Source organism: Mus musculus, chromosome 14 (assembly GCF_000001635.26).
Source record: "Mus musculus strain C57BL/6J chromosome 14, GRCm38.p6 C57BL/6J".
Lineage (NCBI taxonomy): Eukaryota > Metazoa > Chordata > Mammalia > Rodentia > Muridae > Mus > Mus musculus.
The window spans coordinates 30,948,208-31,017,500 of record NC_000080.6 but is presented as its reverse complement, the minus strand read 5'-3'; the positions used below and the strand labels follow the sequence as shown (position 1 = coordinate 31,017,500).

Sequence of the window (69,293 nt, the reverse complement as noted above, 5' to 3'; positions counted from 1 at the left end):
TTGTAGGGCGAGTTGTTTCTTTTGTATTAATACTGAGGATTGAACCAAGGCAAGTGCCTTCCGACCTCATAGAGCTGTTTTTAATAGGTCCGAGAACATCATCGAAAATTAAGGAAGGAAGCTAAAAAACGGGGTCACAAGAAGCCTAGGAAGGACCCAGGTGTTCCAAATAGTGCTCCCTTTAAAGAGGCTCTTCTTCGTGAAGCTGAACTAAGGAAACAGCAGGTAATTTTTGCTGGCTGAAAGCTCCAGTAGAATGATATATGTGGTTTCCAAAGCAATACACTGCCACCAGTCACTCGCTCATTCCTCTCTTTCACGTCTCTGACACAGCTTGAAGAACTAAAACAGCAGCAGAAACTTGATAGGCAAAAAGAGCAAGAAAGGAAAAGAAAACTTGAAGTTAGCCCTGGTGATGAGCAGTCTAATGTGGAAACTAGGGAGGTAAGGTTATCTTTCCTTAAAACTTGCGTTCCTTGGGAGTAACAAAACGTAGGCTTTCTCATCCATTTAAAATATATTGCCTGTAGTGATCTGTGGGAAATGTTGATATACTGGTAACAACTGCTGTTTCTAATTTTTCTTCCTTTTAGGAATCTGACGAGCCCAAAAGAAAGAAAGCCAAAGCAGGCAAACAGAATCCAAAGAAGTTACATTGCCAGGAACTTAAAAAGGTACCTTAGTATAGGTTAGTGTCAAAAATGATCTAAGATTTTTGAAAACTTAGTCCTTGACAGCTGCTTTGTAAAGAGGGAATTCTTAGAACGCTGTTGAAGTCAGAGTCTAAAGGGTGGGCAGTGGATTCCCAATGTGCTTGCTTGCTAGAGCTCCCCATTTCAGGCATGCATTTCCCAAGCTCACCTACCTGCCTTCTAAAAAGGCCTGTTAACCTAAGGACTCAATTGGGTAGATTATATGTCCAGACTTAACAGTCAACATACTTGATAGTGAAATGCATACAGGAGATCCTATCTTCTGGATTCACTGTCAGTGTTGAGGGTGCTACTCAGTAAGGACTGCTGCTCTGATGGTTTCTTACTTGACAGGTGATTGAAGCCTCAGACATTGTGTTAGAAGTTTTGGATGCCAGAGATCCTCTTGGTTGCAGGTGTCCTCAGATAGAAGAAGCTGTTATCCAGAGTGGGAGTAAGAAGCTGATACTTGTATTAAATAAGTCTGGTGAGTACAAACACTCCCCTTTATCTATTTTGTGCACTATGAGGTATGAGGAAAATATCGGACAGTCTGATTACCACTGAAGACTGATAAGATCCAACTCTGACCTCAACAAAGCCAATGAATGTGCACTCTGGTGGCCAAAGACCTGGGGGGAGGTAGTTTCTGCAAGTGATTATTCACTTGGCTTTTTCTGTTCTGCTTTTTAATATTTAGCTTCAATGTGAGTTTCCATAACCACTTTATTTCATATAGGAACTGATGTGAGCGTTTGCCATTTAAACTGGGGTACAAGAAAAGTTACTATGTGGGATAAAATATTAAATAAAATTATTAGATATCTGGGTGGGTTTAAGCACCAGGAAGAGAGCCCAGAAGAAAGAAAAATTTGGGCAACTAGCTAAATTGCCAGCCTCAATAAATATGTTCAAGCCTCAATAAATATAAGGGACAAGGGAAAGATACTGGAGAGAAGAATGTAAGAATGTGCCTTGGGCTTAGAAAACTGGTGCCACAGTAACAAGTAATTCTGGGAACAGGCGTGACTTGACTTCGTGCCTAGGCTGAGTGAGCAATCCTGGAGATGCTGAGGTTCACACGTGGCTCAGTTGGTCCAGTGCCTGCCTGGTACTCAGGAAAGGTGGTTTGTTCCTCATCACCACATAAAACCAAGCGTGCTAGTACCCCTCTGTGATCCCATCGCTGAGGGGCGAGGGGAGGTTCCAGAGCTGAAGGGCATCCTCAGTTCCGGCCTGGACGCCATGGGACTGTGGGGACTGAGAGGTGGAGATGGGACACCTCAAGACACAGGCCGCGCGGTAGGAAGTTTATTTTCTTTCTCTTAAATTTCTCTCAAAACATTGGGGAAGTACAGATTAGTAAGATCAGTAGTTAACACTAGTCTTAAAACCACTGAATTGAAGTGTCTTTCCCAATTCAGATCTAGTACCAAAGGAGAATTTGGAGAACTGGCTAAATTATTTGAATAAAGAATTGCCAACCGTGGTGTTCAAAGCCTCAACAAACTTAAAGAACAGAAAGACATTCAAGGTATGCTGTTGTTAGTGGTGGGGGGAAATACTGGTTTCTTCAGATCTGTGATGATTGAAATGTGATGAGTACACAAATGTTGATGAAAGTGAAAAACATGAAGATCCAACTCTGATTTCATTAAAAATTGCAAAGGTAGTGGAGGCCAGCAGTTTTTCTGAAAGCTGGACTCTCTCTGCTGTCATACTTTTTGTATTCCACCTGGTGATGTTTACCAGAATTAAAATTGCTATATTTTATGTTTAAAGATAAAAAAGAAGAAAGTTGTTCCATTCCAAAGCAAAATCTGCTGTGGCAAGGAAGCCCTTTGGAAGCTTCTTGGAGATTTTCAGCAGTCCTGTGGAAAGGATATTCAAGTTGGAGTGATTGGTGCGTTTCATTCAGCTTCTTTACCACATAAGTACTTAGTCAGGGTCTTGACATTGTGAGTGTGAATAGCTTTGTTAAAACTGACAGGGTTTCTCAAATGTTAACTCTGGCTCGCCTTGCCAAAACATGGCCTTCTGAGAGTTCAGTGGAAACACTTGCCTGGTGTGGGCAAGGCAACTATTAGAAAATGTGTTTCTGAGCATAATCCGAGTTTATGTTTATTTGTAGGTTTCCCAAATGTGGGGAAAAGCAGTGTCATTAATAGCTTAAAACAAGAATGGATTTGCAATGTTGGGATTTCCATGGGACTTACAAGGTAAATGGAACTGTCAGTGATCAGAAAGAAATCAGTAGCTGGTGCTGGGCTAAGAGCATTCCTTGGAAAGGCCCAGAAAGGCTGAGGAAAGCTCCCTCAGACAAATAGTGTTGGACCTAGTCTTGGAAAAATAAGTTAATAACCTTACTGTGCCATATATGCAAACATGAATATGTTTGGATATGTAGTGCACAGTATCTTACAGTGTGTAAGGTTTCACATAAACATGAAGCAGTGATGACAGATTGGATCTGACTTAACTGCTGTGCTGAGTTTGTTCAATCCAACCCTGAGCTTCATGTTGTCTTGTCCTCAGATGGACAGTGTCATTGTTAATTCCATGGCTTTTTTTTTTTTTTAAGGAGCATGCAGATTGTCCCTTTAGACAAGCAGATCACAATCATAGACAGTCCATGCCTAATTATCTCACCTTGTAACTCCCCCACTGCACTTGCCCTTCGGAGTCCAGCAAGCATTGAGGAACTAAGACCGCTGGAGGCTGCCAGTGCCATTCTGTCTCAGGCTGATAATGAACAGGTAAAAGAACTGCTCTTTATCTGTATAGATTAGGGACAGGTCATCTTTTATTTTATTTATTTTTTTAAAGATTTATTTATTAATATAAGTACACTGTAGCTGTCTTCAGACACTCCAGAAGAGGGAGTCAGATCTTGTTACAGATGGTTGTGAGCCACCATATGGTTGCTGGGATTTGAACTCTGGACCTTCACAAGAGCAGTCAGGTGCTCTTACCCACTGAGCCATCTCACCAGCCCCCATCTTTTATTTTTAAGGTGGTGTTAAAATATACTGTCCCTGAGTATAAGGATTCTCTGCATTTTTTTACTAAACTTGCTCAAAGAAGAGGTCTGCACCAAAAAGGTGGAAGCCCAAATGTGGAAAGTGCTGCTAAGCTGGTGTGGTCTGAGTGGACAGGGTAAGGTGTCTTTTTATGGGCATTTTGGAAGACAACTTAGAATGAAGAGATTGGCCTGTGTTTGACACATCTTGTCTTTAATGTTAGTGCCTCATTAGGTTACTATTGCCATCCCCCTGCATCCTGGAATCATTCTCTGCATTTTAATGAGAATATTGCAGCAGTCATGAAGAAGGGCTTTAATCTAGAAGAACTAGAAAAGAATAATGCACACAGCATACAAGGTGAAATTCTGTTTTTTTCTGTTACACAAATGGATATAACATAATAGTGAATGACGACAGAATGCTAGAGGTCTTATCTGTTAACCTGAGTTTATTTCCTCTAGTCCTCAAGGGCCCTCATTTAACTAATAGAATCCTTTTTCGGTCTTCGGGCCTGACAAATGGAATACTAGACGAGAAGGACATAGTCGAAGAATCACCAAGACAGACAGAAGACAAACAGGATGCTGACGATCAAGAAAATGGTAGTGGTGAAAGAAATGTAAGTTTTGTTTCTCGGGTTAAAGCTGAAATAAAATTTCTAGCATTACAGTGTAGAAAGAATGAGGGTCAAAGGTAGAAACATTTTAATAAGAAGGGACCCCTGAACTGTTAACTTTTGGTTTTTCGAGACAGGGTTTCTCTGTGTAGGCCTGGCTGTCCTGGAACTCACTCTGTAGACCAGACTGGCCTCAAACTCAGAAATCCCCCTGCCTCTGCCTCCCAAGTGCTGGGATTAAAGGTGTGCGCCACTATGCCTGGCTACTGTTAACATTTTACAAGTGCTTAGTTAGGGGTGCCACCAAGACTGATCTATCCTACCTACATAGGAGTAATGAGAAGTTATGTGCTATTTCATATCAATTTCTTGGTCCACAGGCAGAGATCTCAGATGTGGCCCCTGTAGAAGAGACCAGGGAGCTGTCACCTGAGCAATCAACAGCAGGTGAGTCTGGGAAAGACTTATAAAAAAGCAGCTTGAACACAATTGCCCTTAATTTCTTATGTAAAATGTCACTTTTCCTCTGCTGCAGGTAAGCCATCTGACGGGTCGTCTGCCTTGGATAGAGCGAGTCAAGAGGATGAAACCTATGACTTCACCACAGATTATATATAACCGCCACACACTAACGTGCTCTCTGTACGCTGTGTAGTTTAGTGTATGATATAAACTGTACATCTTGTAAATATGTATCATGTTATAAATTCAAAATAAAATACAAGTATTTGCTTGCATGTGTTTAAGATTTATTTATAGCCAGGTATGGTGGTACCCAGCACTCAGAAGGACCTCTTTGAGTAAACAAAAAATCTGGGGGGGAAAAAAAGATTAGGAAAACATTGGGTCTCCTGGAAATAGAATGATATAGTTGTGACCTGATGTGGGGGAATTGAACTCCGGAAGAACAGCGGTGTTTACATTCTTAAAAATATGGGGAAGTTGCTGGGCGTGATGGTGCATGCCTTTAATCCCAGCACTCAGGAGGCAGAGGCAGATGGATTTCTGAGTTCAAGGCCAGCCTGGTCTACAAAGTGAGTTCCAGGACAGCCAGGGCTACACAGAGAAACCCTGTCTCAAAAAAAGGGGGGGGGGGAGCAAATAGATCTATTGGAAAATGTAGATTTTATTTACAAACCAGGCCACAAGGTACAAAGAAAAATGGGGAAGCAAATAGGTCTATTGGAAAATGTAGATTTTATTTACAAACCAGGCCACAAGGTACAAAACTAAAACCAAACAGCAGTTCCTACCTACAGCAGCTAGATGCAGTTAAATGCTGGAGTTCTCTGTCCTTCAAGTCAGCAGTATAGTAAAGCAAACATTTGGTAAGGCAGATGGAGCCGTGGTAGTCATCTGGATATCTATGACTTCTACCCAGCTGAAGTGTTTTCTGTGGTTGGTATAGAGAAACTCAAGCCCTACAACTGTTACCTTCCCACATAGTGTGTCTTCCAGAGTTTCCTGAGTGACGCAATTAGCTTAAATTGTAGTTCACTTTATGTTTGAGGTATCCATATGTCTTCGGATTAAACTGAATTTTCCTGTTGGGTCTGGAATATACCACTTTTCCCAAACATCAGCATATGAAGCAGTTCTTCCCCAAGGCTTGAAGTGACCATTCCAGTGAAGTAACTTGGCAGCTTTTACAAACTGGGGTGAGTACCGTTTTCCAGCACTGGAACCTTAAATAAAAAGTGCCAAATTAAAACAATGCCATGCTAAGCTGTAGAAACCTAAAGGGAAATACTGATCATAGTCCATCTTGGAGGAGGTGTTTGTTCTTAGATACTAATTCCTGGTTAGTGTAAGTCAGTGGATACATGGCTCTGGCTAACCTTAAAACTTGCTGTACTCTTGCTGCCTTTGTATCTATTCCAAGTGGTAGGATTACTAGCATGAACCACTATACCCAGCTAGATAGTTTTATACTTACCAAGATGGCGGACATTCCACATAGGGTCAATGGTGGAATGCTGCTGATAAAATACGATAAGCAGAGGAGGTGTGGTGATGCTGCCTGCCAGAGTTCTGCTGTATAATCCCTCTCTTGGGGAAACAAAGATGTTAGTGAGGAGTACCAAACAGTGTTCAATGGGCTTTTGTTCGTCTTAATAGCTAAGCCAGTTACATACTTACTCTACATTGAGCTTCATCCATTTTTCCAACTGGTTAGTTACATTCTGTCTTTTCCATTCAGTCAAGTTTGCAACAAAAACTCCAGGATTAAAGGAACAGGTGCTGGCTTTCATGGAAAGTTTACGAATTCTTTCCTTTTTATAGTCAAGATAACCAATGTAATTGTACTGAAAACATAAATGAAATATTTGCTGCAAGATGAGTTTTTAAAGCAAGTAAAGAAAAAAGTCAGTAGTTGGACTTTTTTTTATTTCTGAGACAGGGTTTCTCTGTGAAGCCCCAGCTGTCCAGGAACTTTGTAGACCAGGCTGGCCTCCAACTCAGATCTGCCTGCCTCTGCCTCTCAAGTGCTAGGATTAAAGGTGTGTCACAGGGCAATATTTGAGCTTGGCTTCCTAAATTATTAGCAAAAGTGACAGATCCTACAGAATTAACAGTTGAGATCTAGAGTTTGTCTTAGCATTCAAGGACAATTTGGTTGTAAAGTCCATGAATCCACAGAATCTATAAACAGGTAGGTGTGAGGTCTGGAGAGCAATGACTAGTTAATGTACGATGGAGCCCTGGCTTTAACATTTCTCATTAAGCTTTCCCGGAGTGAGATCTGCAGTAAGTCATCACCTGGTTCCCTGCTCCCCGGATGATGACTTTAGTGGAGGCTGAGTCACAATCTTCTGAAAACGCAGCAGCATGTCCTGGCTTCAGTGGTGTATTGTACAAGGCAAGTATGTCACCTGAAATGGATAAGTGCAGCTGTCTGGAGATTCTGCTCCTCTTCTAAGAAATGGTGGCGGAGTTAATAGTAGACCACAGACAATCCATTACAGCCCAGAATCCAGATGAAGGACAGAAGTCACTTTGATACCTTGTACAATGACATCATCATCCATGTATATGGCTTTCTTTGCACTGGGAACCAGAATTGGCAAGTAGAACCTTGCAAAGGTTAACTGACAAAAGAAAAAGGGCGGGGGGGGGGGGGGGGGAGGGGAGGAATATCAGCATAGGATACAATAGCTGGGCTTTTATTTGTACAAGAACCCAGGTAAAAAAAATAGTCAGTGGACTCTTGGAGTCCCCAAGTTTGGTCCCTAGGGAAGTACTTGCACTGTATAGCCAGAGTCATCCAGGTATTCTAACCAAATACACTCCCAACAGAACACAGACATGGAACTCACTGGTTTCATGGACTCCCCCTGGTCAGGATCCTGCTTTACTTTCCCTTCCAAAAGTTTAGTGTCAAAATTTACAATTTTGTACCTGATGCTTTTCAAGGAACCACTGTTAAGCCAGGACCTGATGAAGAAAAAAACACATTTGGTCATGTTTCTAATGTATATAGCCGTATATTTCTATGCTTTTCTATAGTGGCGTAATGGAATGTAAGAGAGACCTAGGAACTAAATAGATGTTTCAAGTTCTATATCCCTTTAAGACTAAGATGAAGGTATTTCCACCAAAGCTCCTTCTCAACCAAGAATCGATGGGACAATCTCTTCTCCCATAACCAAACTACTGCAGAAAATAGACTTGAGAATACTCAAACATGGACTACTTGTAACTTTTTTTTTTTTTTTTTTTTTTTTTTTGGTTTTTCGAGACAGGGTTTCTCTGTATAGCCCTAGCTGTCCTGGAACTCACTGTGTAGACCAGGCTGCCCTCAAACTCAGAAATCTGCCTGCCTCTGCCTCCCAAGTGCTGGAATTAAAGGCGTGAGCCACCACTGCCTGGCTACTTGTAGATTCTAATCCTCCTACTTCTACCTCTTGGATGCTAGGGTGACAGGTCTGAGCCATCATGCCCAGTTCTGTAATGGTAGGAACTGAACCCAGTGCTTTGTGCATGCATCTGAAAGAGGCTATGACTAGTGAATCATACACTGCTTCCCTTATTCAGAAAGTCAGGTTGCTAAACATTAGACCTATTACTAAAGGAACTGCGGAATTAACAGTGTGGCTATGACAGCTGCTTTACTTCCTGATAAATTATCATTTCTCCTACCACAGAGGCATGACACAGTCATATGGAAAACTGTTTGTACTATGTATCTGTGTGTGTGTGTGTGTGTGTGTGTGTGTGTGTTGTAAAGTGGCTCCTGGCCTAGCAGTGTGACTATGAAGAGTATGGAGCAGAGGCAGCATCAGTTAGGAAAGCAGTGCTCACCGGAGATGGTCTGCTGTGCTGTTGAATGTAACAATGTAAAACATCACATTGGAGCGCGTGTTTTGATGAACGCTGTTTATGGCTGCAATGGTCCCACCCAGCCTGTCTTCAGAGGCAGCAATAACCACGGGAATCTCCTCTTGCCTCTCACTCACTGGATGCTGATGAGCACTGGCGACAAAGTCTATGGGCTGAAGCCCCACAATTCCCGAATCTGAAAAGAACACACAATAAAAGCACCAGGACACAATCTCATGAAATTTTGTTCTTGTTTTGGGTTGTTTTTGTTTGTTTTTGCTTTGAAACAGGGTTTTGTTATGTAGTCCTGGCTGGCCTGAAACACACTATGTAGACAAGGTCAACTTCAAACTCAGAGATCTCTTTGTCTCTGACTCCAGAGTGCTGGAAGTAAAGGTGTGCACTACCACACCCTGCAAGTGTTTTGCAGAGCCCAAGACATGGAAGGAGATAACATGAGAATTACAGCAACTACTTATTCATTCTTGCCCAGTAACTTGGAAACATACAATTGGAAATTGTGTTTTCCTATATATAACCACTTTTACACAAGTGGAAGAATTTGAAAAAATAATCTGGCAACACTCTTGGCACCCCATTAGTAGGGAAGTTACAGAACATGTCTAGAATGTATTCCGACAGCTTATAAACAGCCTTAAAGGGGTACATGGTCTATTATCTTAATTATTCTTTCTTAAGGACAGAAACTGAACTAGAGAAGAGTCAAAATGTAAAGCTGAAGATAGCTCAGCAGTAAGGGTATGTATGCACTCTGCGTGTATAAGGCCCTGGGTGCAGCTATAGTCTGTACTGGCCTCAGATTCATGATCCTCTTGCCTTGCCTCAGTTTCCCAATTGCTAGGATTTCTATGGTGTATTCATATCTATCCTCAAAAATGATTTTTTACAACAAGGGCATTGTGGCTCACACTGTAATGCCATCACTATGGAGGCTGAGCCATGAGGATTGGGAATTCAAGGACGGCCTAACTTAGAGTGGCTTTGAAGCCAGCCTGAGCCATAAGATCTGGTCTCAAGATAAGATATTTAACAAACACCCTGCAGGCTCTGCAGTCTCAGATATCCCTCATTACCAGAGTAGATTCACATGAACTAAATAATTGCAATGTTATATACAATAAAAAGTTTTTTTGGGGGCTGGTGAGATGGCTCAGTGGGTAAGAGCACCCGACTGCTTTTCCGAAGGTCCGAAGTTCAAATCCCAGCAACCACATGGTGGCTCACAACCACCCATAATGAGATCTGACTCCCTCTTCTGGAGTGTCTGAGGACAGCTACAGTGTACTTACATATAATAAATAAATAAATCTTAAAAAAAAAAGTTTTTTGATCAGCTGATAAGACTTTATGATTTCTGTTGTATTACAAAAGTCCTACTGATGTGATTGCTAAGTTAAAAGAAAGTAGCAGTTAAAACAAAGTCATCATATTGACACCCTGTAATGACAAAGGCAAGCATCAAATATCAGGGACACTTGCCTGTAGCCATCTTTTAAAGCTCTGACCTGATGAAACGCAAGCAGACGGCAGCCTACAGCCGTTCTTTAGGGCCTCTGACTTGATAGAAAGGCATATTCTCTCAGATCAAGCCCTTAGCAGAGACTTCAGTACAGAGAGGAGTGGGAGCACCAGATGGCCGATGAGTGCCCAGTGCGCAGGCTATCAGAATACACTTTGAACAAACTCTGCTAGACCCTGACCAAGGCTTGTGGAAACCTCCTGGCCCTCTGTTGAAGCTCCAGCTCCTTCTCCATCACTGCCATTGCCTAGCTCAGTTACCCCCTCTCCACCTTCTTCAGACAGCCTGAGCAAGGCGGTTTCTAAAGATAAACAGCCACATCTGGACAATCAGCTCCCAAACTCAGGCCCTGACTTTGCATTAACTTCGCACTGCAGCCCTGCTCTAATAAAACTCCAAGTGCTCCCTTCCTCCTTTTTGCAGATAACCCTTTCCACGCTGTCCCACTGTCCCACCTGCTGAGGTCAAACTGCTCTTGTGTGTGTGTGTGTGTGTGTGTGTGTTTGGCCCGGGGACCTCCAGGTCCTTAACAACAGACAGCAGTACAGAGTTAGTAAGGTAAAGGCTCCCTGCCATACCTGAAATGTCATTCTTTAACAAACTGCTCAAGCTGAGGAAGTTATGGTGCAAAACCAGTAAGAAGAGAACAACAGCCAGGACCCAGATGATGATGTTCACTGAAACAGACAAAACCCGTGTTACAGCTTTTGTTTGGCCTTGGCCAATATAAAAACAAGAGAACTTAGAGAGAGGGGGAGAGAGGGAAGAGGGGAAGGAGAGGGGAGGGGATCGCATACCTTTACGGAATGACATCCTTTTCTTCTGTCTTACACAAACATTAGAAATTAACCCTATAAAAAATAAAAGCCCCCAAAGTCAGTGAGCACATGAGAATGGTCATCAAAATGCCTCTGCACTCTTACTCAGACAGAAAAGAAAGGAACGTGTGATACTGTGCCAGATACTTGGTTTTAAATTAATAACTTCCAAGCACCCAATAGGGGAACTGAAAAATGTTTGATGATCATATAGAACACTTTTATAGTATATGGAGAAGCACATAACTTTAGCCTTGTTAACACTGCATACTACAAGAAAAAAATCTATCAGGAGAAATATCTCAAGTCTAGCAACTAAACAAACATTTCTGGATTGATTTCTGTTTGGAACACCTAGTTAAGCTGGATATGGTGGTGCACACCTTTAGTCACAGTGCTCGCTCGCTCGGGAGGCAGAGGCAGGTGGGTCACTGAGCTTGACCTGGCCCACAGAGCGAGTTACAGGACAGGCAGGGCTACACAGAGAAAGCTCAAAAGTCTAAAAAAAACTAACCAACCAACCAAGCCCAAAAAACCTAGTTAGACTGGCCATGGACTAAAAAGTAACTTTTATTCTCCTGTAATAATTGTCATCTCCAAGTTTTGCTGCCTCCGTCTGCTACCCTAGGACTAGTCCTGGAAGCGTCTGGCCGCTGTACAATCTAATCGACGCCTAGAATGTTTCCAGCCTCTGAGATCTGACTAAGCTCACCCTTCCTAGTTCTTTCTGAACTCTGGCTGGCTGGTTAAACTCAGCTGTTCTGGCTAAAGCTCTTCTCACTCAGACAATCTGGCTTCTCTCTCGACCTCTAGCTAACTCTGACAATCTGTTCCAATCTTCTTGCTCCTTCTCGTTCTCTGGCTCCGTCTGTCTTCACGTGTGTCTGGCTTGTTCTCTCTGCAACCTGCCTCTGTACAACCGTCCCAGCTAAGCTGCCTTCTCCTCCTCTTCTGTGTGCTGCTTCTCTTAAGCAGCTTCCCTTTCCTCTCTGTCCTTGTGAGAGTCAGGCATGGTCTATTCTGTCAAATCTTTCTCGATTTGTCACTCCGTCTGCCACTCAATTAGACATCACTTTCTTTTTTTTTTAAGATTTATTTATTATTATATGTAAGTACACTGTAGCAGCTGGGCATGGTGGCGCACGCCTTTAATCCCAGCACTTGGGAGGCAGAGGCAGGCAGATTTCTGAGGACAGCCTGGTCCTCAGAGTGAGTTCCAGGACAGCCAGGGCTATACAGAGAAACCCTGTCTTGAAAAAACCAAAACCAAAACCAAAACAAACAATATTATATATATATATATATATATATATATATATACACACACCCTATGGTATTTCTCTTTCTCATACCATAGCCAGGGTCTTCCCTACAGAAGTTGGCAGATTGGGAGCTACTCAAGAAAGCTTTAACATCTCCCTGCTTTGAGTTAAATTCCACCAAGACTGAATAAAACAATCCCATTGCAATAATGCAAACAATGCAATAAACCCCAGCTAATTGCTGGTACAAAAATCAATGTTTTATCTTGTTAAGTTTCAGTGATAGTTATACACTGTACTGTATATGGATTGGAAGCCACATGTATTTGAACTGCTCTAGTTAGCAGGACACAAAAAACAAGCTTCAAGCAAGTATTCACTTTCTGTAAGTAGAGAGGTGACAGGAAGCACTTGATGATAAAGGCTTCCAGCTACTCACATGAAAAGGACCGGATTTCAGAATAAGTCTCATCATGCTGTCTTTCCTGGCATGTCTTTCCGGGTTCCTTGGTCTGTTTAGAAGAAACTCTCAGGGCTGGGGAGATAGATAGCTCAGCAGTTAAGAGAACTGGCTGTCTTCCAGGGTCCTGAGTTCAATTCCCAGCAACCACATGGTTGCTCACAACCATCTGTAATGAGACCTGATGCCCTTTTCTGGTCTATCTGAAGACAGCTACAGTGTACCCATATACATTAAAGAAGAAGAAAGAAGGAAGAGGAGAAGAAAGAAGTTCTCAAAATTTCATATATACTGTGTGTATGGAGAAAGAAGAAGAGGAGGGAGGAGGAGGGAGGACTAGAGGCGGGAGGATTAAGAGGAGGGAGAAAGGAGAAGGAAAAATGAAGGAGAAGGAGAAGCAGCAGCAGAAAATTCATGGTTCTTTTGCTCAGAAATTGCAAAACCTTTACATTCCCAAACCACCTGTATACAAACTCCTCACAAACACACATACAGGAAACCCAGGACATATATTACCCATTAATATAAAAGAATCTTAAGAAAAATGTATTCTGTTTATTGTTTCAGCCTTTTCTTTCTGGTGTGTGTGTGTGTGTGTGTGTGCGCAAGTGTGTATGGGGAGAAGTGAGTTCTGTCAGGTGTTTTCCTTGCTTGTGTTTCTTTCACCTTACAAGTTTCAAAGTTTCAATTAGATCCACAACTTGACAGTCTTTTAGTCAACTTGTTCTCAGCATCTCATCTCCACCTCCTGAGTGCTGGCACTATAGGTGAGCTGCCACACTCACCCACATTTACATAAGTACTCGGGTCCTCACACTTGTGAGGTGAGTACTTTACTCACTATCTGTCTAGCATACCGCCACTTTAAAAAAAAAAAAAAGCTAAAGCTAAATACCTCTGTTTATATTCAGTCTCAACTTTTTAAAAAAACTTTCCCCTCCTATTACATACAATATGGAGCACAGATATCCATGGAAGGATTCCCACTGGTGCTCTGTACCCTATCCTACAACTGTTCTCGTGTAGCACCAACTTCTCGCCATTCCTGGTGGATCACACCCATCCGCACACTAGCATGTTCTGGTGTCTTCCAGTTAAAGCAGTAGAGGTAGAGGAGGGTGGAGAAGATGGAGCACTTCCAGAGGACTGACCCACAGGTCCATGTCTCTGCCTCCCTCACACTAAATGTCTCAAATGAGCTGAAATACTCTTCTCTCTGTGTGTTTCCTTCCTCTGTTCTCAGATGTTTGGTCTTATTTTCAAACTGCTCTTGCGGAGGTCACCAATCGCATCTTTCTGTGCTCTCCTTACACCGACAATCTTACTCTTCCTTCCCAGTTATGGAATGATCGCATGTGTGCATCTGTGAGCTGTGAATCTAAGTTCCACAGAAACAAGGAGTTAAATGAAAATGTAATTCTACTGCTGTATCCTGTCACCTAAGGCCATCCCTTCCAGAAATGCAGCAAGCATGTGACATTTGTGGAACAGTCCTGGATTTGCTAATCCAGGAGGAGTCCAGATCTCCAATAAAGAAGAGCTCTTACTGCAATCTTAATCATCACTAACATTAAATTCCAGAATATGGAAAAGCATGAGATTCCTATGGAGCTGTTGGGTCAAAAGGAACAAGGCAAAACCATTTTGTTTTTCCATCTTTTTATAGTTCAAATACTATATGGTCTGTAAAACAAACTCCCGTCCTATGAAGTGCACTGGTAGAGATACAACCCTGAGGAATGAGAGCCTATTCATATGTACTAAGGAAAGTGTAGGGAAGGAGAAAAGAAAAAAGACCCTTGAAGATTGTTGTAGTCTTTCATTGTACTGGCTCTAAGGTCCGAAGTGTCAAGGGGGTCTGTACTTTTCTGAATGGTGTCAAAGCACAAGAACACTTGGACATTTTCACACACTTAACTGGCTATGCCCCACTTGTCTTTCACGATCAGGAAACGTCCCCAAAGCCCAGGTTACACTTTCCAGAGCTCTATCACATAGGTGCTTTCCCCCCGCAGCTAATTCAATAGTCACATTACTGGAGTGATGTGGACATCTTCCTTGACACACTCCAAGTTTCCAAGTTCTAAGTCACAACTGTGCTAATCAAAATTAACTAACTAACTAATGGGTTGGTAGCTCCATGGATGTGTAGATGCTGGCATCGGCTACTCACCTCCCAGTCTAGAGTGTCTAGCATCTCGCCATCTGTGCCTGACTGCATGCACAGCAGAGTCCACAGAGGCAGCGGGCCCCAGAGGATGGGATCCCCAGAATGGTCTGTCTGAATTCGGCACCCCATCTAGCTCAGTCATGAGGGAAGGGCTCACGCTTTGAAATACACAACCCTTGAAAGACAGGGTTAAGGGAACCCCTTGGCTGGTCTTTTTTTTTTTTTTTTTTTGGTTTTTCGAGACGGGTTTTCTCTGTATAGCCCTGGCTGTCCTGGAGCTCACTTTGTAGACCAGGCTGGCCTCGAACTCAGAAATCCACCTGCCTCTGCCTCCCGAGTGCTGGGATTAAAGGCGTGCGCCACCACGCCCGGCCCTTGGCTGGTCTTTACCAAGAGGGACTGGCCTGGGAATGAGCCATGGAAACCGGCAACCAAAAAGTTAGGCCGAATTTGGGACCCTCTACATAGGGGCACGGAAGCTCAATCCACGAGATGTGGGGCGACTTGGGCCTCGCAGCTCTTCTCCGAGGCAGTCTCCTTTCCCTGGAGAATGTGGCTTCGTTATCTTCCCTAACTCTAGAGATCATTAGTAGCCTCCTTACGCTTAGGAGTGATGGGGACGTGGTGAGGCGCTCCGGGGATCCCGCCACGCACTGACAGGTCAGGTTAGAGCCGCGTCAGACGAATCGTCGCCTTCCGAGGCTGGGCGCAGTCGCCCTTACCTGCGCTGGGAGGAGTGGCCGCCGCCCACGCCCCAGCCCGCCCCGCCAGCTCAGCGCTCGCTCCGCAGGCCCCAGGCCCCGGCCCACCGCCGGGCCGTCCGCGTCCGCTGCTCTCTGGCCGTGGCCCACTGGCCGGCGAGCTCTGCAGCAGCCACGTAGGGCCACAACCCCTAGTTTGACTGTGCCTCCCTCTGCCAGAAAGCCAGGCGCAGCAGGCGCCACGGGGCAGCCCCGTCGCCCGGGTCCTCCCCGAGTAAAGGCCGTCGCTATGGAGACGTGGAGCGCGCCGGCGGCCGTTAAACTGGGGAGGCGCAGCCCGCAAGTGATTCCTGCCGCAATTACAGCTCCGGGCGGCCAGGAGCGCTGACCGGTGCACGATGCTCCGGCCAGGTCGCTGCCCCAGCCCTCGTGAGCAGTGTACAGGGTTCTAGGAAAGCTAAGAGACGTACCTCCCTTGTCGATGGCGCGGGGCGGGGCCAGGGGTTGTCCGTGCCCCTCGGAGACATCCGCTTCCGGGGCCACGGCCGAAGTGAAACGCTCGGCTGGTCGGCCTTGCTCTCGATATCGACCCCCGCAAACTTTACTCCTTAATAATCGGCTACGTCCGTTTCGTTGTCGGTATCGGTCTTCAGCAACCATGCTGGAACACCTGAGTTCGCTGCCCACCCAGATGGTGAGGGCGCGCGTCCCCGATCCCCCGCACTTCTCTTTGGAGCCTAGCGACTTCTAAGCCCCTCACCCTCACCGGAGCCACTCCTAAGATTGGCTTCACTTTCCCTTCTCTTCCCCAGAATAGATCCCCTTTCCCGTGGTCTGTTAAGATGCCCAAGTTTCCCTGGGAAATTACATGTTTGCTTCCTTACTCTCGGGCCCTCCTGGTGTTGAATGCTGCCTTATGCCAACGCTGAGTTCCCTACGAGAATTGCAGTCCTTTGGCAGTAGGACCAACTCGTCCTCTTCTTTTTCGTCCCTAGGATTACAAGGGGCAGAAACTAGCTGAACAGATGTTTCAGGGGATCATTCTTTTTTCTGCAGTAAGTATTGCATTACTTTTAATTCTTAACCCCGCCTCTCTTGGTTTGAGTGCATTTTATATACTTTGTTTCTTTTCAGATAGTTGGGTTTATCTACGGGTACGTGGCTGAACAGTTTGGGTGGACTGTCTACATAGTTATGGCCGGATTTGCTTTCTCCTGTTTGGTAAGCTATTTGTGGTATTTGCGTATTAGCAGTAGCGTAAGTTTTCTGACTCAGGAGACTTGGTTGGACCTACCAGTGAGAACCAGAATCACCTCTTTGTTCGTCTTTCCCATTAATGTTTCTGTTCTCTATTATTTGAAAAGTAGAATGTTAAGTTGTGTCCGATGGCCTGCGCTACATAAAGGTGTAGAGCTTTCTAATTGTCTTTTGCATCTCCTCTAGGCAGTAAAATGAATATGCCAGGGGCTTCGCTTTGCTCACGCAGCCTTCATATTTCTTTTAGTTCTTAAAACTTGTATGTGTAAACACTTAAGGCTTGTTCTCACTCCCTGACATATTTTGTCTCATTAGTTTGTTAATCTTTAGCATGGTGGTTATTTGGGGATCAGACATACTAAATGATCATTTAGACCTTGAATGGAAATAAATGCTACCTTTTCTCTGTTCTGATCTAGCTGACACTTCCTCCATGGCCTATCTACCGCCGCCATCCCCTAAAGTGGTTACCTGTTCAAGACTTAGGCACAGAAGACAAGAAATCAGGGGACAGAAAAATTAAGAGGCATGCTAAAAATAACTGATTGGGACTTTCATGATTCAGCACCTGCTTTTGTTTCCTGTGAGATGAGCTGAATTGCTTTCATAAGCAAAACATGAGCTTAAACCGCCTATGTTCTTATAGCACAGCTGTGTCGAGATCTAATTGTCATGGCTTCATTTCTAATCCAAATGTATTTTAAGTTATGACTATTTTATACCATCTCTTCATAAGCTTGTTATGGAGAACAGGAGATACAAGTATGCAATGCTTCTTTCCCGTGTGTATAATGAATAAACACTTCATAACTTGTACTACATTTGTTTTCTTTTTGCAGTGGGTTCTCACTATGTAGACTATGCTGTCTCCAAGTTCAAAATCCTGCCCTACCTTCCCAAAGTGCTGGGAATACAGGCATATGCTACCACGCCTGGCATATGGAAAGCCCTAATTTATTTATTTATTCATTTAAAGATTTATTTATTATTACACATAAGTACACTGTATGACTGTAGCTGTCTTCAGACATGCCAGAAGAGGATGTCAGATCCCATTAGGGGTGGTTGTGAGCCACCATTTGGTTGCTGGGATTTAAACTCAGAAGAGCAGTCAGTGCTCTTATCCACTGAGCCATCTCCCCAGCCCGGAAAGTCCTATTTATAACTGTCCAAGTCTCACATTCCATTATGAGCCTTCATACTGTTTTAAGGATGAGTTGTTTGGTTTGGTGTTTTTGAGACACCCCCCCCACCCCACCCCCGGCAGGGTTTCTCTGTATAGCCTGACTGTCTGTAGACCAGGCTGGCCTCGAACTCAGAAATCTGCCTGCCTTTGTCTCACAAGTGCTGGGATTAAAGGCGTGCCCACCACTGCCTGGCAAGACGGGGGTCTTCCAATATAGAAACTGGACCTTGCTATGTAGACCAGGCTGACCTTTGAACTCATAGTCCACCTGCCTTTGCCTTCTGAGTACTGGAATCAAAGGCATATCCCCACTATGCTTAGCCCAAATGCTTTCAACTAAAATTCATGGAGCAGTTCTCTCATGGATCTTGTGTTGGTTAGATGGTCTTGTTTAAGAAATATAAGCAGAACCATCTCTCACTGCACCTTCCTAGTCGGCTTTTTAAAAATTTTTCCCTGTTTAAAAAGTTATTTAGTGTGTATAAGAGTGTGCATATAGAGGTGAGAACAGTTTGCAGGATTACACCATGTTCCTGGAGATGGAGCCCAGGTGCTTTGACTGGCTAAGCCGTATTAACAGCCCCCTCGTCTCTTTTCCATTGTTTTGTTAACATTTGTTTGTATGTACTGAATGTGGGCCCACTTGTAGAGGTGATAGGAGAAGACAGATGCAGCAGTCACTTCTTTGCTTCTGTGTGCATTTCAGGGATTGAACTTGGGACACTAGGCTTGGTAACAAAAGCTTTTGTCTACAGAGCTGCCTCACAAGCCCCCCGGAAGGTTCTTTTTAGATTTTGGGTCAATTTTTAAATAACCCTAGTTGACTAGAAAGGAGGAGGTCTCAGGCTCAGAGACCCCAGAAGCTGTTAAAAAGAGTCCAATCAGATGCCTGGGAGGAAGCTGTGGGTGATACTGAGAGCCTAGCCCTACTCAGACTTCTCATGGGGCACTGCCATCCAATTGTAAAGGAGCCAGACCCACTGTGGCCAACCTAGACAGCGGGCCAGGGAGGGAGTGGGCCTGAGAGAGGAAAGAAGAAAATGTAGGGTTGGGAGTGAAGGCGAGGGATACTTGGAGGAAGAAGGAAGGAGATAGGCAGTAAGTTCTTAATAGCAAACAGCTCTGAGAAACTTAACAGTGAATCTGTGGGAAAACAATACTTTGGCACCTCTGGAACAAGAACATTGTACTTTTACATGTTCTCGAAGGGGGCCAAAGTCGTAACTATGAAGCCTGACATTTCTTTTAATATTTCCAAATGACTGAAATAAAAAATATGTCTCAAGGCTTCATGCTAGGAGTCCGTGTGGGAGGATTACTAATAGCAACCTTATTTATCTCAGGACTTCCTGAGTGGAATCCAATAAACCAAGAAAAGATTCTTTTATGTAATGAATGTGATTCGATAGCTAGAAAGACCCAGGTAGAATTAAAAGTCAAGGGACTGGTGTGGTCTGAATATTCTTTTTTTTTTTTTTAAAGATTTATTTATTATTATATGTAAGTACACTGTAACTGTCTTCAGACACTCCAGAAAAGGGCATCAGATCTCATTACAGATGATTGTGAGCTACCATGTGGTTGCTGGGATTTGAACTCAGGACGTCTGGAAGAGCAGTCAGTGCTCTTAACCGCTGAGCCATCTCTCCAGCCCCGGTCTGAATATTCTTACCCTGTGTGAAGTGGCACTATTAGGGGATGTGGCCTTGTTGGAGGAAGTGTGTCACGGTGTAGGCAAGCTTTGAGAGCTCCCAGTGCTCAAGCTCTGCCCAATGTGGAAGAGACAGTTCTCTCCTGTCTGCCTTCAGATTGAGATGTAGAACTCTCAGCTCCTTCTCCAGCACCATTTCCACCGGGATGCTGCCTGCTTCCCACCATGATGATAATGGACTGAACCTCTGCAACTATAACCCAGCCCCAATTCCATGTGCTTTATAAAAGTTGCCTTGGTCATGGTGTCTCTCTACAGCAATAAAAACTAAACTAAGCTGTGGGAAGCTGTGCACAATCGCCATTACAAGATGGCGCTGGCTTCCTCAGTGCCTAACTAGTAAACAAGCAATGTGCGCAGGTGCTGGAGTAAATTCGTGCCAAGTCACTGCCCATCCCGGGGTGTAATAGTGGGGTGATGGGTGAGCAGCTAATCAGGAGCTGACACGTCACACAGAGGGGTATTTAAGCAGCTCCATTTTCCCGGTTCTGGATCTTCCTGAGAAGTAAGCAATAAAGCTTTGCCGTAGAAGGATCCGGTTGTCCGAGTGTGTTTTGCTGGGGAAACGTTACAAGGACACTAAGCCAGCTGCCTAGATGGCTCAGCAGTCAAGAGCACTGGCTTGTTCTTCCAGAGGACCTGGGTTCAATTCATTTTTAAATGAAGATGGAAACTGAGTGCATGTTTAAATAAAAACAATACTGAAATATGAAAAGATGGAATTTTTTTTTTGAGACAGTCTTCCTATGTAGCCCTGCATAGATCAGACTAGACCTTACTGCATAGACCAGGCTGGTCTAGAACTCACAGAATTCCTGGATTTGCTTCCCAAGCACTGGGATTAAAAGTGTGCACCATTAGTGGTTTGGTTTTGTTGAATGGAAGAACTTTTTTTAAAGCTAGTAAGATAATTTGTAATATATTTATACCAATAAATTAGAAACTAAAGTAAAGCCTTCTGGTCTACTTATCCACTCAGGCCAGATCAGTGGGCCTGATATCCTCCCACACCCTACATGGTGGCCCAGGAGGTCTGCAGTAACCAGGGACACAGCCTGTCTGCCTCCCAGGAGGTCCACAGTAACTAGGGACACAGGAAGTTCACAGTAACCAGAGGCCCAGGAGGCCTGCTCTAACCAGAGATGAAGGAGGCCCACCCTAACCAGAAACAGCACTGCCTGTCTCCCAGGAGACCAGCTCTAACCCAGGTCACAGAGCTCTACCTGCCTCCAAGGAGGTCTGCTTCAGTCAGAGATACCCAGGGCAGTTAACACCAGATGGTGAGAGGCAAGTGCAAGGATATTAAGTGACAGCATCATCAGAACCCAGTTCTCCCACCACAGCAAGCTCTTGATACCCTAACATGCCTGAAAAGCAACATAATGACCTAAAATCCCATCTCATAAAGATAATAGAGGCCTTTAAGGAGGATATAAATACAGGAAAGCATAGGTAAACAGGTAGAAGCCTTTAAAGAGAAAACAAATCCCTGAAAGAAATGCAGGAATATACAATTAAGCAGGTGAAGAATTTGAACAAAACAATCCAAGATGTAAAAATGGAAGTAGAAATAAAGGAAACAAAAAGGGAGGCAATGCAGGTGGACAACTTAGAAAAGAGATCAGGAGCTACAGATGCAAGCACCACCAACAGAATACAAGAGATAAAGAGAAAATCTCATGTGTAGAAGATACCATAGAAGGTCTGTCAAAGAAAATACAAAGTCTAAAAAGCTCCTAACCCAAAATATCCAGGAAATTCAGGGCACAATGAAAAGATCAAACCTAAAAATAATAGGAATAGAAGAGGGTGAAGAAGTGAGTTCCAGGACAGCCAGGGCTATACAGAGAAACCCTGTCTCAAAAAAAAAAAAAAAAAAAAAAGAAGAGGGTGAAGAATTCCAGCTCAAGAGGCAAGAAAACATCTTCAACAAAATCATAGAAGAAAATTTCCCTAACCTAAAGAAAAAGATGGTCATAAATGTACAAGCCTATAGAACATCAAATAGATTGGACCAGAAAAGAAAAATCCTCTTGTCACATAATAATCAAAACACTAAATGCACAGAACAAAGAAAGAATATTAAAATCTGTAAGGGAAAAAGGCCAAGTAACATATAAAGGTACCATTGGAATTACACCAGACTTCTCAACAGAGACTCTAAAAGCCATAAAATCCTGGGCAGATGCCATCCAGACCCTAAGAGAATACAAAAGCCAGCCCAGGATACTATACCCAACAAAACTCTCAAACACCATAGATGGAGAAACCAAGATATTCCGTGACAAAACCCAATTTAAACAATATCTTTCTACTAATCCAGTCCTATAGAAAATACTAGAACACAGTCTCCAACACAAGAAGGGTAACTACACCAAAGAAAACACAAGAAATTAAACATGTCACAGCAAACAAAAGAAGAGGAACACACACACACACAGTATCACCTCCCGCAACAAAAATAACAGGAGCTAACAATCATTTGTCTTTAATATCTGCCAACATCAGTGGACTCAATTCCCCATAAAAAGACACAGGCTAACAGACTAGATACATAAACAGGATCCAGCATTTTGCTGCATACAGGAAACATACCTGGGGCTGGAGAGATGGCTCAGCGGTTAAGAGCACTGTCTGCTCTCCCAGAGGTTCTGAATTCAATTCCCAGCAACCACATGGTGGCTCACAACCATCTATTATGGGATTCGATGCACTTTTTTAGTGTGTGTCTAAAGATAGCTGCAGTGTACTCATATAAATAAAAAATAAATCTTAAAAAAAAAAGAAACATACCTTAGTGACAAAGAGAGATACTACCTCAGAGTAAAAACACTAGAAAAAGTTTTCCAAGCAAAGGATCCCAAGAAACAAGCTGGAGTTGCCATTCTAATATCCATTAAAATAGACTTTCAACCATAAATTATTAAACAAGATAGGGATGGACACTTCATATTCATCAAAGGAAAAATTCATCAAGAGAAAGTCTCAATTCTGAACATCTATGCCATAAATGCAAGGGCACCACATTTGTAAAAGAACCACATTTGTAAAAGAAACTTTACTAAAGCTCAAAACATCACACATTAATAGTGGGAGACTTCAACACCCTACTCTCACCAATGGACAGGTCATTGAAACAGAAACTAAACAGAGATGCAGTGAAACTAACAGAAGTTATGAACCAAATGGACTTAACAGATATCTACAGAGCATTTCACCCCAAAACAAGAAAATAAACCTTCTTCTCAGCACCTCATGGAACCTTCTCCAAAATTGATCATATAATCCGACACAAAAAAAGACTCTATAGATACAAGAAGATTGAAATAATGCCATGCATTCTATCAGATCACCATGGACTAAAAAAGCCAAAAACAACAGAAAGCCCACATACTCATGGAAACTGAACAACTATCTGCTCAATAATAAACTGGTCAGGGAAGAAATAAACAAATCAAAGATTTTATAAAATTCAATGAAAATGAAGACACATCATTCCCAAACTTATGGGATACAATGAAAGCAGTCTTAGGAAAATTCTTAGCACTAAATGCCTTCATAAAGAAATTGGAGAGGTCCCATAAAGCAACTTAACAGCACACCTGAAAGCTCTAGAACAGAAAGAAGTAAGCACACCCAAGAGGAGTAGAAGACACGAAATAGTCAAACTCAGGGCTGATATCAACCAGTTAGAAACAAAGAGAATAATACACAGAAGCAACAAAACCAAGTGCTGGTTCTTTGAGAAAAACAACAAGATAGATAAACCCTTAGCCAAACTAACTAAAAGGCACAGAGACAGTATCCAAATTAACAAAATCTGAAATGAAAAGGGAGACATAACAGAAATGAGGAAATTCAAAAAATCATCAGAACCTACTACAAAAGTCTATACTAGGGCGGAGGGTAAAGGGGGCTTCGGGGATAGCATTTGAAAATTAAATAAAGAAAATATCTAATAAAAACTTTTTAAAAAGTCTATACTAAACAAAACTGGAAAATCTGGATGAAATGTAGGATTTCCTAGACAGATACCACATACCATAGTTACATCAAGATCAGGTAAACTATCTAAACAGTCCCATAACCCCTAAGGAAATAGAAATAGTCATTAAAAACCTCCCAGCCAAAAAAAGCCCGGGCCAGATGGTTTTAGTGCAAAATTCCACCAGACCGTCCAAGAAGACCTACTATCAATACTCCTCAAACTAGTCCACACAATAGAAACAGAAGGAACACTACCTTATTCATTCTATGAAGCCACAATTACTCTGATACCTAAACCACACAAAGACCCAACAAAGAAAGAGACCTTCAAGGCCAATTTCACTTATGAATATCGATGTAAAAATAATAAAACTGCATCCAAGAACACATCAAAGCTATTATTCAGCACGATCAAGTATCATCCCAGGAATGGTTCAATATAGGAAAATCCAGCAATGTAATAAACTATAGAAACAAGCTCAAGGAAAAAAGCCACATGATCATCTCATTAGCTGCTGAAAAAGCCTTCAACAAAATACAACACTACTTCATGTTAAAAGTCTTGGTGAGATCAGGAATTCATGACACATACCTAAACATAATAAAAGCAATATATAGCAAGCCAACAGCAAATTAAATGGAGAGAAACTAGAAGCAATCCTACTAAAATCAGGGACAAAACAAGGTTTCTCACTCTCTCCCTATGTATTCAATATAGTATTTGAAGTTCTAGCTAGAGCAATTAGACAACAAAAAAAGATCAAGGGGATACAAACTGGAAAGGAAGAAGTCAAAATATCCCTATTTGTAGATGATGTTACAGTATACACAAGCAACCCCCAAAATTCCACCAGAGAACTCCTAAACCTGATAAACAATTTCAGCAAAGTGGTGGAATATAAAATGAACTCAACATATCAGTAGTCCTCCTTTATACAAATGATAAATAGGCTGAGAAAGAAATTAAGGAAACAACATCCTTGTATAAAATAGTATAAAAGTGTATACATTTATATACAAATAGTATAAATATCTTGGTGTAACTCTTACCAAGCAAGTGAAAGATCTGTTGTGACAAGAACTTCAAATCCCTGAAAAAAGAAACCGAAGAAGACCTCAGAAGATGGAGAGATATTCCATGCTCATGGATTGGTAGGATTAACATACTATAAATGGCCATCCTACCTAAAGCAATCTACAGATTCAATGCAATTCCCAGCAAAATTCCTATACAAGGGGACTGGAGAGATGGCTCAGTGATTAAGACCTCTGACTGCTCTTCCAGAGGTCCTTAGTTTAATTCCCAGCAGCCACATGGTGGCTCACAACCATCTGTAATAGGTTCTGATGTACTCTTCTGGTGTGTCTGAAGATGGTGACAGTGCACTCACACATATAAAACAAATAAATCTTTTTAAAAATGTTTTAAAAAATCCAACACAATTGTTCACACACATGGAAAGAGCAATCCTCAACTCTGTATGGAAAAATAAAAAAAAAAAAACAGGAAAACTAAAACAATTCTCAACAATAAAAGAAGTTCTGGGGGAATCACTATCCCTGACCTCAAGCTGTACTACAAAGCAATAGTGATTAAACCGCATAGTATTGGTACAGAGACAGACAGGTCAATCGATAGAATAGAATCGAAGACCCAGAAGTAAACTTACACACCTATGGACACTTGATCTTTGACAAAGAAGCCAAAACTATATATTGGAAGAAGGAAAATATCTTCAAGAAATGGTGCTGGTCTAACTGGCTGTCTGTATGTAGAAGAATAGACCCATATTTGTCACCTTGCACAAAGCTCAAGTCCAAGTGGATCAAGGACCTCAACATAAAACCAGATACACTGAATCTAATAGAAGAGAAAGTGGGAAAGATCCTCAAATTCATTGGCACAGGGGAAATTTACTGAACAGAACTCCAATTGCTCAGGATGTAAGTTCAACAATTGATAACTAGGACCTCGTGAAACTGAAAAACTTCTATAAGGCACAAGACACCATCATAGGTCAAAATGGAAAACTAATGATTGAGGAAAAAAAACTTCACTAACTCTACATCTGACAAAGGGCTAATATCCAAAATATGTAAAGAACTTAAGAAGTTAACCTCCAAAACAAAACAAAACAAAACAAAACAAAAAACCCCAAATAACCCAATTAAAAAATGGGGTACATGCCGGGCAGTGGTGGTGCATGCTTTTAATCCTAGCACTTGTGAGGCAGAGGCAGGCAGATTTCTGAGTTCGAGGCCAGCCTGGTCTACAGAGTGATTCCAGGACAGTCAGGGCTACACAGAGAAACCCTGTCTTGAAAAAACAAAAAAAGCCAGGCAGTGGTGCTGCACATCTTTAATCCCAGCACTCGGGAGGCAGAGGCAGGCAGATTTCTGAGTTCGAGGCCAGCCTGGTCTACAGAGTGAGTTCCAGGACAGCCAGGGCTACACAGAGGAAAAAAAATGGGGTACAGAGCTAAACAGAATTCACAACAAAAGAATCTCAAATGGCTGAGAAGCACTACAGGAAATGCTCAAAGTACTTAGTCATCCAAGAAATGCAAATCAAAACGACCCTGAGATTCCACCTCACACCAATCAGAATGGCTAAGATCAAAAACGCAGGTGACAGCAGATGCTGGAGAAGATATGGCGAAAGAGGAACACTCCTCCATTGCTAGTTGGATTGCAAAACTGGTACAACCACTCTGGAAATCAATCTGGCCGTTCCTTGGAAAGTTGGAAAAAGTTCTACCTGAAGACCCAGCTATACCACTCTTGGACATATACCCAAAAGATACACTACCATACCACAAGGACACATGCTCACCTATGTTCATATCAGCCTTATTTGCAATAGCCAGAAGCTGGAAACAACCCAGGTGTCCCTAAACTGAAGAATGGATCCAGAAAATGTGTTCATTTATTCAATGGAATACTATTCAGCTATTAAAAACAAGGACATCATGAATTTTGCAGGCAATAGATGGAACTAGAAAATATCCTGAGTGGGGTAACCCAGACCCAAAAGGACATGCATAGTATGAACTCACTGATAAGTGGATTAGCCAAAAGGTACAGAAAACCTAGGTTACAACCCACAGACTGTAAGAAGTGTAACAGAAAGACCCAAGGGAGGGTGCTTCAATCCCACTTAGAAGGGGGAAGAAAATAATGATGCGAGGCAGAGGGAGGGAGGGAACTGTGTGGGAGAGAGGAGCAAGAGGGGGAAAGAGGAACAGGATCAGGTTTGGGGGAGAGAGGAGAGAAACCCAGAGGGCCAGGAGAATGAATGGAATGCAGCCTCAGGGTGGAGGGGTGGACCTTCTAGAAAGTACCAGAGACCCCAGGACCAAATGGAGGTGACCTTAGCCAAAATGCCCAACAATGGGGAGAGGGAACTCTAAGAGTCTACGTCCAGTAGACTCAAGTGAAGGGACTGGGTTACTAAGCCAAAGTCGAAATTTCTGACCCAGAACTGTTCCTGTCTAAAATAACTGCAGAGACAAAAATGGAGAAGAGACTGAAGAAAAGGCAGTCCAATGACTGGCCCAACCTGGGATCCATCTCATGGCAGAGCACCAAGGCCTGACACTATTACTGATGCTATGATGTGCATACAGACAGGAGCCTAGCATCACTGTCCTCTGAGAGGCCCTACCAGCAGCTGAGACAGAAGCAGATACTCACACCTAACCACTGTACTCAAGTGTATGGTTGAATTTGGGGAAGGAATGAAGAAACTGAAACTGAACAGGAGGGCGACCCCATAGGAAGACCAGCAGTCTCAACTAACCCGGATCCCAGGGACCTCCTAGAGACTGAGCCACCAACCAGGCTGCATACATGGGCTGGTCCGAGGCCCCTGGCACATACATAGCAGAGAACTGTCTGGTCTGGCCTCAGTGAGAGAAAATGAGCTTAATTCTTGAGAGACTTGAGTCTCCAGGGAAAGGGGAGGTTTGGTGGTGGAGGGGAGAAGGAATGGGATGAGGAACTGTGGGAGGGGGGACCAGGAAGGGGGGCAACAGCTGGAATGTAAATAAATAAAATAAATTTTAAAAAGAAAGAAACTAAAGGAAAAATAAGACTATTCAGAAAGATGGATGGTTCCAGAACTTGCAAGAAATAAACAGCTCAGGAAAGCCAGCTGTCTGTCAACAATTACACCCACCTGACAATGGGTCTACAAGTTGTTCTCATAAACTCTTTAGAGCAAGACTAAGAGGCCTCAGGACCTAGGCTGTGAACTGAATTGTAAGACTGTAAGGTCAAGAAGTTTAACTTTAGCCGGGTGTGGTGGTGCACACCTTTAATCCCAGCACTTGGGAGGCAGAGGCAGGCGGATTTCTGAGTACAAGGCCAGCCTGGTCTACAGAGTGAATTCCAGGACAGCCAGGGCTACACAGAGAAACCCTGTCTTGAAAAACCAAAAAAAAAAAAAAAAAAAAAAAAAGTTTAACTTTATTCAATATTTTCTTAACTTCTGGCACAATACCAAGTTACTAAAAGAGACCATTTCACTAAAATATTGGTGTGTAATTCTCAAAGAAAGTCATTTTTTTCCCTCTATAAAGAAAGTCATTTTTTTCCCTCTATAAACAAAGCATTTGAAGTTGGGCATAGCAGTGCTTGCTGTTAATCCTAGCGCTCAGGAGGCAGAGGCAGGTGATCTCCAGCCTGGGCTACAGAGTGAGTTCGAGGACACCCAGAGCTACATAATGAGACCCTGTCTCAGGGGAGAGCTGGGGACAACAAAGGAAACACATCTGGAGTGATTCTCAGCCCTTTAAGTATAAAGGTGGTAGGGCCGAGGGCTGGCTCAGCAGTTCAGAGCGCTTGCTGCTTTTGCACAACCCCTGGGTTCAGCTCCAGCACCCACATCAGGGAATCCACGTACACCTCTTCTCCCACACACACCATACACACAAAATTAATCATAAGTGAAAATTTACTTGTGTTTTAGTTAGGGTTTTACTGCTATGAACAGACAACACCATGACCAAGGCAACTCTTAATTGGGGCTGGCTTAGAGGTTCAGAGGTTCAGTCCATTATCATTAAGGCGGGAACATGGCAGCATCCGAGCAGGCATGGTGCAGGAGGAGCTGAGAGTTCTACATCTTCATCTGAAGGCTGCTAGGAGAACACTGGCTTCCAGGAAGCTAGGAAGAGGGTCCCAAAGCCCACACCCATAGTGACACACTTCCTCTAAAAAAGCCACACCCACTCCAACAGGGCCACATCTCCAAATAGTGTCACTCCCTGGGCCAAACATATTCAAACCACCACAACTTGTATTTTATTTATAAAAATCTTTCTAGATGGACATTTCTTATTAAATAATTAACACAACATGTGATATACAATCAGGACTTTTTTGAGACGAGGGTCTCTGTAGTCTGAGCTGCCCCTGATTTCACTCTGTCATCCAGACTAGCACTGAACTCATGACCCACCGCCTCTGGTTCTCAGGTGCCAGGATTACAAGTGTGAACTATTGCATCCAGCCTTACAGCTACATATTTAAAATATGGGAACTCAGTTGACACTTTATTGTACATAAAGACAAACATCACTTGCGGGGGCTGGAGAGATGGCTCAGTGGTTAAGAGCACTGACTGCACTTCCAGAGGTCCTGAGTTCAAATCCCAGCAACCACATGGTGGCTCACAACCATTTGTAATGAGATCTGATGCCCTCTTCTGGTGTGTCTGAAGACAGCTCCAGTGTACTCATATACATACAATAAATGCATCTCTTTAAAAAACAAAACAAAACAAAAAAAAGCATCACTTACATCCAATAGGACTAAGAACCTGGACTTAGACACTGCTTAATTGAAAAAGGAACTCATGTTTAAAAGAATGTTTTTGCTGATGGGAAAAAGAAGTCAAACATGTCAAGTCACAGTGACTTACAAAGCTATACGTTAGGTTGAACAAGAGTTCTAAGGGTCTAAAGACAGCCTCACTAAGGTTCAGAATAAATCAAAATATTAAAAGTCCACTGATGTGTAAAAAGAAAACAATAACAGTTGTTTGAATGCAACATAGAACCTCATGTTCTTTAAATCTATTCCCAGAAGAGTGAATTGATATTAGAGAATGAACACCAACTACTTGCTAAGGTTACTAATGGCAGCAAGCATCAGCATGAGACATCGTTCCTTTCTCTTGTTGCTTCTATCACTGTAGTACAATTTAATCCCATGTTTTCTGGCCCCATGTCAAGCTAGTTACTATCTTTTAAAAAATAAACTAAATATAAAGTTGTCTTAAGGCTCAGTAAACAGTAACAAAGATATAACATTTTTCCTCATAAACATATGATATTCAAAGTTTTTTTTTCTTTTGTGAACTTGTTTCGCATTAGTCTGCTCTCCAGTTCTTTATAGTAAGAGGACTCCAAGGAGATATCAAGCAAAGGATGGCGGTGACCAGCCTCTGAATGACTGGAACAGGGTTGGTGATGGTGGTGGTGGTGTTTTTTTTAAGATGAAAAACTTTTGAAAATAGATCTTTAGTTCTGGCAGCATGTTAGAACAAATCTCAAAAACTCACATTTTCTTCAAAAAATTTCAATTGGCGAGCTTTCACACAGTAAGTTGTATACTTGTCTCCCATGTGCTCCTGTAATCGTGCCTATTGAGAAACAGATAAGAAAATCAGTACATTACAGAAAAGTAATTCCTGTAGTCTTTAAAAACAAAGGCTTTCTTAAGTACCACACTGTAAGAATGAAGCTATTAGCCGTTTTCAGTGTGAGGTGCCTTTAGCGATCACCATTTCAGAAGATCAGGGAGCTCTAAGCTCTAAACTCGCTGGTGGCTGACACCTGCTTGTCCCAAAACTCTGACTTAGGAAGCTTCAGGCAATTGGCTACATGATTGAGTTCCCATCAGAAAGGGGCAGAGGGGCAGTCTCGGGCTCCAGAGTATTCATTGCATAAGTAAGATGGAGAACTGAGGGTGCGGGGAGGGTGTTGGAGGATGGTAATTTCTTGGGTTGGGAACTTTAAAAACCACCAAATCAGCATGCCAGTCACTTCTACCTTTCTCTGTGTTTTGTCCCTTTCTGCTGAATTGCACATTAAATATGGCTTCATTTTCTCTACACTCCTGATTTTGTTATCTTCCAACAATACCAAAGAGGAAACCATATGGGGAAATATTAATAGTTCTAGTTACATAAAATTATTGTGTATGACCTATGTACAGTCTACGTGTATTCAAACATGCTGCAGTGCACATATGGAGATCAGAGGACAACTCCATGGAGTTGACTCTCTCCGCCACCTTTACATGGCAAGAGCTTTTTCCTGCTGAGACATCTTGCTGACTTCAAAGCTGGAATGAATCCCAGCTACTCAGGGGCTGAAGCAGGAGAATCTTAAGCTCAAGGCCTGCCTGAGTGACTCTGAAGGCAAGCAAAGTAACTTAGACCCAATCTCAACATAAAGAAGGGTGGGGCTTCCCAAACCTGACTAGTAACCCCAAAAGGGCACAGCATACAATGTATCTTATGATGTGCAAATGAATGATGCTTAACATTAGAATGACACCTAGTATGTTGATTGGATATGACACAGATTTTGATATAATTCACTGAATAAACAACATCACTTTGATGGTAAAAGTATGCAACCTGGAGGTGGAGACACAATGTGACACTATTCAGCAGAGAATAGTAAGGTGCAGTGGCTGGGATGTGACTTAGTAAATGCTTGCCTGCATACAGGGAGCACCGGGTTTGGTCCCCAGCAATGCATTGACTGGGTTTGACACATATGCCTATAATCCCAGTATCTGGGATATGGAGGCAGGAGGATCAAAAGTACAAGTCACCTTCAGCTACAGAGCAAGTCTAAGGTCAGAGTAGAATACATGCAACCGCGTCTAAAACAGAAATAAAAGGAAACAGAAGAGCTCAGGAGACTTCAGGTAAGAAGCAGGAGATCATCTTCTCTCTCTCCAGCATAGCCTACAAGATGAAGATCCGAGACAGCAGCACTAAAAACAATGGGTTTCGATTACCTGTGCCCAGACTCCAAAGTGAAGATGCCACACTGGGCACAGCATCCCAAGAAAGCCAGAGACTACTACTCCAGGCTTCTCCTCCTCCAGCCCATGCCCCTGACCATCACCACCCACCCAGGCTCCCGTCTCTTTTTCAGACATCTTTATGTTGCCCAATGAGTCTGAAACACCTCCTGCCCCAGCACTCTGAGACTTGCAACGACAAGCCAGTGCCACTGACAGTCACAGATGAAGCAAGAGGGAATACTCAGAATATGATAATTAAAATGGAGAGATTACCTTCAATTCTACACAAATTAAAACATAACAACTATAAATGATTGTACAGCAACCGATTTTATAACCTAGTTGAAACTGAGAAATTCCTAGAAGTGATCTAACAAGAGTGTCAAAGAAGCAGAGAATCTGTGTAGGTTTGTAAACAGTGTAAGGGTTGACTCAAACATTGCTAGACACTAGGAGAAACATTTGCAAATCTTACATCTGAAGAGAGACTTGAATCCAGAATATATAAAAAGTCAATAATTTAAAGGTTATTAGCCCAAGTTTAAAATTTTCTGATAAAAATATGCAAATAGTTAGATTATATGAAATTATACACAACACCAGTAGTCATCAGGAAAATGTAAGTCAAATTTACAATGAATGTCATTTTAGTCCCTCTAGAATGTCTATGATCAAAGAGACAATAACAATTATCATCTAGGTGTGGAGAATTTGGAATGTACTTGTGAGTGTATAAAATGGTGTAGTTACTTTATAGCAGTCTAGAAATTGCTCAAACATTTCAATATAGCTACTGTATGATCAAGCAACACAAAAACTTGTGTTTAAACCACACAAATGTCCACCAGTTGATAAGCAAACAAAATGCATAGGGTAACATATCTGGTCATGAAAAAGACTGAGTACTGATACATGTTACAACATGGATGTTGTAACATCACAGAGAGAAGCAAAACACCAAGATCACTTGTATGTGACTGCATCTATACAAGTTGTCTTTTTGTGGCTTAGGGTTGGGAGAGGAGTCAGGAGACATGTGAAACACTGCTAATGGTACAAGGTTTCTTTGGGGAGCTGTGAACATGTTCAGTGATTGATTGTGCTGATGACTGGACATGGCATGTCACTGAAATGTGTGCTTCAATAGGCAAGGTGCATGGTACATAGATTACATTTTAAAAGAAACTTTAAAAGTCTATAATGTAAGAAGCTTGACATAGCTTACAACACTTACCTCTCTCTCCAACTCATCTTCCTCTCCCAAAAGATCAAACACCTGCTCTAAGAGTTGAATCCCCAGGCCCTGGATTACATCAGCTCTTAAGACTTCAACGATTCTCCTGATCTTTTCAGAACCTGGTATGATACCTAAAATTCAGCAACAAAAATGGAAAATAAATACCTCTACAGCAAAAACACTACAATATCAGCAATTATTTTCACGTTAACAAGAATTTGGGCGTGGTGGCACATGCCTTTAATCTCAGCACTTGGGAGGCAGAGGCAGGTGGATTTCTGAGTTCGAGGCCAGACTGGTCTATAAAGTGAGTTCCAGGACAGCCAGGGCTACACAGAGAAACCCTGTCTCGAAAAAAAAACAAAAACAAAAACAAAAAAAAGAATTTGGCTTAATGACCTCATTTATATACTTTCCCCTTAGCTGGGCATGGTGGCACCTGCCTTTAATCCCAGCACTCAGAAGGCAGAGGCAGGTGAATCTCTCTAAATTCAAGGCCAGCCAGGTTTACAGAGCAAATTCTAAGACAGCTGGGACTGTGTAGTAAAACTTTGTTTCCAAAAGAGTAAACAAAAAACAAAACAATAAACCCAAAGTACTAAAAAAAAGTACCTTTTTCTGTTTTATTTTAAAAATTTCTTAGTTGACATACAATACTGTATTTCATTATGATATTTGTATACAGACATACTATTTACTTTGATCATAATTATCCTCTATGATATCTCCAGCCCTTCCCATCAGTCATCAGTTTCCCTTCCTCAATTCAAATAGTCTGTCTACTTTCTTGCATGTCTATTGTATTATCATGTTACTTATTTTTGTCTGTCTGAGTCAGGGTCTTAGTCTATAGCCCAAGCAGGCTGCAGATTCTAAGTGATTCTCCTGCCCTAGCTGCTAAGTATAGGGATTATAGTCATGAGCAACCTTGCCTAGATCATTTATATAGTGTAGTTTTTAAAAAAAATATTTATAGTTAATTTGTATGTATAAGTGTTTGCCTGCATGTGTGTCTCTGCTCCACATCCACAATGCCACAGAGGCCAGAAGAGAGCCTCAGATTCCCTGGAACTGGAGTTACAACAGTTGTAGCTTCCATGTGGATGCTGGGAATTGAACACAGGTCCTCTGGAAGAGCAGCAAGTGTTCTAACCTGCTGAGCCATCTCTCCAGCCCCTATGTGTTAGTTCTTTAAAAAATTATTTTATAAGGGTGATAAGAATGGATGGAACCCAAGGTTTTACACATGTTAGGTGAGTGTCCTACCAGTAGGCTACATCTCTAGTATTTTAGTAACTAAAAACTTAAGTCATTAAGTTTCATGCTATCATCTCCAAAGTCTAAAAAAAAACTTAAAGAATTAATGATTAATTTAATTGTCTAACATGAAAATTCACATTAAAAAGTTCAAATATTTTATGCAATGTTATAAGGCTTATTGAATTATTTATATTTATTTAAATTTTTTTTTCAAGAGCTGGAGATATGGCTCAGTAGTTAAGAGTACTTGTTCTCCTAGAAGACCTGGATTCAATCCTAGCACCCACATCAAGTGGCTCCCACCATCTGTAACACCAGCTCCAGAGAGTCTGGTGCCTCTGGTCTCCATGGGCACCGCACATGCATGTATCCACATGCACACATCCACAGATGGGAGCAAAGGCCTACAATTCCAGTTCTTCACAGGCTGAAACCAGAGGATCAGGGATTCAAAGCTGTCCTCAGCTACAGAGTAAGTTTGAAGTCAACCTGAGCTACATGAGACACTGCCTCAGAAAACCAAAATATAAAGACATATACATTTTCATGAAACTGTTGGGATATATCTACTGACTCTATAAGACACAACTTTTGTGTAGATATCCAAATGAAAAGTTAAAGTTAAAGCAACTTGCAAGCACTAGGCTTGTTCTCCACTCTGCATCTGCTTCGCGGCTGGGAAAGAATAAACTACTCACCCGTAGGCAGCTCCGTACAGTGGGGTTCCACCTCTTCTGCAACCTTGCCATGAAGCACCAGCGTGTCTCGATACTTTCGATGAAGTCTGAATTCTGACCCTGGGTTTAGGACCTGGAGATCTTCACAGCTCTCCTTAGCTTCCAGCCTCAGAGTCTGAGTCATCAGCTGTACCAAGTCTTTCATTTCATTTGTATGACTCTTCCTGAGGGAAAAGCCTCCTTAGTGTTTACTTAACTTCATGATAAAAGTTAAATATGAAATGACCTTTAGGGAGCTCTGCTTGCAAATGCCCAGCAGGCAGCCACAATCCCCTGGTAAAATACAAAAGGCATCTACAGGAAGGCAGTGATGAATACAATTGAGAGGTGATTTTGGAAAGGAGTCCAGTTTTTAGCCTAAGGACAGAGCACATGCATCTCAAAATACAGAACAAAAGCGTCAGGCAGAAACCAGGGCTGAGGTCCGACAGCCACTGCTATCAGAAGGCAAGAGGAACGCTGGAAAGGAGAGGGTCAGGAAGAAGCAACCCAACTTGGCATATAATTTCTACATAACCATTTCCAAGTGACTTAAATCTACACAAATATAAAAGTCAAGAATAGTCAAAGAAACACAGAAACACCAGCCTAAGAGAGCTAAAATTAACCAGGTATACTCGACTCCAAACTAAAGAGAAAAGGAGAGACCATCCTTGTGAAAGAAAAAAAAATGAAATTTACAGAAACAAACCCAGAGTTGACATGATAGAATGTATAAATGAGGACATTAAAGAAAGTATTATATCTCTCATAGGCTACAAAAGAGAAAAACATTAACATGCTAAGGGAGAAGTAATAAAGACATACACTAGGCCCACATCAAACACTAGAAATGGAAACACAATGTGTTAAACAGGGCTAACAGACTACACACAGAAGAAATGAGTGAGCTCTCGGATACGACAACAGAACCTATGGAAATAGAACAAAGAGAAAAGTGGGAGAATATCACAGACTCTGTGTATATGTACAGCCAACTAATGCACTTAGAATTCTGGAGAAGGGTGAGAGCCTGTCTTAAAAACAAAGATCCCAGGCTGGTGAGATGGCTCAGTGGGTAAGAGCATTGACTGCTCTTCTGAAGGTCCTGAGTTCAAATCCCAGCAACCACATGGTGGCTCACAACCACCCATAATGAGACCTGATGCCCTCTTCTGGTGCATCTGAAGACAGCGATAGCTACAGTATACTTATATATAATAATAAATAAATCTTAGCCAGGCGGTGGTGGCGCACGCCTTTAATCCCAGCACTTGGGAGGCAGAGGCAGGCAGATTTCTGAGTTCAAGGCCAGTCTGGTCTACTACAGAGTGAGTTCCAGGACAGCCAGGGCTACATAGAGAAACCCTGTCTCGAAAAACAAACAAAAACAAAAACAATAACTAACTAAATAAATATTAAAACAAACAAACAACAACAAAGATCCCAGGGAAGGGAAGGGAGGAGAGAGTGTCAAAAAAAAAAAAAAACTATAAGGAAAGTAAGAACCAACACTGATAAAAAACTACAAACTTGTAGGCTCAAGAATATAGGCTAGCATATGCCAGCAAGATTTTGCTGAAAGGACCCTGATATAGCTGTCTCGTGTGAGGCTATGCCAGTACCTGGCAAATACAGAAGTGGATACTCACAGTCATCTATTGGATGGAACACAGGGCCCCCAATGGAGGAGCTAGATAAAGTACCCAAGGAGCTGAAGGGGTCTGCAACAAGGTGGAACAACAATATGAACTAACCAGTACCCCCAGAGCTCCTGTCTCTAGCTGCATATGTAGCAGAAGATGGCCTAGTTGGCCATCATTGGGAAGAGAGGCCCCTTGGTCTTACAAACTTTATATGCCCCAGTACAGGGGAACGCCAGGGCCAAGAAGTGGGAATGGGTGGGTAGGGGAGCAGGGCAGGGGGAGGGTATAGGGGACTTTCAGGATAGCATTTGAAATGTAAATGAAGAAAATATCTAATAAAAAATTGAAAAAGTTGAAAAAAAGAATATAGCTAAGCATTCTGAATGAAAATTATATTGTATACATGAAAAATAAATCCTTTTCAAATTTTTTAAAAATTATTCTATGTGTATAGGTGTTTTGCCTGTATGTATGTATACCACATCCATGCAGTGCCCATGGAAGCCAGAAGATGGTGTGGGATCCCCTGGAACTGGAGCTATTGATGGTTGTGAGATGTCATTTGGGTGCTGGGAAGTGACCCCAGATCCTTGAGTAGAGAAGCCATCCTTGTTAAGCACCGGCCATCACTCCAGTCCCTCACAGACGATATATTTTAAGATGTACCACAAGCCATTACATACATAACCAAGTAATAGTAGGATGAGTCTCACAGGGAGGAATACTTTTTAGACTCTGTTCCAACAGAACTGAGACAGAGAAGCAAGGACTTACCCCTCCCTGGAATCCCCATCTGACTTATCAGTTGAGCTTGTAGAAGAGCTTAACTCATCCTCAGACAGGCCATGCATCAGCCTCTTCTCCTATTAGTGTTGGGAAAGAACAACAAAACCAGGATGCAGTAACCCAGAAAGCTTTAAGTGCAATAGTTAGACACAATTTAATTGCATACAAATAAGAAGGAGAAACTAACAGAAAGCTTGATCTAATTCACTCAAATGATGTCACAGTTCATACACAGAGCTGACAGTCTAAGACTGAGGAACACCACGGTGAAGCCTTTCAAGACCGCAGTCTTGGTTATCAAGACATTTCCCTTGCAGAGAAGAGTGGAGGCTGCTCTGGCACTGCATTCTCAGTAGGGGCTTGCTCCAGAAGGAATGCTGCCATGTTTAATGTGACAATGCCACCTCAACCAGGCAGTTTCCACCTGCCCCTACGTAAGATTACTACAGTTCTTTACAGGGTTACTAGTATAATTCACATAAACCTTATAGCTATGTCAATCAGTGAAGTAACTAAGTGACACTGTAAACAATACAGCCAGGTGTGGTGGCTCACAACCTAACTGCAGTGTCAGAAACTGACACAGAAGAATTACACGAAGTTCCAGGCTGGCCAAGGCTCTAGATGGTAAATTTGAGAAGACTCTATCTCAAAAACCTTAATAATTTGACACAAACAGGAAACTAAAAGTTAATGATTAGCAAACAAAGGAATTAAAAATCTGGCTGGACTGATGGGACGTTTATTGCTACAGAAAACAGACAATACACTGCCCACTGGAAGCTCTCAGCCTGGCCCAGAGGTGGAAGCCTGGGATCTCAGCCACTTCAGAATCTGAGGCAAGAGGATCGTAAACTCCTGTCTAGAATGGGCTACACAGTGAATAGAAGGGTCAACCAGTGGCTTTGTAAGACTGTCTCAAAAAAAAAAAAAAAAACTAGAAAAACCTCAGTGGTAGTACACTTGCCTACCATGTGTGAGGCCCAATAACAAAAAAACAAAACAAAAAAAAAAGATTAAAAAAAAGAGAGAGAGAGACCATTCCCTAGGAAAGGATTCTGACTAAACTTCCACATGTCAACAAGAACCCTGGGAAATCTATGTCATTAGTTTATCAGCTATGAGCATTGATCGTCATTCCCCAGCACCTACATGGGTAACTCCAGTTCCAGGGGATCTTGTGGCCTCCATGGGCAACAAGCGCGCATGTAGTGAACACACATACATGCAGGCAAAACACCCATACACATTTTCAAGAATGTATACTTTGAATGCGTTAAGCATAATGCTTTTAATAGTTATTTATGAGTTCCTTTTTAATTTTTATTTTATTTTATTTTATTTTATTTTATTTTATTTTATTTTATTTTTGGTTTGGTTGGTTTTTTTTAACACAGGGTTTCTCTGTGTAGCCCTGGCTGTCCTAGAACCCAATTTGTGGATCAGGCTGGCCTCAAACTCAAGATCATCTGCCTCTGCCTCTCAAGTGCTGGAGTTAAACATTCGCCACCATGCCAAGCTATGAGTCTCAGTGTGTTGTTCCCACCCAGCAAGCAAGGCTTTAACCTTCCCTTCCCTCTTACTTACCTAATCATAAATAAGAGAGAGCTATGCATGGTGGCTAATGCCTTTCTTTCCAAGAAATTGGGACACTGTGGTGGTTTGAGTAGGAATGGCCTCCTGAGGCTCACAGATTTAAATACTTGGTCACCAGGGAGTGGCACTATTAGGAGGTATGGCCTTGTTGGAGAAGATGTGGCTTTGTTAGAGGAAGTGCATCACCAGGGGTGGGCTTTGGAGTTTCAAATGCTCAAGCCCAGCCTAGTGTCTTACTCTTCCCACTGCCTCTGAATCTGGATGTAGAGCTCTCAGGTCCTCCAGCAGCATGCCTGCCTGTGTGCCACCATGCTCCCCAACATTTCAACAATGGGCTAAAAGTCTGAACCTATAAGCAAGCCTCAGTTAAATGCCTCCATCCTTCCATTCATTCATTCATTTTTGTTTTTTGAAACAGGGTTTCTCTGTGTAGCCTTGGCTATCCTGGAACTCACTCTGTAGATCAGGCTGGCCTTAAACTCAATGCCTCCTACCTCTGACTCTGGAGTGCTGGGATTAAAGGTGTGTACCACCACTGCCCAATAAAATGCTTTCCTTTTTAAAGAGTTTCCATGGTCATGGCAACTCTTCACAGCAATAGAATATTGGAGACAGTGAGAAAGCAGAATCAAGAGTTCAAGGTCATCCTGGGCTATACATCAAGATTTTACCTAAAGATGAACTGAGCATGATGGTGTATGCCTGTATTCTAACACCTAGAAGGTGGAGGCAGGAGGATCTGGATATCCTCAGCTACACAGTAAACTCCAGGTCATCCTATGCTACTGAGACCCTGACTCCAAGAAGGAATAGCTTGGTCAGCAATGCCCATAAACAATGCTGACAATGTGAAGCTCACTTTATTAGGTCTCCCAGGAATAGACTACCTACCTTTTCCCTCGGGAGTGTGTGATTCATCTGAGTGATGCTGCAGTCAGAAGAGAATCGTTGGGCAGGGATGGGTTGGTCTTCTTCCTGTGGTTTCAGTGGCTCAACTGCACTTGGAGTTCTCTGAACTGCAGGGCCTAAAAATATGAGCATCCCAGTAGTTGTTTGCAGTGGGCTGGACTCAACTAAGGACGACTTTGTACACAGTACAGAAGACACCATAGAAAGAGTAAGCTAGAGGAACCCAAGAAGCATATTCACCATTATTCTGGTGTCTGTCACTTTACCCCAAATTTAGTCCCGGGTTTACCAGCTCTGGACCTTGGGCAAGTTATCTAACACTCTGTACCTTGGAGTGACAGCCTACCTTTAAGAGGGACTAAAAATACAAAACAAAATACTACCCTTAACTCCTTTACCACCATGGTGACGACAGAGTCGCCTTTAATAAAGGAAAACCGGGAATACAACTTTTAGACTCGGGAGTAAGAAAGACGCGTGAGGAGCTGGAGAGATGGCTCAGCAGTGCAGAGCATGTAGCACTCTTGCAGAGGACTTGAGTTCTGTTGCCAGCACAGACGTGGAGGTTTACAAGCATCCTAACTCCAGTTTCAGGGAAGCCCATGCTTTCTTCTGACCTCTATAGGCACTAGAAAAGCAGGTGACTTACATACCTGTGAGTTAAAACTCTCATACACATAAAATGACAATTAAAAACAATCAGAACAATTAAGAAACTATTTTTTAAAAGATTTATTTATTTATTATATGTAAGTACACTGTAGCTCTTCAGAAACCCCAGTAGAGGGTGTCAGATCTCATTACAGATGGTTGTGAGCCATCATGTGGTTGCTGGGATTTGAACTCAGGACCTCTGAAAGAGCAGTTGGTGCTTTTAACCACTGAGCCATCTCTCCAGCCCAAGAAACTATTTTAAAAATACAATTTTCCATAGAGCCAGGTGGCACACACCTTTAATGCTAGCACTTAGGAGGCAGCAGCAGATGGATCTCTAAGTTCAAGACCAGCCTAGTCTACATATACACAGTAAGTTCTAAACCAGCCAAGGCTTACACAGCAAGATCCTCTCTCAAAATCAAACCAAACCACTACATTCCTTAGCCCAGCGTGGGTCCTGACAAGCAGGGTCTAACGGGAAAACAAGTTAAACATTCGCCTGATTTCCAGCCTGAGATTTCAAAGGTCAAAGCCCTCTGGTTTGCTTGCTATCTCTCTCTCTCCATCTGTCTCTTTGCCTCTCTCTGTGTGTCTCTCTGTGTGTCACTTTGTCTCTCTCAAATTTATTAGTTTGTTTTAGATTTTAATTTTTGTAAAATTTTATTTTCTGTGTAGGAGTGTTCTGCCTGCATGTATATATGCACTATGTGTGTGCCCAGTGCCTATGGAGGTAAGAAGAAGGTGTCAGATCACCTGGAACTGCAGTTACAGATGGTTATGAGCTACTGTGTGGGTACTGGGATCTGAACGCTGGTCCTCTGCAAGAGCAATAATGCTATTAACTGTTGAGCATCTGTCCAGTCCCTGCCTCTCTTTTTAATTCTCTTTCTCTGATAGATAGTAAAGAGTCAGCACTCTACAGGACCTTATGAGGCTTATCTAAGAAATTAAAAAAAACCCTTCCAAGTCCTTTTTCCAAATGGATGACTGCTGCTTCAAAGTGTGTAAAGCTAACAGTCAGAGCCGGTGCTTCTTACCAGCTCTCAACAACCACCTAGATAAGGGCATCAACTTCACCTGAGGGCAGCATCTCCTCCTGTGACTGCTTTAGCCGTCTCCTCTCTCTGGCTGATAATGGTCGATCCTTTGAAAGAAAGTTGTGGAGTTATTCTTGTTTCTACTCACTAGTACTATAGCAATGCTTGATGCATCATCTAATACTGCTAAAGGCCTCCCACTGGTCTCTCAAGGAGCAGAAACCACTTTGACGTGAAGTTTAGCACATAAGGGTTACGGTTATTAGAACTATGGCATTTCTTATATTCAGAATTCAATTCAAGTGACAATCTTTGGAACTGAAGACTATATCCATTTTAATCAAAGCTAACGTTGTAAAAGTGCAAATTTGTCTCTTCTAGAATTGGTGAAGTGTGACTGATATGTTTTAATATGACCCTCCACAGATGCACACAGATTTTATCATTCAAAGCTTTATAAGAAGTGTTTTGAGCCCAGCACACATTCACACAAACCTTTGCTGATGCTGTTGAGCTGGTCCTTGAACTGTTTACACACCCAGCCACAGGTCCACCTTGGTTTCCATCATTTTGCTGTGTTGCTATGATATCCACTTTCCCAATACCAGGATAAGAAGGCAAAAGCCGAGGGGGTAATTCTTGGAACTAAAGTAATGGAAAGAGAGGGAGTTTATCAGTTCCATGTGGAGCCATCTCTAAAATCTCCCACTGGCAAGTCCCTCATACATTCACCAATGATTTGTCCTTAAAATGTTTAAAGCACTTAAAATTTTTTGAAAAGGAAGATCTCATGTCCCTAAGGCTACCCTCAACCTGACTATATATAGGCAAGGATGGACATTCATTTCTCATTTTCACATTTACATATCCTAAATTTTGGGATCACAAGTTTGTGCCACCATGCCTAGTTTACTTGGTGCTAGGGAGCTGAACCCAGGACTTCATGCAGACCAAGCAAGCACTCTACCACTGGGCTACATCCACAGTGTAAAAAGCCAAGCCTGGTTGTGCATGCCATAATCCCAGCCACTTGGAAGGCTGAGGCAACAAAGTCACCGTTTCAAGACCTGCGTGTGCTATGGAGACGCTGCTACCTAGTAGGTGTAGGAAAGGGTATTGATGGAAGGCATTTTGATAAAGGAAGCACTGAGGGCTAGGACTGCAGCTCACTGGTAGAGTGCTTCTAGAGCATACACAAGACCCTTGGTTCGCTTTCCAGCACTGCATAGAAAAAAATATATATGGTCAAGAAAATATATAAAAAGAAAAACAAAGCTGAGCAACAGCCCACCCCATTCACTCCAAACAACCCACACACTCCTGCTGTATTTCCAACACTCCGACAGCTAAAAGCATTATTACGCATCTTACCCTGGCCCAGCTTCTCAATCCACTCTTTGCATGTCTTATGTACTTTCTGGCAACTGCTAACCATTCTAAACAAAAGGCAAGCTTCCCAGAGTCTGTCTCCCACGCAGCACAATGACTCACTGGAAAGAGATTGCTGACCTGGCTCTTTGTACGACTATGGGCAGTCTGTTCCCTTTTTTTCTGCCTTCGCTGCCGGGACAAAGAAGGTTCAGACATAGAGCTGTGTGGCTGGGATCTTGGGTGGATGCTGTCCTGATTTTCTATAATACCAGTAACTTGATCCTTAAAAGCAACAAAATGAAAGAAACATACACAAACAAACTACACAGAGCAACACAACAGCCTTTGGAACTTCAAATGCCAAATTCTCCACACCTACTTTTGAAATTGCAAAACAAAGAACTAGAGAGATAGTTCAGCATCTAAGAGCACTAGCTGCTCTTCCAGAGGACCTGGGTTTAATTCCCAGTACCCACATGGCAGCTCACAGCCATCTGTAATGTTAGTTCCAGGAGATCCAATGCCTTCTTCTGGCCTCCATGGGCACTAGGCACACACCTGGTGCACAGGCATCCATGAAGGTGAAACATCTAGATATCACATAATTGAGGAAATAACTTTAATTATAAAATAGAAGTGAGAAGGAAGCATTCTCTCAAATGAATGCTTATGTTTACAGGAAATGACATTTATTAACCAAATGTTCTGGTTTTTACTCTCTTGCCTCAAACAAAAACAATTATAAATAACATGCTTAGAAATAAATTCAACGGGCTGGTGAGATGGCTCAGTGGGTAAGAGCACTGACTGCTCTTCCGAAGGTCCTGAGTTCAAATCCCAGCAACCACATGGTGGCTCACCACCCCCTCTTCTGGTGCGTCTGAACACAGCTACAGTGTACTTATTCATAATAATAAATAAATCTTTGGAAAAAAAGAAATAAATTTAACAAAAGAAATATAAAACTAAGGTTTGGGGTGTAGCTCAACGGTAGAGAACTTGACTAACACGTCTAATGTCCTAGGTACAAACATCAGAACTAAGAAAAAATTAAATAAGAGAAAGAAAAACAACCAAAAGAATGGGAGACAATATTGTCAAATCTTGTAACTCATAGGATGTGGTATCTAAAATAAAGAACTCTTTCAATTTGATAATACAAAAGATAAACCAATTAAAAATAGGCAACAATGGGCAGTGGTGGCACATGCTTTTAATCCCAACACTCGGGAGGCAGAAGCAGGCAGATCTCTGTGAATCTGAGGCCAGCATGCTCTACAGAGCAAGTTCTAGGACAGCCAGAGCTACACAGAGAAACCCTGTCTCAAAAAACAAAAGTATATATATATATATATATATATATATATAGATAGATAGATAGATAGATAGATAGATAGATAGGTTGGTAGGTAGGTAAGTAGGTAGGTAGATATAGATATCATAGATATTTCCTTTTGGAGCTGTAGAGATGGTTACGTGGTCAATGGTTAAGAGAACTGGCTGTTCAATTCCCAGCATCCACACAGTGGCTCACAACCATCTGTAATGAAATCTGATGCCCTCTACTAACTTTCAGGCATACATGCAGATAGAGTCCTCATATGAATACAACATTTTTAAAAATTAGCAACAAGGGGCTAGAGAGGTGGTGCAGTGGTTAAGAGCATATATATATGCAGACAAACACTTTTACACATAATAAATATTCAAAATTTTTCCAATGATTCTGTACATACTATTGCTCCAAGGAAACACACAAATGATCAGTGCATGTATAAAAAGACCCTCAGTACATGAATAAACAAGGAACAAGTCAAAACCACAGTAAGGGGTCAGAGAGATGGGTCAGTGGTGAGCAACACGTACTGTTCTTCCAGAAGACCTAATTCAGTTCCCAGCAACCACGTCAGGTAGCTCACAACAACCTGTAGCTCCCAGCTTCTGGGGATCTGATGTCTCTGACCTCATAGGACATCTGGTCTCATGAGCACATATCCATGCACATACACACATAATGAAAAATAATAAAAATAAAATCTAAAAACAAAGCACATTAAGCCTGTACGGCAGACCCTTTAGGCCGACAGTTATAGCTGCAGTGCTGGACAGCAGGGCTGGGGATGTAGGACAGTGTTAGAGCGCTTGCTTAACGTGTACGAAGCGCTGGGTTTGATCACAGATTAAAAAAAAAAACAGGACAATAACAAGTTCTGATAAAAATTCTGGAGAAAGTAGGACCCATATATATTACTGCCAGGAAGCAATGACTACAGCAGCTTTGGAAAACAGCATTGCAGTCTCTTAAAAAGTTAATCATGGTGAAGCTGCTAGAGAGATGAGATGGCTCAGTGGTTGAGAGCACTGGCTGCTCTTCCAGAGGTCCCAGGTTCAACTCCCAGCATCTACGTAACAGCACACAGCCAGGTACAGCTCCATTCTAGGGGATCTGATGCCTCTTCCAGCCTCACAGGAAGCAGGCACAAAAGTGCACAAACATACACACAGACAAAACACCCTACACATAAAGGAAATGTTTAAAAATATTCAATTAAACAAACATACAGTGAGACGTCTCAGCGAGTAAAAGCTCTGCCAGGAAAGCATGACGACCTGACTTTAATCTCTTGAACCCACATAAGAGCAAAGAGAATGAACTCTATAAAGTTTTCCTTTGGCATCTACACCCATACCATGGTGTCTGTGCTACCTGCAAGCTCGTGCACGTGTGCACACACACACACACACACACACACTTCTGGTGAGATGACTCAGTGAGTAAAGGCACTTGTCACCAAGCCTGACAACCTGAGCTCAATCCCCAGAACCCACACGGTGAGCGAGCCAACTCTCATCAGCTGTCCTCTGACCTCCACTTGCACACCATAGCAGACACACATGTGCCACATACACATATACATGTATACAAAATAAATGAAGTTGTAAAATCTTATTTAAACACACACACACACAAGCTAGAGAAATGACTCAGGGGTAAAGAGCACTATCTGCTTTTCCACAGGACCTGGGTTCAATTCCTAGCACCCACTTGGTGGCTCACAATTGTCTGTAATTCCAATCCCAGAGGATCCATCATTCTCTTCATGCCCTTTTGGGCATTGCACACAAATGCAGAAAAACAACCACATACATAAAAACATACAAACAAAATTTTAAAAAGAATCATATACACAAATATTCAAAGCGGGGAAATAGAGATTTAACTCAGCAGTAGAAAAGCTGCCTAGCCTAGCATGTGCAAAGCCCTGAGTTCAATCCCTAACACCACACATGGTATACACACAAAAATTCAAAACATGATATATAGATACATACAGGGGAACAAAGTTGACAATAAAAAGCATACTGGTACACACAACACCATGGATAAACATTGAAAACAAAACCATTAACGAGACATAAATGGCCATGCACCATATGATTCTGTTTACACGAGATGCTCAGACTTGACAAATCCATGGACAAATGTTGCCATGGGGTGAGAATGAGGACGAATGGGGAGTGACTGTCACTGTGCATGGTTTGGTTGGTTCATTGTTATTGTTGCTTTTAAAGGTGATACAAATATTCTACTGTAAATCTGCACAAGAAATAGCTGATTTTCCTGACATAGGTAGGGCATACTGACATCTTTGGTTTTTTAATAATTAAAACAATTAAGACTTATTGATTTTGTTTTATAGGTAAGGGTATTCTGTCTGCATGTATGTATGTGTAACACATGCATGCCTAGTAGCCATGGAGGATCTCCTGGAACTGGAGCTATGGATGGTGCTGGGAACCAAACCCAGGTCCTCTGCAAGAGCAACAGGTACTCTTAACCAATAAGCCATCCCTCCAGTGCCATCCTACACCTCTGCAAACGGATTTCCTACGGTTCTCTTGGAAAACCATTCCTTCTGTGTACCACTCACCTGGTCTGGCTTTTGGTCTTTATTTGAGGGATACAATGGCTTCACCAGTTCACTCCCTTCCCCATCACCACCATCAGAGGACCGTCTGGGAAGGAGATTTCCAGGCTGATCACTGGACTTGGTATTGCCCTGTAGCCTCTCCTTCTCTTGAGAAATACTGCACTGACTGTCTACTTCATCAGCGGCATCCACGTGTTGTGGTTGGCTCTCCTGAACTACACCAGCGTTCGCTGAGTCCCTCCTTTCTGCAGGTAAGATATCGATATTTATCCTACTGATTGTGGCACATGACTCCCCAGTATTGTTCATGTCTTGTTTGCCAGTGTGGCCTTCAAGACTAGCCGGTGATCTCAAGGGACCAATGTCCACTGGTTTCTCTTGGGACAAACATTTATCTTCACCCTGATGAAAAGATGTTCTTAAGTTATTACAGTACCTCATACCATACATAAAAATAAACTCAAAATGGAACAACATCTTCCTCAAAAAGATAAATACCATTAAGCTCAGCAATTCCACTTTCTGGCACACATTTTAAACAAACAAAAGCAGGAACACAAGCAGGTATCTGTGGACCAATGAGTCTAACATCATTATTCAAAAAAGGGAGCCCATCATGGCACACATCAGCAATCCGAGCACCTGAGTGGGCTGTTCAAGTAGGACTGTCATGATTTGAGGCCAGCCTGGGTATACTGTGACTTCCAAGCTACCCAGGGCTATATAGCAAGACCTGATTTATAAAAGAAAGAGAGTGGAATGTGGTAGCACATACCTTTAATCCCAGGACTCAGGAGGCAGAAACACACAGATCTCTATGAGTTCAAGGACAACCTGGTCTATATATAATTCCAGGATAGCCAGAACTAAACAATAGAGACCCTGTCTCAAAAACAAAAAGAAGGAAAGGAAGAAAGAAGGAAGAAAGAAGGAAGGAAGGAAGGAAGGAAGGAAGGAAGGAAGGAAGGAAGGAAGGAAGGAAGGAAGAAAGGGAGGGAGGGAGGGAGGGAGGGAGGAAGGAAGGAAGGAAGAGAAAGAAAGAAAGAAAGAAAGAAAGGAAGGAAGGAAGGAAGGAAGGAAGGAAGGAAGGAAGGAAGGAAGAGAAAGAAAGAAAGAAAGAATGAAAGAAAGAAAGAAAGGAAGGAAGGAAGGAAGAAGGAAAAGGTAGAAACAATAGCAAATCAATGAATAAAATGTAATATATATATAAGATCATAAGACCATACTCTTTAGTCCCAGCACTTGAGCAACAGAAGTGGGATCTCTGAGTTTGAGGCCAACCTGGTCTATAGAGCACAGGGCTACATACAGAAAAATCAAATAAACAAACAAACAAGTAAATATTCTATGTATATAATGTCTAAAGGAGGAAAATTCAGAGATATATGAAACAGAAGTTTCTAGGCTCTGAAGGTTGTGGGATAGGTGTAGTCTCTAAGCAGAACACGGCAAAAGCTGCCAGCATGGCAACCAGTCTCCCCTTCCTACCCTAGCCTATAGTCTTGGTAAGATGCCCGCATAGGAGCTATCAAAAATTGCAGCTCCTGTCAAAATGCAGCATTACACCACCTCCTCAGCCTTCCCTGAAGCTACAGGGAATCACCTTTCCTGCCTCAGCCTGCTGTCATGAGGAGCAGTCCGTGTTGGCAACACCTTTAAAGCCTCGGCCTTGGTCAAAAAACTGTAGGAGCTGTCCACAGTGGCAGCACCTCCTCTCCAGCCTTCTCCGAAGCCCCACAGAGATGGCGCCTTAGCCAAAGATAGCTGTAGCCTGGAAGGATTGATTTCCCACCTTAACCCATGAGCTCGATGCAGGGAAAGGGGTTGTGAAAACAGCTACCAGTCCCAGAGCAGGGAAAAACATCAAACCTTAAACAAGAAAAAGCACCAATCCCTGAGTTCCCCAAACTCAGGACTTGAAATCCCACCAATCCTCACTCTGGAAATCTCTGCCCTGAGAAGCTCTGCCCCCTATAAAACCCTACATAAGCCCCGCCCTTTGTCTGATTCCTTGCTGTCTGCTCCTGGGAGCAGAGGGCAGTCATGCCTCGACTCATTCCTCTACACCCCAGAGCCTTCAGTAAATCTCTTAAGTGAGATTTTCTGCCTGGTGTGACTCTTGCATTGGAAGAAGTCAAGAAGAAAAGAAGCAATGACGAGAAGCAGCCAAGGAGGAGTGGGCTGAAGCTCCTGAACCCCTCAGCTCAGCTGGGGATCCCCTCCCCTGGGAGCTACAATGCCTCTGCCGTAGGATGCTTCCTCTCAGAGATGTGTGGTTCCTGGCTCTGGTTTCTCAGGATGATCTTCTACTGGGCTACCTGTTCCCTTAGAGCTGTATGGTCTCTGGGCTTCTGAGTTCCAGGCTACCCTTACAGCTTGATGAGGAAGGCATCTCACTCAGCTCCATATGATAACAGAATGTTTGAGGATGGTGATGATGGATGTATTACAACACTGTGGATATAATCAAGGACCCTGGACAATGCCTCACAGTTGTTAAAATGGGCAGTGTAACTCCTCATCAGGAGATGACCTGAGTTTGATGGCCTGGAACCTACATGGTGGAAAGAAAGAACTCCTGCAAGTTTGTTCATTCTCTCTCTCTCTCTCTGTCTCTCTGTCTGTTTCTCTCTCTCTCTCTCTCTCTCTCTCTCACACACACACACACACACACACACACACAAACTCAAAGAAAAGAAAAATTGGGGGGGGGTGCAGCTCCAGCTCCAGACAGGGTTTCTCTGTGTAGCCCTGGCTGTCCTGGAACTCACTATGTAAACCAGGCTGGCCTCAGACTTGGAAATCCACCTGCCTCTGCCTCACTGGGGTTAAAGGCATGTGCCACCACTGCCCGGCTCAAAGAAATGTTGAAATGAAGGTCTGGGCATGCAGCTCTGTGATAGAGCCCCTGTCTAGCATGCAAAGGGTTGTGGGTTAAAACCCTAGCATAGGGACTTGGTGGGGGGGGGGGTGAAGTTTAAAATGTTACCAAGTGGGACCAGTGTCTAAAATAAATGTTCACCATAAAATTCCATACACCACATGAATGGAATGAAGAAAAAAAGCACATGATCACCTCAAGAGATATAGAAAAATGCTTGACAAAATTCAGTCCCCTTGCATGATTTGGAAAACCAAGCAGGACTAGAGGGAACTATCCTGAGATAGCAAGGTAAACTGTGGGGAAGCGCGACAGGAAATCATTCTTAAATGATCTGAGATCAGGAACAAGGGGAGCTGCTCACTCTCGATACAGATCAGGGACAGCAGAGCTGCTCATTCTTGTTACCTTCACCCAACATGACACTGTATGCTGTAGACTGACCAGTTAGGCAGAAGACAGAAATGGGGTGTCTGGATTAAAGAAAGATATAAAATTATCTGTCTGTAGGCAACATGATTTTTATATGTAAAAACCCGAAAGATTATACATATATGCTCTTACCAGAGGAAGTAATGAATCTAACTTTTTTGTTTGTTTTATTTTGTTTTTGTTTTGTTTTTTGAGACAGGGTTTCTCTGTATAGCCCTGGCTGTCCTGGAACTCACTCTGTAGACCAGGCTGGCCTCGAACTCAGAAATCCGCCTGCCTCTGCCTCCCAAGTACTGAAATTAAAAGCGTGCAACACCACTGCCTGGCTATGAATCTAACTTTTAACACAAAAAAATCAACACACAAAAGAAACTGCCCATCTCTATACTGAACAATCTGAAAAGTTAACTAAAAAAAGAAAATTCTGATTATAATTACACCCAAAATAATAAAATACCTACAAGATAAGACTTGGATACAAAAGTCTAAAAAATATTACTGAAAGAAAGCAAAGATAAAGAAATGAGAAAAATACTTTCTGTTCATAGATTTATTAATATTCTAACAAAACAGGAAGTAATGTTCAGATTCAGTAAATATCTGTCAAAATCCAATGACCTTTTTCACTGAGACAGAAAACCTTATCCTAGAATTAATAAGGAATCTTGAGATCACAAAACAATCTTGAAGAATAATGTCTGAGGAGGACCCATATTCCTAACGTCAAAACTCACTATAAAGCTAAAATCATTAAAGCAACATGCCACTGAAACTAAGACAGACATACTGATCAATGGAACAGAATAGAAAGCCAAAATACACCTCCCATAATGACCAAACGATGACTGGCAGGGATAATGACCATTTGTGTCGTCTATTTGCTTGACTATAACTGAATACCAGGGTCTATGTTTTGGTTTTGGTTTTTTGTTTGCTTGTTTGTTTTGTTGAGACAGGCTTTCTCTATAAACCTTGGCTGTCCTGGATCTTGTATGTACTCCAGGCTGGCTTTGAGTCTAAGCCTCCCCAGTGCTAGGATTAAAGACATGCACCACCATGCTCAGGAAGCCCTGTAATTTACACCACTTCATTTAAGCCTTAGTTAGTTCACAATTCTGGAAGGTGTGAAACCTAGGGTAAAGGGCAGAAGTTGACCATTCCCTTATAGACTCATTGAAGTGTCCCAAGGTTTTACAGAGAAAGGAAAACAGTCAAGCTGGCTTTTAGGGCAGACCAGTTCTAAAAAGCGGTCAATAATTGTCTCTTAAAGGTCAAGTTTCACCCCAAGACTTGTTTCAATGTCTAATGCCTCATGGGCATTTTGGAAGAGAGATTAAAAACAAACAAACAGCCGGGCACGGTGGCCCACACCTTTAATCCCAGCACTCAGGAGGCAGAGGCAGGCAGATTTCTGAGTTTGAGGCCAGCCTGGTCTACAGAGTGAGTTCCAGGACAGCCAGGGCTACACAGAAAAACCCTGTCTCGAAAAACCAAAAGAAAAAAAACCAAAAAACAAAACAAAACAAACAAACAAACAAAAACCAAAACCCAGCAATATCCACTGTAATCTTTTCGAGAAAACTATGTATTTATATACAAAAAAATTAAATTAGGCCACACCTAACAAACATCACAGTTTTAAAAAGTTAATTACAACTGGATCAAAGCCATAAATGTAAGAGTTAACCCTGAAACCCTTCAAAGAGAACAGGGACTGAGGGGCTGTAGTGCACACCTTTAATCCTAGTAGAGATGAAGAGTCAAGCCATCTCTGAGTTCGAGACAGCCAGGTCTACAGAGTAGGATCTGGGATAGCCAGGGTTACATAGAGAAACTCTGTTTCAAAAACCAAACAAGTTAAAATACATGAAAATTAAAATTTTTGTTTATCAAAAGAGTTTATCAAGAGACCAAACAACAGAGAAAACATCTATCTGTAAAGACTGACAGCCTCCAAAGCACAACGCCAAGTCAGCCCGCCCTGGCTGTCCCGGAACCTCCTCTGTAGACACACGCTGGCCTCACAGCCAGACATCTGCCTGCCTCTGCTCTCCAAGGGATCAAAGGTGAGCGCCACCACCTCCTCACTAATATATTTACTAATAAAAATGAAACCAATGATAAAGGAAATAATGCTTGTTTGAGAGCACATAGAATTGAAGATGCAGAATGATATCGTTGCTGCAGAAAACTGTAGTGCCTCACAGGTTAAACACAGCATTTTCACGTGACCTAGCTTTTACACAAGCAGACAGCTCAAAAACACGGAAACCGACGCTCAAGCACTGGCTCCTAAGCGTTCCCAGTGAGACCCACAGTGAGAAGAAGCCAAATGTCCTACCAGTGGACAAATGGATAAACCAATGTGGTTTATCAGTCAGAACTAAGAATCAAGGTATATGCTGCATGGATAAATCTTAAAAACATAGTAACTCAGACATAAAAAGCCACATTATATGACTCCATTTATAAGAAATACTCAAGAAAGAAAAACCCATAGAGACAGAAAACACATTGGTGTTTGTGTTTGGAAGGTGGAGCAGATTATGAGGAGAGACAGCTTCTTGTGAAGGTTCCTTTGGGTTGATGGGAACACTTTGGAACTAGAAAAAAAGTGATAGCTGCATAGTGTGAATGTGCTAACCACACACGACTGTCCATATTATGTGGGCTCATGGGGGGCTGCAGATATGGCCTAGCATTAAGAACACTTGCTGTGCAATCAATTATGAAAACCAAACTCTGGATTCCAACACTCACACACCAAGCAGGCATCCAAAACATGCTTTAACTTCATTCAGCTCTGAAAAGCCAATGCTCTCTTCTGGCCTCCACAAACACATACTCCCCCACACATATGGGAATATACTCATAGACACACACACACACACACACACACACACACACACACAAATAAAATACTTTTAAATAGTGGTTATTTAAATTTTATCTAAAAAAAAAAAACTAAAAAGTTATTGTACTGCCTTCAAGAACAGTTTGGCAGCCTACTGTAGATAAAGTGAGAGAGAGACTGACTGTCACCAGTACACACATTCTTTAAAACCGGAAGGAACTGCATAATGATCTCTAGAAAAGCACAGTCATTTGCACATAAAACCGTTCACTTGAATGAGCTGTTTCTCATACAGGTCCTGAAGTATTCCATAGGAAGCATACCATGACATGCAAAGCAGAGCCCTCAGAAGAGCGTGGCTGGTAGTGTATCACGTCAGTATTTGATTCTTCCTTTCTGGAAACTACAGCAGCAACAGGCTTGGCTCTGGAGTCACAGTTTTTAACATTATTTTTGGAAGTTTTTCTTTATGGGAAAAAAAAGAAAGTACTATTATCAACACAGCACTGGCTGATGGTTTAACGGAATATGTGAAATGTGTCTATAATACACCCTCCCTTACTCAACTGCAGCATTTACAGAGACTAGGCTTGTCCACACCTAGGGGGCATTTTCTAAATCATCTATCTTCAAGATAATCAAGATCATAAGAAACAAGAGAGCAGGCTGGAGAGATGGCTCAAGCAGTTAAGAGCACTGACTGCTCTTCCGAAGGTCCTGTGTTCAAATTCCAGCAACCACATGGTAGCAGCTCACAACCATCCATAATGAGATCAGATACCCTCTTCTGGTGTGTCTGAAGACAGCTACAGTGTACTTACATATAATAAATAAATAAATCTTTTTTTTTTAGAAAGAAAGAAAGAGAGAAAGAAAGAAAAAAGCAAGGAGGAAGGATTGTAGGAGCAAGAGGGATGGAAGACACCACAAGAACATGGCCACAGAATCAACTAAGGAGGTCTCAGAGGGGCTCACTGAGACTGAAGTGACAATCAGGGAGTCTGCATGGGTCTGAACTATGTCCTGTGCATATATGGAAAGAAAGAAAGAAAGAAAGAAAGAGAGAGAGAGAGAGAGAGAGAGAGAGAGAGAGAGAGAGAGAGAGAAAACAAAGGGAGAAGGAGGAGAAGGAAGAGAAAAGAAAAGAAAAGAAGAGGAGAGGAGAGGAGAGGAGAGGAGAGGAGAGGAGAGGAGAGGAGAGGAGAGGAGAGGAGAGGAGAGGAGAGGAGAGGAGAGGAGAGGAGAGGAAAGGAGAGGAAAGGAAAGAAGGTAAGTAGGAAGGAAGGAAGAAAGAAAAGAAGGGGAGGCAGGCAGGCAGGCAGGCAGGGTCAGAGACCCAGAGGAGGCTGAAGAGTCTTGAGAAGTAAATGGGATATTGTATCTTAGAGTAGATGGGACATTGTATCTTAGAGTAGATGGGACATTGTATCTTAGAGTAGATGGGACATTGTATCTTAGAGTAGATGGGACATTGTATCTTAGAGTAGATGGGACATTGTATCTTAGAGTAGATGGGACATTGTATCTTAGAGTAGATGGGACATTGTATCTTAGAGTAGATGGGACATTGTATCTTAGAGTAGATGGGACATTGTATCTTAGAGTAGATGGGACATTGTATCTTAGAGTAGATGGGACATTGTATCTTAGAGTAGATGGGACATTGTATCTTAGAGTAGATGGGACATTGTATCTTAGAGTAGATGGGACATTGTATCTTAGAGTAGATGGGACATTGTATCTTAGAGTAGATGGGACATTGTATCTTAGAGTAGATGGGACATTGTATCTTAGAGTAGATGGGACATTGTATCTTAGAGTAGATGGGACATTGTATCTTAGAGTAGATGGGACATTGTATCTTAGAGTAGATGGGACATTGAATCTTAGAGTAGATGGGACATTGTATCTTAGAGTAGATGGGATATTGTATCTTAGAGTAAATCCTAGCACATTAAGTGGAAACATAAATGGAAAATCTATCAAGGCCAATGAGAGTCTGAGGTTAAATAGTAATGAACCAGTGTTGGTTGGTTTCTCAGATTTCGGTTTTGTTTTGAAACAGGGTCTCCCTGTGTAGGTCAAGATGTCCTGGACTCCCTATGTAGACCAGGCTGACCTGACACTCACAGAGATCTGCCCACCTCTGCTTCCTGACTTCTGAGATTAAAGGCATATATCACCACACCCTGAACTGGCTTCTTACTTTTTTTTTTCATTTTTTTTAAAGATTTATTTATTTATTATATGTAAGTACATTGTAGCTGTCTTCAGACACTCCAGAAGAGGGGGTCAGATCTTGTTACGGATGGTTGTGAGCCACCATGTGGTTGCTGGGATTTGAACTCTGCACCTTCGGAAAAGCAGTCGGGTGCTCTAACCCACTGAGCCATCTCACCAGCCCGGCTTCTTACTTTTAAATCAATTTTTAAAATTATGTTTGTTTAGTGTGTGTGTACAAGAACACATACAAATACACACATGTGATCGAAAGCTAACTTGTGAGAGTTGGTTCACACCTACCACATGGGTCCCAGGAATTGAACTCAGGTTAGCAGCTTAGTGGCAAGTACCTTTACTTGCTAAGTCATCTCCACAGCCCTGGTTTCATCATTTTGACAAGTGCCCATGATAATAACCTAAGATGCTAATGACAGGAGGAGCCAGAAGAGGGGTATAGAGGAACCCTGTACTGTCTCCATAACTTTTCTATAAATACAAAATTCCAAAATAGAATCTCTATGAGAAAGTAGCTCACACATAGAAGTACCAGGGTAAGTTTCTTCTTTTAAGTTTCACATGTTTACAGTAATAAAACTATTATTTTTGCAAATGTTAAGAGTAAAAATAATTGGTTTATGTTCTGTGACTTGGAGAGTAAGTATGAACAGGAATAAGACCTATACTGTTTTTAATGTGCCATTTTTAAGCTGGGCTGACTCTCTGGAACATTAAAGGAGAGTGCAGAGATCAGCGAGGCAGAAGGCCAATCAGAAGTAATGTGAGCAAAATGACAAAGCGGAACTGGAATGGAGGTCCAAGTCTCATCTCAGCATGTGGAACACTGATGCAGGATACCAACAGTCCATGTCGTGGCTACACAGCAAGACCTTGTCACTCATCCCTGAGCATCTTTAACATGGCCTCCTCTCCTCCCACAGGCTGAAGGGAACCTAACAAGCACTGACAGGCTTAGCTGGCCCTAAGCCTTAGACAGGGAAACATCAGTTTGCTAACAGTAGCACCTGTGGTCAGAGAAAGGCATTCCTTTTCTCCTGAAAGGTTATATGAATGAAGAGAAAACCTTTGAGCACTCAGAAATTTGAGCACCATTTTCTCACACGGAGAATAATGAATAGTAGCTCTGTAAATGGTTAAAAAGCTACATTTATTCCTGTATCTGTGTGCACCCATGACGAAGTCGGAGGACAACTTGTAGGACTTGGTTCTCTATTTCCTCTGTGGCTCCTGGGGAACTCAGGTTCTCCGTGTGGGTGGCAAGTCTTTACCTGGTAAGTCATCACACCAGCCCCTTTAAATGGTTCTCTAGGGTTTTTTATTTCAACAATTATGTAAATTTTAATCTTTTCTGTGTTTTGTTTCTATGATACTGGGATTTAAATTGGGAGCCTTGCACACACAAGGCAAGCACTCCACTACTGAGCTAAATGCCCAGCCCATTTTTAATTTGGGGATAAGGTCTTGCTAGTTGCCCTAGCTGGCTCACTCTTTAACAGGGGCAGGCTTTGTATTTGTGATCCTGAGTAGCTGGGATCACAGGCCTGTGCCACTGGATCTGACTAACACATATGTGAAAGGTGCCAGAATATGCTACCCTAAAAAGTACACCTTTGCCTTGCATGGTTGCCCATGCCTTTAATTCCACCACTCTGGTCAACAAAGTGAGTTCCAAGGACAGCGAGGGCTATACAGAGAAAACCCTGTCTTGGGGGAAAAAAATGCACTTTTGCATAAAGATTATTCTGAGCTAATAACACTTTAGAAATAGCAGGTACAGGGGACTGTAGAGATGGCTCAGCAGTTATGAGTCTTCTGCTTTTTCAGAACTCAAGTTCAGTTCCTAGCAATCACACCAGATGCCTCATAACCACCTAGTAACTCCAGTTCTAAGGCATTTAACGCTTTTTTCTGGCCTCCACAGGCATTCACATACACTTAAAAAAAAAAAAAAAACAAAACAAAACCCAAAAACAAAGAAGGGGGAGGAAGAAAGAAGGAGGAAGGGAGGGCGGGCAGGCGGGCAGGCAGCAGCAGCAGCAGCAGCGGTGGTGGTGGTAGCCGGGCAGTGGTGCTGCACACTCTAATCCCAGCACTCAGGAGGCAGAGGCGAGTAGACTCTGAGTTCGAGGCTAGCCAGAGCTACACTTAGAAGTTCTGTCTCAAACAACGGCCCCCTAAACAGTAAAATATAAAAAATAAAAATAAAATAAAAATGGAAAGCTGATGTGGAGAGAAATCTTTAGACCTTGGTAAAATAATTCTAATTTTCCTTAACCCTCTTCACAGAGTTCCTTCTCACAATTCCCTTTCTTCTTAGCCTAGCATAGATGCATTAGGTTTTATGGCTTTGGGGTCTTCGAATTATAAAACTGTATTCTACTTATGAAGCATAAAGCTTTTTTTTTAAAGATTTATTTATTATATGTAAGTACACTGTAGCTGTCTTAGGACACCCCAGAAGAGGGCATCAGATTTCTTACGGATGGTTGTGAGCCACCATGTAGTTGCTGGGATTAGAACTTGGTGAACTCAGGATCTTCGGAAGAACAGTCGGCACTCTTAATCACTGAGCCATCTCGCCAGCCCAGAAAGCTTTTATTAAATAAATTTTATTACTTTCCCATGCAAGTTAAATTCTGAGGCCCAGGCCAAAAATCACCCAGAGGGTAGAATTTTGTCTCCTTGCATACTCTAGTCATGCAGTTTTCTTTTTATTAAAAATAAATAAATAAATAAAAAACAACAACAAAAACCAAAAACCTCACCATAAATGTTTACATATGAAAACATATGTAAATTTAGGAACCACTCTCTTTTGCCCCATCTACCCAGCCAAGCTATCTGGAAAGGAAGTGTCTTACGCCTTGGTGGCCTCCAAGAACAAGGAGATGTGGTGTTTTATGTAGGGCTGCCTCAGGATGCTCCGCACAGAGGGCCTCTCCTCAGGCCTTCTGCTCAGCATTGTTCTTATCAGCTCAGCCAGCTCTGTGCTGTAAACTTTTGGCATTGGCGGCAACTGCAAAGAATAACAATATTGTAAATATGATTAATGGCATTATGAGACAAAGTAAAAACTGGCAGATATTTCCTATATTTAAAAAAATCATCAGCCGGGCAGTGGTGGCACATGCCTTTAATCCCAGCACTTGGGAGGCAGAGGCAGGTGGATTTCTGAGTTCAAGGCCAGCCTGGTCTACAAAGTGAGTTCCAGGACAACCAGGGCTATACAGAGAAATCTGTCTCAAAACAAACAAAACATCATCATAATATTTAGAATTATAACACTAATTTAAAGTTATATATCCTGAAAGTAGAGAGTAGCCAGCAGAACCCAAGTTATGTTCTGCTTATACTTCAGATATACACTATTTACAACTCGCTGCTATGCTTACAGACAGGAGCCTAACACAACTGTCATCTGAGAGGCTCCACCCAACAGCTGGCTGAAACAGACACAGAGACCCACAGTCAAACATTGGGCAGAGCTTGGGGAGTCGTGTGAAGAGTGGCTGAAGGATTGAGAGAGCTGGAGGGTGTCAAAGACACCACAAGCAGACCAACAGAGCCAACTAACCTGGGCCCATGGGGGCTCACAGAGACTGAAGCACCAACCAAAGAACATGCATGGGCTGGACCTAGGCCCTCTACACACAGGGAGCAGATGTACATTTTGGTCTTCTTGTGGATCCCCAAACAAAGGGAGCTGGTGGCTGTCTCTGACTCGGACTCTGGCCTGCCTTTGGATCCCTTCTCCTAGCCAAGCTGCCTTGTCTGGCTTCACTGGAAGAGGTTAAGTCCTGATGAGACTTGCTGTGCCAGGTCAGGTACCTGGGGGCAGGGGGGCAGCCCTCCTTCTCCAGGGGGAATTGGGATAAGGGGGGTAGGAGGATAGGAATGGGAGGAGAGGAGGGAGGGGCTGCAATCAGGATGTAAAGTGAATAAACTAACTTTTAAAAAGTACTTGCATAGAAGTACATATACAACCAGAGTTATGTCTGCTTCAAAAAAAGAAAAGAGAGGCCTTGGAGTAAATTGCTAGCAGTAGGTATCAAGAACATGAAAATAGGGATTTTTTTTAAACTCAATTCTTTAAATAGTATAATTGGAAACAAATTTCAAAGACCTTATTTTATGCGTATGGGAGTTTTGTTTGCATGTAAATGTACCACAAGCATAGCGTCAGCAGAGGCTGAAAGAGGGCATCAGTCACTCTAGGAACAGAAGGTGGAGAGCAGACAGAGTGGGTGACCAGTAGCGTTCTTAAACAATAAGCCATCCCTTCAGCCCCTATAACTGCACATTTTTACTTATTTACTTTAAAAAATGTTTTTCAGTGAGTCTTGGGGTAATCTTTAAGTCACTGCAAAGGGCAACCAGTGTCAGGAAAATCTGGCATCTGCATCATATATGATACCTTCTGCATCCAAGCAGCACATTCTACAGCATGGACTCACTGTAAACAGCTCACTCTACTATGCGCTATTCAGGCACCCAGACAGCCTTACATCTTAACAACTTCAACCTTTCCCACAAAAGAGATCCTATATCCTAACTCTTTCTTCAGCCAGGATCAGTGAATATTAGTCAATTAATCAAAATCACTAGTAGGGGCTGGGAATGCAGCTTGGAGCTAGAGTGCTAGCCCTGCATTTTGCCCTGGGTTTGACTCCAGCATGGGAAAAAATAAACAAAACAAAACAAAAAACCAATGATGTTGACAATAGATATTTACAAAGCTCTATTATATAAACCTGTTCAATTAGTTCTAAAAAAAAATTTTTTTTTACCTTTCCTTCAATAATCCGATAAACTAAAGAATTCATGTCTTTTGCATTAAAAGCGTGCTTCAGGGTGGCCATTTCATATACACAGCATCCCAAAGCCCAAACATCCGACTATAAAAGAAAAACAGTGAATGGTTAAACACTGAATATCTTATTTACATTTTCCCTCTCAAAACCAGGCACACATTTTCTTCCAACTGACTCACAGCTAATTCTGATTTAGGTACTCGAGGCTCTGAAACTTTGATATTCCCCCAGAGCAAGGTGAGCCAGCTCCAGCTGTGTACAGCCTACCTTATAGTTGTAGGGTTTGTTGGAGAACAGCTCAGGGCTCATGTAATAGGGTGTGCCAATGAGGGTGCTCGCCATGTCACCGTGATTCTCTAAGACGCGGGCAATTCCTAGGTCCCCCACTTTGATGATGTTTGTTCTTGTTAAGAAGACATTCTGAGTTTTCAGATCTCGATGAAGGATGTGTTTCTCATGTAAATACTGAGAAGAGAAGTTTTTCATTATAGGTAAGTATACTAATTGATTTACTTATTTCTAGTTTTTATATCATCAGTAATTATGCGAGTTAAAAAGCCTTAGTTATCTGCCAACCAAAACACTATTGTTCTATCAGTTCTAAATAAAGAACTAATTTACAACTTTCAAAGTAAGAAAAGTAAGTCCCAGGGGCTAGGGCGATGGCTCTGTTGGCAAGCGCTTGTCACACAAGCATGAGAACCTAAGTTTGGATCTACAACACTCCGGCTCATTCTTGGCACTGAGGAGGGGGCAACTAGAGGATCCCGGGAGCTCGCTGTCAAGTAAGTAAGTTTTACAATCAGAGAGATTGAAAAACTAAGGTGTAGAGCAACAGAGGAAGACAACCAACACCTTTACCTCTGTCTTCCACACATATGTGCATCTGCTTCTGCATACATACATGAACATGTATGCCCACACAGAAAATTAAGTTCCACATATTAGTTGGCTTGGTACCTTCTAAAACTATTTCCTGGAGCCTTGAATATTGTATCATTTTTAACAATACCTGGATCTAGTTAAAATATATGCTTATAAGCCAGGCATGGTTGGTTTAGGCCTATTAAGGTCCACTAACAGGGGGACTGTTGTGAGTTTGAGATTTTCTTGAGCTACATGATGAGTTCCAGGCCAATCTGGGCTAAAGTGAGTCCTTGTCTCCAAGTTTAAAACAAAACAAAACAAAACCAACCAAAGAAACAAAACCTTACAAACTTACACTGAAGGTAAAACAACTTATCCAAAGTCAGATGTGCACTCCTCTCTGATGTGTGAAATTCTAGACAACATTTTAAAATATGACAGTGTCACTTATACCAAAAAGAACAAATGAGAATTTAAACAATTGATCTGGCCAAATAAGCCCAGTCCCTGAGTTATACTTCAAAACCAGTCTCACCAACACACTGACCTGGTCTGCATTTTCATGCAGGACAACCTGAGCCTCAGGCTATCAGAATATTAATTAATTAGCCAAGACATCTTTCACCATGACACAGATGACCAACCAATAAGAACACCATCTTCCTTTGTTCTTTGTCAGTTTAAGGCTCTTAAAACTGACTTCCTACAAAATACTAAATGCACAAAGAGTTGGTATCTTCTGTAATTTAGATGAAATCCATGTCTACTTGAACATAGACATCACTCACCCAGCAACATCCCAATGCTACAAGAGGGATCCATCTAGCTTCGAAGAGGATTTTTCAATACTTTCCCCACCGTGTAAGCATGTGAAAAGATGTCTTCCTAAAATATGCAGATACCATCCTGGGACTGAGCCATTCTAACCTCAAAACAAGTCTGCTTTTACATCAACGCATACAGGGCAAAGCCAAGGCTCTGGTGCGTCTCAGCAAGACCACAAAGAGTTAACTTCAACAAGCCCTCACTTTAGGGCACCCCGACACTGCTGTAGAAAACACCACTCTTTTTTTTTTTCTTTTTAAGATTTATTTATTATTATATCTAAGTACACTGTAGCTGTCTTCAGATGCACCAGAAGAGGGCGTCAGATCTCATTACGAATGGTTGTGAGCCACCATGTGGTTGTGGGATTTGAACTCAGGACCTTCGGAAGAGCAGTTGGTGTTCTTAACCACTGAGCCATCTCTCCAGCCCCTCTCTCTTTTTTTTTAAAGATTCATTTATTTTATGTATATGAGCACACTGTAGCTGTCTTCAGACACATCAGACTCCATTACAGATGAATGTGAGTGGCTGAGAATTGAACTCAGGACCTCTGGAAGAACATTTGGTGCTCTTAACCACTAAGCCATATCTCCAGCACCAGAAAACACTACTCTTTAAGAGCAGGTTCAGGGGCCGAGGAAGTGAAGTGCTTGCAGCATGAGGACTGGGATTTGGATCCCCAGGACCCGTGTTATACAGAAAGGGTTACATGTGACATGGCACAAACCCCAACTCGGGTCCTCAGACATCTGACTCTGAGCCATGCCTGCCTTGCACATAACCAGTCCCAGGAAGAGATAACTGGCACCATAAGCTTAATGATAAATGAGATGTCTAAGCATCCTAATATGAGCCCCACACAGGTGAATCCTAAACAACCAGGGCACCATGAGACTGAAACACTGCCTGGCCACCTGAGTGATAAAACCAGCCCTAAGAATATGACTGTCGGGCCTAGCAAACATAGAAGTGGATGCTCACAGTCGGCTATTGGATGGATCACATGGCCCCCAATGAAGGAGCTAGAGAAAGTACCCAAGAAGCTAAAGGGATCTGCAACCCTATAGGTGGAACAACATTATGAACTAACCAGTACCCCGGAGCTCTTGACTCTAGCTGCATATGTATCAAAAGATGGCCTAGGCGGCCATCACTGGAAAGAGAGGCCCATTGGACACGCAAACTTTATATGCCCCAGTACAGGGGAACGCCAGGGCCAAAAAAGGGGAGTGGGTGGGTAGGGGAGTGGGGGTGGGTGGCTATGGGGGACTTTTGGTATAGCATTGGAAATGTAAATGAGCTAAATACCTAATAAAAAATGGAAAAAAAAATAACAACTAGAAATGGCAAAAAAAAAAAAAAAAAAAGAATATGACTGTCCAGACAGTCTCTCTTCACTCTCACTGGCTATGGTTCTATCTCAGTATAGTTAGCAAATTCTACTTCTCACTTCCTCTGTATTGGTGAAATCCTTCCCAGTCTATGGGTCACCAGCCTACTGGGGCTTCCCTGGCCCAGGACAGTACAGCTGCTGTCCTCCCGCCACCCTGGAGCCTGCAGTAGTTGTGAATGTGACAGTACCTGCAAGGCCATGGCGATCTGGACAAACCACTCCACCACCTGACTCTCAGGCAGAAGCTGCCCTTTCTGCTCCTTGAGCTTCCGGTACAGATCACCTCCTTCGCAGAAGCCCATGACAATGTAGAGCAGACCGTCTCCTCCCTCCCATGATTCTTTGTAGGTGACAATGTTGGGGTGCTTCAACTGAGATAGGAGCTGAGCTTCCTGCTCAGCAGCTCGACGCTCTCGGCTGGAGGCATTTCGGAGGTTCAGCTTTTTGATGACATACTACCAACGAAAATGGAAACTTTTACAACATGTAAGAAAACAGTCTGTCGGTTCAGAAGTAGCGTTCTCACGAATGCCCAGACCTCAAAAACCAAACTTCAGGAGTCTATCAGATAACTTATTGACTTATTTTCAAAAGGCATAAAATTACCAGTATAATACATCGAAGACGAGGCAGGAGGATGATCAAAAAGCATGAGACTGGCTGGGTGGGGTGGTCCATGTCTATAATCTCAGCACTCAGTAGGCAGAGCCAGGTGGATCTCTGAGTTCAAGGCCAGCCTGGTCTACAGAGTGAGTTCCAGAACAGCCAGGGCTACACAGAGAAACCCTGTCTCGAAAAACCAAATCAAATCAAAACAGCATAAATGGGGAAATATTTGCCATGAATGTTACGCTTTTGTTCAGTGCTAGCATTAAGGCCAGGGCCTTGCATGTGTGAGATAAGTTCTCTACGACTGACATCCGTCGGACCTGAGCCCACTCCAGGCCACAGTCGAGCAATCCACCCTTTCCTCTGCGTTTTATGACTTCTTTGACTCTGCGATCCCAACCACTTTGAAGGTTAAGGCAGAAGGGTCACTTATGCCCAGAACTTTGAAGCCCAACATGGACAACATAGTGATACGCTATCTCAAAAAAAGTATTACCAATGATTAAAAAGTGAACCTAACATACTATTAGACCAATTAAAGAGAGAGAAACTCCTTAATCTCTAAATTCTCCCTATAAACAAGCATTAAGAGAAAGCTTAAATGTGTATCTGTGAACTGAATAGGTGTATGGGACACATTAGATACTCATGACCCAATAAAGTTAAAGCATCATTGGTCCTCCACATAGGATGCCCTTCCCATTAAAAATAAAACCCTTTACAATCTACTATACTGCTCTCAAGCATCTCAAAGACCATGTACCCACTCCTTCAACAAACACATATATAAATGTTTCCTGAAGTGCAAATTACTGTTCAAAATGAAGGGTTATTGTTATAGCTAAACTCTCACTCTTAGCACAAATGTCCCATAGTTCCCTGGGGTGCCTACTCAATTAGCCTATGTGAAAGCTTGTGTTCTAGGCAGAGAATCTAGCATATGACACAAGGAGTGGGTCCTATACTTGAGGGGTGGCGGCTCTCTCAGCTTGTTGCTGCCACTGGCTTGGTAGAACTAAGAACTATGAAACATCGCTCATCAGTTTCATAATTGTGCCTGTTTGTGCACAACATTCTATGGCCACCCTGATAGCAAAGAATACTGAAGAACTGGTTCATTAGACTCTGGGTGATGGCATAAAGTAATTTACATAAAGGAGTAACATCAGATTTGAGTTTAAGAAAGATGTCTGCAAACCGGGCGGTGGTGGCGCATGTCTTTAATCCCAGCACTTGGGAGGCAGAGGCAGGCAGATTTCTGAGTTCGAGGCCAGCCTGGTCTACAAAGTGAGTTCCAGGACAGCCAGAACTATACAGAGTAACCCTGTCTCCAAACAAACAAACAAAAAGAAAGAAAGAAAGAAAGAAAGAAAGAAAGATGACTGCAGTAGAAGAGACAGGTTAGAGGGGAAAAAAAAGCAGGCAGCAGGAACTAGTTGGGGAGTGGGCATTTAGCCAGAAAGACTGGTGGCCTGTACTAGGGTGGAGATGCCGGTTTGACCTAGTGACAGGAATAGAACCAGCGTTGGGGACATTAAAGGTAATTGTTACCAGCTTAGGAAACTGCATGGCTGGTCAAGCTACTCACTGAAATAGGGTCCATGAGAAAGTGCTGGCGAGAAGATGCTGAGATGAGTTTTTAAGGAGTACAAACTACACAAGAGACAGGGCTTGCACGGTGGCCCTGAACTAGGCTTTGGGAACACATGGCCCCTGTTCTCAAGAAAATTTCAGGTGACAGGAGGTTTGCAGATAAAGAAAACTAATACCGAAGAATAGACAAAATCCGGGGCTCCTATTATAGGGGAAGTTGAGAAGCTGACCTCTTATCTGAGAAGAGTCCCTGCCCATCACTCCGGGCCTGTACATTTGAGGATGCCCTAGACGTATCCCTTCCCTCATCGCCCCGGCCAGGTCCCAAGTCCCCGACCTGCTTGCCGTCTCGCCGATGCTTCACGAGCGTCACCTCCCCGTAACTACCCCTGCCCACGACCCGCATGTAGCAGTATGCGGCCTGGGGCATGTTCCCGAAGGAGGCCTACAGTCGGGAAGCTGTGGCAGCGGCGCGTAAGGCTGCGGGAGGCCCCGCTCATGCCAGACGGGAGGTGAAGTACTCCATAAACGCGGCCCACCGCGGGCAGGAGCTTCGAGGCCCGGCCCACCCGGACGCCGCTACCATAGCGATACTGGCGGGGTAGTCCTGCGCATGCTCAGAGTTGGAAGACGCGCCATAGAGTCGACCTAGCGGTGGCCAGAGCTGCTCCTCGTGCTTGGGGGAGGACCTACCATCGAGCCGTCGCGGAAGCGGCCAGAGCGGTTCGGCAGCCCCGGAGGACCTGCCATAGAGCTTCGCTCCTGGAAGGCCAGAGCGACTCCCGAGCCGCACTTCCTGCGTTTTGGTTCTACATTTGCTCATTGAATCCTTTCTGGTTCTAAGCGAGTTACGCGTATGGTTCATTCGTTCTACAAATATTAACCGGCTATGTGCTTGGCTCACATTCAGTTAAAAGAGTGGCCAACTCTAGGCTTCACCAATGATGTTTGCTCTATTTGTTTTGTAGCGTGTCAGTATTCGGCCTGCCGTTTTGGTGCATTTGGTGAAGACGTCAATACACTTCATCCCTCAAAGTTTCAGCCTGCTTTACTGAGACTGGCAAAGATCTCTCACAGAATGATTGCAAACCCACCATCCTGAAAGGCTTGCCAGAACTTCACATGCTGCTTCCACGGAGCACCAAGGCCCCCTTTTAACGCCTGTCTGTGAATGCACAAGGCTGCGAAAAGAGCTACCTGCCTTGCCTGAAGAATTTACTTTTAAACAGGCGCACAGTTACTCATTATCCCTCTGTCCCGTTGAGATATATATGCATATGTCTTCTACAAGCCAGAAATGTTTTCCTCCAGGACAGAAAGCCCTTCCTTTGAAATGTAAATCATCAAAAAATTTTGGCGTCTGTTTCCCATTTTGTGTGGGAAGATATAATCCCATCTTCTATAATTGCCAACTAGTAAATTGTAATTGCTTTTACAATGACCAACTGTTATTATTTATTATTATTATTATGTTACTGTTGTTGAGATAAGATCTTCCTCTACAGCTCATCTTGCAATCCTACTCTTGTGTGTTGAGTTTACAGCCATGTAATAGTAACATGCTCCCAAACCTTTGTAATTTTTTTCATTTTTCTAAGGAATTCCGTTTCTCATTTCTCTATTTTCCTATTTTCCCTTCATTGTTTGTTGGTGCGTGTGTGAGTGTGCGTGTGTGTGTGTGTGTGTGTGTGTGTTTGTGTGCACGCGTGCGAGCGCGTGTCTTAGAAGAGGTCTCATGTCACCATGTAATCCAGGGTTTTAGAGATCGGCCTGGCTCCGCCTTGAGTGTAGAATTATAGGTGTGTGCCCCCATGCCCAGCCCTCATTCTCGTCTTAAAAGGCCCAGTTACCTCTGCACAGTTGAATGAAGCGCAACTTTCCCTGCTACTGTCAATAGTTACTACACAGCAGTCTGCCCCCTCTGCTCTAGCAAATGTTTGCTTTTGTTTATCTTTAGCAATATCACTAACTAGAATTCAATATTTATTTAAGGTTCCACTTTGTTTGGTTTTCTTTCTTCCTTCCTTCCTTCCTTTCTTTTTTTTTTTTTTTAAAGATTTATTATACGTAAGTACACTGTAGCTGTCTTCAGACACACCAGAAGAGGGCGCCAGATCTTGTTACAGATGGTTGTAAGCCACCATGTGGTTGCTGGGAATTAAACTCAGGACCTCTGGAAGAGTAGTCAGTGCTCTTAATTGCTGAGCCATCTCTCCAGCCCCTTGTTTGGTTTTCTTATGGAGAAGAAATTGGCATTCCGAAGAAATGTGCTGATCTTAAATGTGTAACAAGAGCATCTTGGCAGATGAAGTCACTCAAATATATTAAGATATAAACCAAGGGATATGGAAAAATTAGAACCCTATGTGTTGTGTTTATAAAAAGATAGAGAGAATATGTTTTGGTGGAGTGTAATCAGGCATGAGGGAAGGGGGTGTCTCCACAGGCCCATGCTGAGGCATCCCTGTCCCCTCCCTCCCCCAGGGACTAGCCACACGATGGTATAGTATAGAATAGAGTTTATTCAGGGCATGGAGAGGAGAGGGGAGAGGATAGTAGAGACAGAGAAAGGGAGGGAGGGAGGGAGGGAGGGAGGGAGGGAGGGAGAGTGGGAGGGAGGGAGGGAGGGAGAGTGGGAGGGAGGGAAGGAGGGAGGGAGGGAGGGAGCGAGAGGAGTAGAGGCCAGCCATGAGCACGTGGAGAGAGAGGGGAGGAAGGGAATGGGGAGAGAGGGGGGAAGGAGTGAGAAGACAGAGTAGGAGAAAGAAGGCAAAAGCAAGAGAGAGCAGAGGGGCCGAACAGACCCTTTTATAGTGAGTCAGGCATACCTGGCAGTTGCCAGGTAACTGTGAGGCAGAGCTTAGACAAAACACTAACACTTTGCATTGTTGATGAGAATGGAAAATGGCTCAGCGTGTATGGAAATTTGTATTGGGGCTTCTCAAAAAAAATTACATGTGTAATCAAACCATTTTACCTATGGATATATACACCAAAAATAAATCCATAAATCAATGCATAAACTAAAAACAGGAACTCAAACAGATATTTGTACACCTGTGATTCCCAAGAGTAATGGATGGAAACAACCTAAGTTCCCATCACTGGGTGAGTAGATAATATTATAGGTAGTGTGTGTGTATGCATGTGTGTGTATGCATGTGTGTGTATGTATGTGTATGCATGTGTTTATCTTTTTTTTTTTCTGAGACAGGGTTTCTCTGTATAGCCCTGGCTGTCCTGGAACTCACTTTGTAGACCAGGCTGGCCTCGATCTCAGAAATCCTCCTGCCTCTGCCTCCCGAATGCTGGGATTAAAGACGTGCACCACCACGCCTGGCACATGTGTGTATCTTATAAAGTGATATAAAAGGAAGCATAATCTGACATACAACAGCGTGGAAAGAGGGTATTCTGTAATGAAATAAAGCAGTCTCAAAGGAGGCTGGGTCCTTTCACAGATACAACTTTCTAGAGAAAGGAAATTCAGAGACAGAAGGAAGAGTGCTGTTGTTGATGTCAGCTATCTCCTTGGCTCTTAGGCATAGAAGCAAAAGTTAGGAGTTAGTGTTTAAGGAGTGTAGAGCTTCACTTGGGGACAATTAAAAATGTCCAGAGACAGCGCTGATGGTCAACGACACCGTCAGTGTATTCATACCACTAAGTCGCACACTTTAAAATGGTTGCTGCCAGCAGTGAGTTGTCACTTGACACCAAGTCTGACAAACTCAGACAGATCCCTGAGCCCTCCCTGGTGAAAGGAGAGGACTGATTCTTGAAAGCTGTCCTCTGACCTCCACCTGTACACCAGGGCATGTATACACACATACATATGCAGGGTAAACATG

The 69,293-nt window shown here is 42.7% G+C and overlaps 4 protein-coding genes, 1 long non-coding RNA gene and 3 other non-coding genes across 17 annotated transcripts in view; 6 read left to right on the top strand and 2 right to left on the bottom strand.

The window, feature by feature from the left end:
* The window catches only part of Gnl3 (guanine nucleotide binding protein-like 3 (nucleolar)), a 6,699-nt gene extending 1,631 nt beyond the window's left edge, over positions 1-5,068 (top strand). The window contains exons 3-15 of one of the 2 annotated variants that reach the window (NR_104298.1): positions 88-225; positions 334-444; positions 594-688; positions 1,109-1,179; positions 2,117-2,226; positions 2,475-2,595; positions 2,824-2,911; positions 3,274-3,448; positions 3,706-3,848; positions 3,936-4,072; positions 4,177-4,334; positions 4,712-4,778; positions 4,867-5,068. Coding sequence is in view for 1 of the 2 variants with exons in the window: in NM_153547.6 (NP_705775.2) it covers positions 88-225; positions 334-444; positions 594-674; positions 1,047-1,179; positions 2,117-2,226; positions 2,475-2,595; positions 2,824-2,911; positions 3,274-3,448; positions 3,706-3,848; positions 3,936-4,072; positions 4,177-4,334; positions 4,712-4,778; positions 4,867-4,949 (1,545 nt within the window). In the remaining variant the exon portion in view is untranslated. Of the gene's footprint in view, positions 1-87; positions 226-333; positions 445-593; positions 689-1,046; positions 1,180-2,116; positions 2,227-2,474; positions 2,596-2,823; positions 2,912-3,273; positions 3,449-3,705; positions 3,849-3,935; positions 4,073-4,176; positions 4,335-4,711; positions 4,779-4,866 lie in introns of both variants that reach the window. The other variant, NM_153547.6, reaches the window with a different exon arrangement.
* Positions 1,229-1,282, top strand: Snord19 (small nucleolar RNA, C/D box 19). Its single transcript, NR_028523.2, has one exon. It is a non-coding gene; the product is annotated as a small nucleolar RNA, C/D box 19 (small nucleolar RNA).
* LOC115488429 lies at positions 2,275-2,353 on the top strand. Its single transcript, XR_003951311.1, has one exon. It is a non-coding gene; the product is annotated as a small nucleolar RNA SNORD19B (small nucleolar RNA).
* On the top strand, positions 3,150-3,208 carry Snord69 (small nucleolar RNA, C/D box 69). The gene has a single exon (NR_028531.1). It is a non-coding gene; the product is annotated as a small nucleolar RNA, C/D box 69 (small nucleolar RNA).
* On the bottom strand, positions 5,060-16,304 carry Glt8d1 (glycosyltransferase 8 domain containing 1). Of its 6 annotated transcripts, none has more exons than XM_006519669.3 (11): positions 16,073-16,304; positions 12,711-12,806; positions 10,989-11,042; positions 10,770-10,868; positions 8,634-8,847; positions 7,649-7,766; positions 7,336-7,420; positions 7,092-7,204; positions 6,471-6,637; positions 6,268-6,380; positions 5,510-6,016 (listed from the first exon to the last, which is right to left on the bottom strand). In XM_006519669.3, exons 1-11 carry the CDS (start codon positions 16,260-16,262, stop codon positions 5,826-5,828), a joined length of 1,440 nt encoding a protein of 479 aa, XP_006519732.3. In that variant the 5' UTR covers positions 16,263-16,304; the 3' UTR covers positions 5,510-5,825. The 6 variants fall into 6 exon arrangements, with proteins under 6 accessions (NP_001159402.1, NP_083902.2, XP_006519732.3 ...); XM_006519673.4 differs by lacking the exon at positions 16,073-16,304 and adding an exon at positions 15,504-16,040 and having other exon boundaries at positions 12,711-12,783; XM_006519672.4 differs by lacking the exon at positions 16,073-16,304 and adding an exon at positions 15,504-16,033.
* Positions 15,835-17,675, top strand: Spcs1 (signal peptidase complex subunit 1 homolog (S. cerevisiae)). The gene is made up of 4 exons (NM_026911.3): positions 15,835-16,296; positions 16,598-16,657; positions 16,737-16,823; positions 17,279-17,675. Exons 1-4 carry the CDS (start codon positions 16,084-16,086, stop codon positions 17,402-17,404), a joined length of 486 nt encoding a protein of 161 aa, NP_081187.2. The 5' UTR covers positions 15,835-16,083; the 3' UTR covers positions 17,405-17,675.
* An 11,004-nt stretch (positions 17,676-28,679) lies between these two features.
* Positions 28,680-66,124, bottom strand: Nek4 (NIMA (never in mitosis gene a)-related expressed kinase 4). 4 transcript variants are annotated; one of them, NM_011849.3, is made up of 15 exons: positions 65,783-66,124; positions 63,432-63,698; positions 60,423-60,620; positions 60,132-60,239; positions 58,206-58,360; positions 53,427-53,568; positions 46,937-47,338; positions 43,143-43,286; positions 42,129-42,278; positions 41,674-41,740; positions 39,922-40,055; positions 37,423-37,511; positions 34,985-35,187; positions 33,024-33,157; positions 28,680-30,389 (listed from the first exon to the last, which is right to left on the bottom strand). In NM_011849.3, exons 1-15 carry the CDS (start codon positions 65,873-65,875, stop codon positions 30,297-30,299), a joined length of 2,379 nt encoding a protein of 792 aa, NP_035979.1. In that variant the 5' UTR covers positions 65,876-66,124; the 3' UTR covers positions 28,680-30,296. The 4 variants fall into 4 exon arrangements, with proteins under 4 accessions (NP_035979.1, NP_001295257.1, XP_011243371.1 ...); XM_011245069.3 differs by having other exon boundaries at positions 29,025-30,389; positions 65,676-66,060; XM_011245068.3 differs by lacking the exon at positions 65,783-66,124 and adding an exon at positions 63,850-65,089 and having other exon boundaries at positions 29,025-30,389.
* Positions 66,067-67,069, top strand: Gm41121. The gene is made up of 2 exons (XR_874490.3): positions 66,067-66,299; positions 66,414-67,069. It is a non-coding gene; the product is annotated as a predicted gene, 41121 (long non-coding RNA).
* The last annotated feature ends 2,224 nt before the right edge of the window (positions 67,070-69,293 follow it).

Excerpts from the sequence above, each read along its gene's own strand:
- Glt8d1 (XM_006519669.3), bottom strand. The coding sequence starts at position 16,262 with ATGGTTGCTGAAGACCGATACCGACAACGAAACGGACGTAGCCGATTA. Across the intron at positions 6,381-6,470 it reads TGGATGAAGCTCAATGTAGA|AGAGGGATTATACAGCAGAA; the intron begins GTAAGTATGTAA and ends TGTTTCCCCAAG. Across the intron at positions 6,017-6,267 it reads GTGGAATGTCCGCCATCTTG|GTTCCAGTGCTGGAAAACGG; the intron begins GTAAGTATAAAA and ends TTTTTATTTAAG.
- Nek4 (NM_011849.3), bottom strand. The coding sequence starts at position 65,875 with ATGCCCCAGGCCGCATACTGCTACATGCGGGTCGTGGGCAGGGGTAGT. Across the intron at positions 41,741-42,128 it reads GCTCAACAGCATCAGCAAAG|GATCGACCATTATCAGCCAG; the intron begins GTTTGTGTGAAT and ends TTTCTTTCAAAG. Across the intron at positions 37,512-39,921 it reads ACACACTCCCGAGGGAAAAG|GAGAAGAGGCTGATGCATGG; the intron begins GTAGGTAGTCTA and ends CAACACTAATAG.
- Spcs1 (NM_026911.3), top strand. The coding sequence starts at position 16,084 with ATGGCGCGGGGCGGGGCCAGGGGTTGTCCGTGCCCCTCGGAGACATCC. Across the intron at positions 16,297-16,597 it reads GTTCGCTGCCCACCCAGATG|GATTACAAGGGGCAGAAACT; the intron begins GTGAGGGCGCGC and ends TTTCGTCCCTAG. Across the intron at positions 16,658-16,736 it reads GGATCATTCTTTTTTCTGCA|ATAGTTGGGTTTATCTACGG; the intron begins GTAAGTATTGCA and ends GTTTCTTTTCAG.